Source organism: Impatiens glandulifera, chromosome 2, assembly GCF_907164915.1.
Source record: "Impatiens glandulifera chromosome 2, dImpGla2.1, whole genome shotgun sequence".
Taxonomy (NCBI): domain Eukaryota; kingdom Viridiplantae; phylum Streptophyta; class Magnoliopsida; order Ericales; family Balsaminaceae; genus Impatiens; species Impatiens glandulifera.
The window spans coordinates 9,973,649-10,045,737 of NC_061863.1; the positions used below are offsets into that span (position 1 = coordinate 9,973,649).

At 33.3% G+C, this 72,089-nt stretch overlaps 2 protein-coding genes and 1 non-coding gene across 3 annotated transcripts; all 3 read right to left on the reverse strand.

Annotated features, from left to right (window-relative positions):
- Window positions 1-28,225: 28,225 nt before the first annotated feature.
- Window positions 28,226-29,306, reverse strand: LOC124924313 (disease resistance protein RPM1-like). Its single transcript, XM_047464370.1, has 2 exons — window positions 29,260-29,306; window positions 28,226-29,189 (listed from the first exon to the last, which is right to left on the reverse strand). The coding sequence occupies exons 1-2, from the start codon at window positions 29,304-29,306 to the stop codon at window positions 28,226-28,228; spliced, it is 1,011 nt and encodes a 336-aa protein (XP_047320326.1).
- Window positions 29,307-34,029: 4,723 nt separating this feature from the next.
- On the reverse strand, window positions 34,030-34,111 carry TRNAS-GCU. The gene has a single exon. It is a non-coding gene; the product is annotated as a tRNA-Ser (tRNA).
- Window positions 34,112-35,814: 1,703 nt separating this feature from the next.
- On the reverse strand, window positions 35,815-36,570 carry LOC124926467 (copper transporter 5-like). The gene has a single exon (XM_047466699.1). It carries the CDS (start codon window positions 36,478-36,480, stop codon window positions 36,019-36,021), a length of 462 nt encoding a protein of 153 aa, XP_047322655.1. The 5' UTR covers window positions 36,481-36,570; the 3' UTR covers window positions 35,815-36,018.
- Between the last annotated feature and the right edge of the window lie 35,519 nt (window positions 36,571-72,089).

The window sequence follows — 72,089 nt, forward strand, 5'->3', positions numbered from 1 at the left end:
GTTTGAATTTTCAAGATCTTTGATTTAAGCTATAATGTTTGATGGATTGGAAGTTTAACACCTAGAGACTATTTATACTTAGCTAGGTCGGTTATGGTGAAGAAATTTGACTTCAATTTGGCCAATGAAGTTTTATCCTTTGAATTCAATTTCGTCTTCAGCAGCCTAGCTAGGAGGTAGGATTTGACTATTGATCATAAGGGTATTGAAGGCGAGGTAGAGACGTGCATAAGGGTAAAAACATGGAAGAATAAGATCGAGAAATCGATGAGATATGGTTTCTAGAAGAAATGTCGGCGTCGATCGCATTTCTGGTGATCCCCTACATCGTGTTTTTGGCAATCCCCTACATCTTTGAAGAAACGTTGGCTTCGATCGTATTTCCGTCGCATTCCTTCCGTATCAAGGCGTTTTCGGCTAATGGGGTTTATGTCCCGTTAGTTGATCTCCTATGGCCCCGGGCACGCGTTTGCTTGGTTACAACTGGCAACGTGGATGATTCTGGCGTATTAGATGAAGACATGGAGTTCATCTGATGGATGCGGCTCCCGTTGCAGCTAATTCTCCTAGTTTTGGCCACACTAGATCATTAGTGTTAATTTTTTTAAAAGGGTTATTCGAAAATGATTTTTTAACCATTTCTTTTATTTTTCTTCACCAAAAATTCCAAAAATAGTATTTTTGGAAACATAATAAAAATTATGTCCATTATTTTTATTTTTAGGTATTTTTGGAGATTTTTGGGTATTTATTTAATTGTTTTAAGTCATAAATTATACATAATTTATGTTTAAAATCATAATTAAATAATTTCAACCCCTTTTTAGATTTAATTTGGGTAAAATAAATACAATATTTTAGCCTCAAATTATTTTTGAATTTTTAATTATTTTTTTTAATTAAGGTTTAATTATCACAGTAATTAACCCTAATTTAATTTTTACTTTTTTTTAGGTTATTTTGAATTTAAAATTCAAAATGTTATTTTAATATTATTATAAATTAATAATATTATTTATAAAATTAAGGGTATGCTATATTTTCATGCTTACACCTCATGTTTATTTTTAATTATTTATGTATGTATATATATTAATTTTAAATATTTGTATATTTGTCCAATTATCTATTATATTAATTAATTTATTTTTAAATGATTTATTATATTCAATTTTTTTATTTTTTTATTTTTAATAAATATAAATTTTTATTAAATTTGATTATTAAATAATCAAAATTATTATAAATATAAAAATATAAGTGAATTAGTTAAATGATTTTTTAATATTTTATTTTTCAAATAAGTATATAATAATAAAGAATATTATACCCAAGGAAAATATTAATTTGATTGGTAATTTAATCCAAAATTAAATGTTTGATGATTTTTTTTCTAAATTATTTTTCTTCTCATCTAATGGATGTTGTCAATTTATATGATTGGTCCTCATGCATTATATATTTTTCAAACTTTATATAGTCCATGAATTTAAAAATATAAATAAACATTAAATTTGGATTGAAATAAATTTAAAATTTAAAACCAATTCAAAGATTTGAATAATATTATTTTTAATTAAAATATTTATATATAAATAATTTTTTTTTAATATTTTTATCTGTGAAAATGCACGGGATCCATACTAGTAAATAAATATAAGAATAAGTAAAAAAAATTCATCAAAATAGTCTAGTGTTAAGATCCATCTTAACTCTTAAAAGATCATAAGGTCACATGTTCGATTTTATTTGAAAGTGTTTTGAATGAAAGTAAGTGGATGATGACTGAGGGGTATAATGATAGATCTCCTTAAGTAATTTTTTTTTTTTACATAAATACAAAAATTTTTAAAAATTCATTTAATAAATATAAAGAGAGATATGATGTCCTACTATCTTCCTAACACAAAAACTAACTAGTGTTGTAAACATGCAAATTTAACATATTTCAATTTATAATAATATTATAAATTTATAATAATATTTTGATTTTTTTAATTCAAAATAATTAAAAAGAGAGTTAAGAGTGAATTAAGGCTAATTATTGTAATAATTAAACTCTAATTAGAAAAATTAAATAAAAATATCAAATATAATTTTGGGTTAAAATATTGTATTTATTTTACTCAAATTTAATCCAAAAAAGGGTTGAAATAATTTAATTATGATTTTAAACATAAATTAGGCTTAGAATAATTAAATAAATACCCCAAAATACCCAAAAAAAATAAAATAAATGAGCATAATAAAATAAATGAGCATAATTATTTGTGTAGATAAACGAAAGAAAAGGTTAAAAATTCGATTTCAAATAACTTTTATATTAAAAATAAAATCTGATTATCCTGTGTGGCGGAAATTATGTTTAAATATTACAGCAGCAGTTCTAGTCAACGACAGCGCTGAATTTTCATCCAGATCCCAAAAAGAAGACACACATGCCGGTTGTATCCAAGCATGCGCGTGCTTGGGTCCACACAGGATCAACTAACGGGATGCTAACCCCATTAGCACGATCTCCCAAACGCTAACGAACCACCAACAAAATGCAACTGTTCGTTTCATATTAAATGAAACGACGTTGGTTTATTCGTCTTTTCTGATCGACTGGGCAAACGCCTGAGGCTCACGATCGACGTCGGCGATCCTTCCAAAAACCTTAAATCCTTTGTTTCTAAATCTTATCCCTCCATTATTTCACCCATGTGCACGTCTCCTCCTCGACATCATTTCCCCTACAATTAGAAGTCAAATCCTACGCTAGACTTAGGCTATTGAAGACAAGAATGGAAACGGGGAAGAAGGGATTTGAAATCAAAATCGAAGTTGAATTCGATCTCAATAGCCGACCTAGCTAAATAATATAAATAGTTGAAATCACAATCAAAGTATAAATAGTCTCTAGGTATCCTTCTTCCAATTATCAATCAAAATCCGAACATTACAGTCTTATTGAAGATCAGCAAAGAACTCCGGCGACTATTTTTTTAAGAAACTATTCTAGCGATCTCGGCTTCGATCCAGGGCTTGGGAAAACTTTATGCACATAATTGGAGTGTTCTCCAATTTCTAGTAAGCTTTCAGACATACTATAATTCAAGTTATGATGCAAAATTGGATTTTTCTAAGTTTGATCGTGTTTATCATATTTAAGGCTCAATTATGTGTGTTTCTTTGTTTGAAATCAATCCTTTGAAGTTTTCTAATCTTTTTGTCGAAAAATATTTCATCAATTCAACCTAAATAAAAATAAATAAATTTGATTTGAAAATATGGAAATTTTGAATTTCGTGTTCTTGAGCTTTAAACTTGAATTTTTTATTCTAATAGTTTCTTAACATATTTATAAATATGTTAAGATGATTTCCAAATCAAAAAATCAACATCCTTCTACAAACGTACATGATCTCTATTTTCTACAGTTCAAGAAGGGATAAAACTTGGATGATATTATGAAATATGGGCATACTTATATTGGATCCAACCGTGTGAAGTTGGAGAGATGGTCTGAATAATTGAACCTGCTAAGCAAACCAAAAGAAAAACTCATATATGGGTTAAGCTTTGGAACATCCCAGCACACATGTACAATGCAGAAACTCTAAGTCACTTTGCAAGATTATTAGGGAAACCATTATACATGGACCCAATTACAGAAGGAGGAGAACAACTTACCTTTGCTAGAATAAGCATTGAAGTACATCCTCGAAGTACGCTTTCAAAGAACATGAAAGTAGTTCATAGGAAAGGAAAGTCTACGGTCATGGAAATCTCATATGAATGGAGGCCAAATATGTGTGTTTTCTACAATAATTTTTAACATTTTAGCACTAAATGTGCAAAAGCAATTGAGGAAGAGCATAAAATTCTGAAAGTCCAAGAAGAGGAAAAACAGAAAAATGAAACGGAAGAATTAAGGATCAAAGAGAATATTGGGGAAGTTGAAGACAGTCAGCAAGGAGAAAATATAGAAAAGGAAGTCAAGGTAGAATCAGAAAAGGAAGAAAACAAGGTAGAATCAGATAATGAAGAAATCAATGAAATTGATGAGACAGAAGATGCTGAAGAAGATAAACCTAAAGATAAGAGCAAAAGGCAGAAGATGAAAGTAAAGATATAACAGAAGAGAAAAGCAAAGAGGAAACTAATTGTTAATCCTCAAATACGTAAAACTGATGTAGAGAAAAGTAGTGACAAAAGCCCTGAAATCCTGAAGAAGAATACATTCTATTATGTTAATATGTGTTCATATAGAAGAAGATTAAACAATGAGAGTAGACAGACATCATCATCTGCTTCAATTTAATCTCCCTTCATGAAGAACGAGAGAAGAAGGGGACTTAGAAGAATTCAATATGGTCAAAAAGGCAGATATGGAGATAGCATAGGTTGGGATAGTTAGATTGTAGTCTTTGTTCATTGTAATATGTGTCTTGTAATGTGATTTGACATCTACACTTCAGAAACTTTTGGGTCTTTTATTTGTCATCTTACAATCAAAACTAGGGATTGTCTAGTTTTAATTATTGAACCTCCCACTTTGGGGCTTCTTAATAAAATGATGTTAAACCATTTTTCCAAAAAAAATAACATCCCAATCATGTTTGATCCTAGTAAAATTAAAAAAAAAAGTTTGAATTTCAGTTTTAAAATTTGTTACAGAGCTTGATTGATGTTTTTGTTCTATTTGAGTGTTCCACTATAACATCATTTCAAAGCTGTTGGAATAAGAATTGACCTTGACATGGCCTAAATCAAAAGTTCTCAATTCTTGCTCAAGATATCGGATTAAGAAATTGATCGACCTAGAGCTCGATTGATCGTGTTTAGAATTAGAGGTTATGATCCCTACATCCATATGAGTTGTTTACAACTTACATATTATGTTTTCATGATCTGTATCAAAAATTAAAAACCTACAATCTTCATACCAAATGAAGATCACTCGGTCTTTTAGATCTAATTCATGTAGGACCAAGGACCGAGAAGTAGGACCAAGAATCCTTGGTTCTGACTGAGACCGAGGACCAAGAAAATTGACCTAGGATCGAAACAAGGGATGGGTGTTCTTGAGTGAGGACTGAACCCTAGGACCGGTGTTCTTAGTAAGTACCGAGAAATTCGACCGAGGATTCTAACCTAAGACCGAGAGGTCTGACTTGGGACCGAGACTCTCCCATGTTCCACAACAGGAAGCTAGATTTGTGACTGAGACTTCCGAACCTCAAGACCGAACAACCTGAGTTCATGACTGAACCTCCCGAACCCCAGGGTCGAACCCTTCGGTCCCTTGACTGAGTGTCCCGAGCCCCGATCTAGACCCCCTCGGTTTAGACCAAACCCATCCGAACCTAGACCGATATAAACAGACTCAAGCCCTAAGACTCTAATCCTAAGGCCTGTTTTGTTCCACTTTTCAAAATCTAAAATTATTTTTGTAATTTTGGAACCCAATCCATTTTCAAATAAACCCGATAGGTCATAAAATGATTTTAAATATTTTTGGAATATTTTCCAAACAAATATTTTGACTAAGGCCTCGTTTAGAATTTATTTTTAAATTTTAACATTTTTCTGATACTTTTTCAGGTCTTATACTTAGTCTTATATCAATGCAATCTTAGGTATTCACTTCTAAATAATGTTGTACAATTATTTACGTAATCTAAATTTATCCTTGTTTAGGACTCCCAGACTACTAATTAAAAAAAATGTTATAAATAAATTTTATATTAGTAAGACTTTTAGTTTATAAATAAAATTGTCTTCAACGGGCGCGGAGGACATAACACGAAAACCCTTTCCCGAGCGTGAACAAATAACGAACCCTTATGAAAATTATGGAATAAAGTACGTTTATACACGTACATTTTATTAATTTTTCTAAAATCATTTGACGATTCTGTTTTCAAATAAATAATTTTTAGATTAATTATATTTATTAATATAATCGGATTTTAATCAAATTATCACTTGAAAGAAACTGATTTTCGGTGTTACAAATGTATAAAAGATGTAGATACTAAATATGAATTATCTTGGATTTGTTTCCAAAATGATATTCTTATTTAATTAAGTTATTTCTTTCTTTAAAAGATTTATACTCAATTAATCTATTATTTTATTTGTTTCTAAAATAATTCTCAATGAATTATCTTGGATTTGTTTCCAAAATGATATTCTCATTTAATTAAGTTATTTCTTTCTTTAAAAGAATTATACTCAATTAATCTATTATTTTATTTGTTTCTAAAATAATTTTCAATGAATTATCTTGGATTTGTTTCCAAAATGATATTCTCATTTAATTAAGTTATTTCTTTCTTTAAAAGAATTATACTCAATTAATCTATTATTTTATTTGTTTCTAAAATAATTCTCAATGAATTATCTTGGATTTGTTTCAAAAATAATATTCTCATTTAATTAAGTTATTTCTTTCTTTAAAAGAATTATACTCAATTAATCTATTATTTTATTTATTTCTAAAATAATTCTCAATAAATTGTAATATATATCTACACGTATATAAATATAATAATAATTCTAATTATTTTATTTCTTTTTCCTCATTATCAAGTTATAATTCTATCTATTTCTCAAATAAATAGTAAAATATTAATATAAAAATATCTCTTTTAAGGAATCCAATTTATTAATAAATTAAATTGAAACCGTGGCAGGAAGCATCCTCCACAAGTTTTATTTAAAGCATTATTTGTGATTCCACATTATCTCGCCTCATTTCTATGTAATTCAATTAGATTTTCTCCCCCCATCTTCATGAATGATCCGATCTCGATCATAAACTAGCAGCATCCGATCGGTGAAACACTTTATATATACTCCCCGTGTTTTCTATATACAAGGTTTCTATAACTTCTCAATCGTGCGATACTATTTTACAAACAACAAGTACAAAATATGATGTTTGGGACGATTGTGTATTTTTTATACAAGCAAACATTGTACAACACTTTGTCAACTAGAACGATGTGTTTGTACAATATTTGCTTGAATAAAAAATTCACAATCATCTTTTAACATCATATTTTGTGCTTGTCGTTTACAAAATAGTATTTCTTGCATAAATTTCAATCTTGTATGTAAAAACTTTGGATGTATCAATGCTAACGAATTCAATGTTGGTTTTTTTTTGGATCCTTTACTCTTTTCTTTATTTTTTTTCATTTTGTTTGGAAACCCAATATTCAAACTAACTCCAAGTGTTGTTACCTTCAATAAGGCTGGATGGCTGGATGGGTATTATACTATGTTTGTTGTCTTTTTATGTCAATTAAAATTGGTGGAGGATGAGAGAATAAATTAATAAGAAGAATTTGATTGGGTCGATTGAAGTGTCTCGGTCCTCACCGTCGTCGTCAAATTTGGCCTGATTGATGATAATATCAGCACAATTTGGAACCGGAAGGAGCACAATTTGGAACCGCAAAGAAAGAAAATTGCAAATGTAATTTTAATGGCTTGAGCCAAGAATGGCTAATGAGCCAAGAACCATTCAATTCATGGCTGATCTGTCTCTCAACTTTATTTCATTTGTTTAATTAGTCCATATTCTATAAATAAAAATCATCTTTATCCCAACATATTAATTTTTATCTTTATTATAGTCATTCATTTTAATTTTTAATTCTTTTAAATTTTGAGTTCCTAAAATATTTTATATTAAATTATTATTGGATATTATTAATTAATAGATAATTTATTATTTTATTTTGTAACAATCTATTAAAGTAATTATTTTAAATATTTAAATAATAGAGAGATAGGGTTTGACCAATTTAAAAATATATATAGAAGTTGTAATTACTTAATATTTGTATAAAAAAAACTTTAATATATATATATAAGATATACTTTTCTAAAGATAAAATACATTTTATAAATTTTTATTTTTATAAAAAAAAATTATTACGATGTCATACTATCTTCATACAACTAAAATTGACTATTTATCTTATTTTCTAGCCTAACGGCAAAAAGAGGTAGATATTAACCGTAAGTTCCTGAGTTTGAGTCCGTCAGGCGGCAAGTTCTGCGAGGTAGATATTAACCGTAAGTTCCTGAGTTTGAGTCCGTCAGGCGGAAAGTTCTGCGTCTGGTTAATTGAACTTGCCGCCTGATTAATTGGTTAAGTGTGTTTGCGGACTACATACCTAATTCTAATTCGTTGTCCCATTTTATTTTCTAAATAAAATTGACTATTTTATAAAAGATGAAGATATAATTAAATATCCCTTTTCTAACCTAGCGGTAATAAGAGTGTACTTAATCTTTCATTCTTTAAAACATGATACTCAAATAATCTATTATTTTAATTTATTCTAAAATAATTCTAAATAAATTGTAAAGTATATATATATATATATATATATATATATATATATATATATATATATATATATATATATATATATATATATATATATATATATATTCTAATTATTTCTTTCTTTCATTTTCAAGTTAACATCCTACAGATTTATGAAATAAATATTAAAAGATAACAAAATGTAATTAATTCAGAAAGAATTTGCGGACTACATACCTAATTCTAATTCGTTGTCCCATTTTATTTTCTAAATAAAATTGACTATTTTATAAAAGATGAAGACATAATTAAATATCCCCTTTTCTAACCTAGCGGTAATAAGAGTGTACTTAATCTTTCATTCTTTAAAACATGATACTCAAATAATCTATTATTTTAATTTATTCTAAAATAATTCTAAATAAATTGTAAAGTATATATATATATATATATATATATATATATATATATATATATATATATATATATATATATATATATATATATATTCTAATTATTTCTTTCTTTCATTTTCAAGTTAACATCCTACAGATTTATGAAATAAATATTAAAAGATAACAAAATGTAATTAATTCAGAAAGAATGATTTAATCACAAAGAATTTTATATCTTCACTTTTGAACTTTAAACATGTAAGTCAAATTTAAAAGTTTAACACTTTAAGCATTAGATTAAGTGTGATTGATAAAATTAATTGATATATATATATATATATATATATATATATATATATATATATATATATATATATATATATATATATATATATATATATATATATATATATATATATATATATATATATATATATATATATATATATATTTATTGTACTCTCTCACTACAAATAAACAAATTAAGTTAGAACCTTAAAATTAAGGTGAAAATATGTTTAATATTTAATATATAATTTATATATTATTAAATAATTTATTTAAAAATGTTAGTAAAAAACTATAATTTAAAAATTAAACTAAGAAAAGGAGTTTAATAATTGTGTATCTAATTAATAAATATAGGAATAAATAAAAATACTTTAACCTAAATAGTAAATATTATTATAAATGTAATAATAAATTATACAATTATAGATGACTTTTGGTTTTCATATTTTATTATCAATAAAACCTTTCATTTCATATTTTAAGTCCTATAAATAGAACATATATGAAACATTGTAAAATAGTGATATGAATAAGTAACAATAATTTTTTTCCCTTTAACTCTCTCTTGTTCTTTGTCTTGTTTGTTTATAACACGTTATTAGCATGAGTCTCTTATTTTCGAAGCAAAGGTCAAGGCTCTCTCCCCGTATATTGTAGCCAAGTTTTGTGCCTCATTTGTGAAGTCAGGTCGATCGAGGTTGACAATGGTATTCTCGATAACTTTCAATCTTATTTATTTTATCTCACAATTTCATGAAGTTCATGCATTATTTAATATTATTTCTCAACTCAAACTATGTGGAGAAACTATTTCTGATGGGATGGAGACATGTTAAAAAAGATTTGAGAAGGCCGAACAAAATAATGAGCTTTTGATGAAAAAATCACGAGACCCGTCAAACTAGATCGACCACATTCCATGAAGTGAATGTGACATCATATAAGTATATAGGATAACGTTGTGGTTATTTTTAGGTCGTGCCCACGGAAATGGTCGTGGATGTGGTGGTAGTGATTGACACAATATCCGTAACAAAGAGAAACATAATGACAAAAATGACCTGTAAACATGAAAATTTGACCTACACTAATTTAAAAAATAATATTATTAAAATATAATAATATTTTTAAATTTTAAATTCAAAATAACTTGAAAAGATATTAAGAATCAAATTAGAATTAATTATTATGATAATTAAACCCTAATTAGGAAAATAAAATAAAAATCCAAAAATAATTTAAGGTTAAAATATTGTATTTATTTTACCCAAATTAAACTTAAAAGGGGTTGAAATTATTTAATTGTGATTTTAAACATAAATTATGTATAATTTATGGTTTAAAACAATTAAATAAATATTCTCCAAATACCCAAAAATAAAAATAATGAACATAATATTTATTATGTTTCCAGAAATAATTTTTGTGGAATTTTTTGTGAAGAAAATCGCAAGAAAATGATTAAAATTCGATTTCAAATCATTATTTTATAAAAAAATAAAATTAATAATCAGTTGTAACCAAAAATAGGAAATTAAATTGCAGCAGGATCTTGGGTTATCAGATGAGCACCTGAGAATCATCCAACGCCCAAGAAGACGCCATGCACCCCGGTGTAATGGAAGAATGCATGCGCTCGATCCACACGGAAGCAACTAACGGGACGTCGAGCTCATTAGCCGAAACGCCCAAACGTGAACGGATCTCCAATGGCACGCAACGACGTGTTTTGTTTTTAAACAAAATGACGTCGTTTTATTCGTCTTTCCCGGTTGAACAAGGAAATCGCCGGAAATGCGATCGATGGCCGACAATTCTTCCAGAAGCTCCAGCTCATCCATCTGTCATCCTTATCCTTCCATTTTTCTTCCCATGTGCTCACCTTATCTTCGTCGTCAATAGCCCTATACCTAGAATCTCCACATTAGCCTAGAACTAGGCTACCGAAAATAAGATCAGACTTAGGGATAGAACTTCAAATGGAGAAAATGAAGTTGAATTCATCCTCCTCAACCGACCTAACCTAGTATAAATAGTCCCTAGGAACTCTCCTTTCAAGTCATCAAACAATTATCACATATTACATATAGAATCAAAGAATTAAAGATTCCTTTGTTAAATTAACTAAAAAAGCCTTAACATTATCCTTTGTTAAATTAAGTTAAAAAGGGAAAAAGGAGGAAATTGCTAAATTAGATTAAATCATGAAAAATGGAAAATTATAAAAAGGGAAATCATTAAATTAAGTTGAACTATGAAGAACAATTTAATTGATTAAAATGAACTTAGGGTTAAAATGAACACACATGGTTTGATCATGGTTTTGATGAATGAATAAAAATAAGTTCAGTAATGTTTTAATGCGCAGGTAAATTTGAAGAAGCGCTGACATTAGACTTGCTCCATCACTTGAGTAGCCCAACAACAGAGTTGCGCTAATAGCATAGTTGCGCAAACAGCTAAGTAGTCCAACAACAGAGTTGCGCTAACAATTGAGTAGCCCAACAATAGAGTTGCGCTAACAGTTGAGTAGTCCAACAGCAAAGTTGCGCTAACAACTGAGTAGCCCAACAGTAGAGTTGCGCTAATAGTTGAGTAGTCCAACAACAGAGTTACGCTAACAGCTAAGTAGTCCAGCAGAAGAGTTGTCATTAGTAAAGTTGAAGAAGCGCTAGCATCAAAATTTCCATCAGTAGAGCTAAAGAAGCGCTGACAGTTTAACCATTAATGAAATCAAAGTGTGGCATTTTATGGAGGCGTGAAGGACGAAACAAAGCAGGACATCTTCGACATCATGGGCATCAAGGAAGGCAGTTTTCTCGTAAGGTACTTAGGAATTCCGTTAACCGCGAAATAGATCGAGATCTCACACTACAAGCCGCTGATTAAAAAGGTAAAAAAACATGATATCTGGTTGGGCAACGAAAAAACTTTCTTATGCAGCGAGGATCGAACTTATCAAAACCGTGGTCATGGGCATAGTTGGCTACTGGGCACATCAGATGGTCATTCCGAAGAAGGTAATGAAGGATCTCGACACGCTAATATGGAACTTTATCTAGGGTAGTAGCGAAAGAAGAGGAAAAAAAGTCAAATGGACCGCTCTCTGTAAACCAAAGGGCGAGGGAGGCATCGACTTGAAGAACTGTATCGAGTGGAACAAGGCTCTCACATTCAAGCATCTGTGGGCTTTGGAGCGCAATCAGGAGTCACTATGGATAAAATGGAGGCATAAGAGGTTTATGAAATACGAAACCAGCATCTGGACCTACAAAATTCATGAAGGTATGAGCTGGTCTCTAAAAAAAGATTCTTAAACTAAGAAGCAATATTGCAGATCTTTATGACATCCGGCTAGGGGATGGGAAAGACACTCTATTCTGGAATAACCCCTGGTTCTAAAACCAGCCTATCATCCACAAGGAGTAGTTTCAAAATACCCGCATCAGAAAGGACTGCACATAAGCGAAAATCAGAGACATTAAAGACGGAAATTAGGACTCACTCCTAAGAAGAAATCTAGAAGGACAGAGGATACTTGATCATATAAGTAACATACAACTACACGAAAAACCGGATATTCATGAATGGAAAGTTGAGGACAATGGCAAGCTGGTATCGAAGAAAATATGGGAGGTAACCCGGGAAAAGTACAGAAAGTAGAATAGGCTCCTCTTGTATAGTCAACGAAAATTATCCCTAAACACCAGTTCATCCTATGTCTCGCCTTCTGGGAAAGACTCAGCACTCGTGATCTTATCAGCAAGTATATGAGCATCCCAGACGCGAGTTGTCTTCTATGTAGAAGAAATGAAGAAACCATAGATCACCTATTCAGGAGCTGTTGTATTTTTATGGAGCTTTTGGACAGATTCTATAAAAGCCTAGAGCTGATTAGTTTCCCGAGCGAATGAAATGAAATCAAAGATGCAGTACTACTCAAAGCCAAGTGAAATAGATTTGCAACAAGTGTGTTCAAGTGCGGCTTTGGAGCAGTGGTGTATAACATTTGGCAAGAACGGAATGCAAGGGTATATGGAAGAACCCGCAGGAGTGTTGAAGAGTTATGGAAATATATTGTATCGGATTGCAGCGCCCTCGCGGGAACGTGGAGAAGAATTCAAGAACGGAGCAAAACTAGAATATCTTAGAAACTGAAATTTACCGTTTTTTAAACTCACTAGAATTGAAAGCATTATAATCAGATAATTCATTTACGTTTTTAGCTTTTTAGCTTTTATTCAGAATATTACGACTTCAAAATCATTCTAGGCCTGTCTAGAATGATCTCTTAAACAAAAAAAGAAGCGTTGATAGTACAGTTGTCATTAGCAAAGATGAAGAAGCGATGGCAGTAGAGTTTCCATCAGAAGAGTTGAAGAAGCGTTGGCAGCAGAGTTGCCATCAGTAGAGCTGAAGAAGCGCGGATAGTAGAGTTGCCATCAGCAGAGCTGAAAAAGCGTCATCAATAGAGTTGATTAAACAACTGAGTGCGCTATCAATAGAGTAGTTCATCAGCAAAGTTAATCAAATAGCTGAGTGTACTATAAGCAGAGTTCATCAGTAGAGCTGATCAACAACTATCAGTAGAATAGCTCGTTAGTAGAGCTCGTTATTCCACATCAGCTGAATACGTCAAAATGTACAACAAGCTCTTTACTCTGAAAGACAAAACGATAAACGAATATTGCATTCTCATGCGCACTACTATCCCGTACGATACGCACTAACGAATATTTCATTCGTTTACGCACTACAATCCCGTACATTAAGCATACGATAAACGTTCAGTTGTCACGTATCTACGAAATATATTCGACCATTGTACAACTGTCACGTATCTACGAAATAGATTTGACCGTTGACATGCATTAAATATAAAAAGGAATTAAAGAACAACAGCGAACTCTCTCGGTCATTCTCGCTATCAGAAAAGTCATTGTTCAAGCTATTTTGCAAGCCACTACGTTACGTTATACTTTGAGTGATAATCTTTTGTATTACTTGATAATCATGTATCATTGTGTAAGTTGAATAGATAATGGTTTGTTCAACAGAGATTGTGATAGCTAGGAGTTTATAATAGACAAGTATTAAGACATGTGATCTGAGTGAGTTTGTATAGAGGCTATACAAATCAAAATCTTCTAGTCGAATCCTTTTGGAAACAGAAGAATGAGTGACGTAGGAGCTTTATCTCCGAACATCTATAAAATCTTGTGTTGTCCGTTTATTGTTTCATGCACTATTGTATTTTCCGCTTCAAATCTCGCAAGCATTTTCTGCACTTGAAACCGTTCAAGAGCTTGTTACAATTTCTCAAAGAATTGAAATAGATTTTCAATATCGAATAGGATTAAAATCGTATTTAAGTGAAAAATCGAACATCAGTATTCAACCCCCCTCTTCTACTGTTGTCATCGATCCTAACAAGTGGTATCAAAGCAACGTTTTCTATTCTCAAGCTACTGTAGATATCCAAAGCATGTCTTACCTAAACAAGATTCTAATGTTCTTAAAGGAAGATTATAATGACTGGAAGATCAAGATGCAAGCACATCTGACGACATAAGATGATGATATGTGGTATGTCATCACAGATGGTCTCATGAAGATTGTAAAGGTCAACACAGTCACAAATATAACGGAGGGTGATCCTAAGATGAAGGAGAAACCAAGATACGAGTGGACTACTGAAAACAAGAAGAAGGCCAAACTCGACAATGTAGACAAAAACATTTTCTACAAAATCTTGGACTAGAATATGTTCAGCAAGATCAAGTCATGTCCCACTGCCAAAGAAATCTGAGAGAAGATGACTCAACTTTTTGAAGGCAACGACCAAATAAAAGAAAACAAGTTGATGGTTTCTACACAAAAGTTCGACAGCATCAAGATGCGTCCGGGTGAGACTAAGACTAAGTTCGATAAAAGATTCAGCAGTATAGACATTGATCTCTCAACCCTGGGAAAGATATATAGCAACAGGGAAGTTGTTATCAAATCTATGAGAGCTTTGCCCAGAGAATGTGATATCAAAACTATGGCCATGAGGGAATCCAAGGACCTCAAGCAGATCGAGTTGTATGAACATTTTGCTGATCTGAAGGCCTATGAGTTTGAGATAAACTCAAGGAATGAGGAGGGTCCGTCCACCTCCATCACAACTCAATCATTGGTGACTGCTGAAGAGTCACCTGCTTTGATAGCTGCCAAGTCTGCTAAACAGATCAACGACGATGCGATGTCACTATTTGTCAAGAAGTTTTGCAAATTCATGAGGAAGAATCATTCTAACTCTAATTCAAACAGAAACAATTATAAATTGAGTCTAATGTTAATTTGAGATGTTTTAATTGTGACAAACCAGGTCACTTCAAGGATGACTACAGAAACTCAGAAGGGATGACAAGAAGTCATTTGAGAGGAAGAATAAGAAGGAACAGAAAGCTCTAATAGCTGAAGAAAGAAAGAGCAAATGAGTTGAAAGTCATTCTGATGAGTGCTACTCAAGTGAAAGTGAGGAAGAAAGTGTCAAATACTTCATGGCAGACGACAATGAGGTATTTGACTTCACATCTAACGAATTTACAAGAGATGATCTAACTACTGCACTCAATAACAAGGTCATTAAGTACAAGAAACTGTCATTTCTTTTTAACGAAATAAATTTGAAAAACAAATCTTACCGTACAAGTTTATTAACTCAAAACAATGAACCAGAAGTTTTGAAAAACAAAATAAATGAGTTATCAGTTGAGAATGAGAAGCTAAAAAAAATAATTCAGACTTTTTCTACTGAAAATCAAAGATTAAACTATGTGGTTAGTTCTTAGGCGAAGTCTAAAAATGCTCTCAAATAGCTGCATGAGCAGTAGAGGCCTATCGGATGCAAATCCGGTCTAGGATATGTCAAAAGCAATCCAGTTGAGTCCAGCAACAAGTTGAACCTAGTAAAAGGCAAACTTAATTTCATAAGTTTCGTCAAGGAAAATTCGATTGACATTAGAACTAATCAAAGTTGTGATAACTTAACTTTGAAAGATGAAATTATATATGTTAAGCCAACTGACAGAAGCCCAAGAACAGGGCATCCAGATGGTCTGGTAAGCAAAAACCTGACAGAAAGCCAAGAATGTTTTATCAAAAATCATCTTCTAAAGTCAACGGATCATCAGTAGGTAGGAAGACATCTGCCAAGTCTAAAACATACGCACAATTAACAACACAAAATGGGAGATCCATAAAAATAACTCAAATATGGATCCCCAATGGACTAATTAATCATGGACCCAAATGAATATGGGTACCAAAGCTGTCAATGTATATATGTGTAGGTAAATTAGGACAGTTGCCTGGAAGACTCTGTATGATATCTGGACAGTGGCTGCTCAAGGCACATGATAGGCAACAATCGGCTACTAACAGACATATCAAAGTGCACTAGACCAAAAATCACTTTCCGTGATAACTCAAAAGATAAAATTGTGGGTAAAGGTAAGATTGTCCACGGTAATTTTACTGTTAACAACGTTCTATTGGTAGAAAATCTATGTTACAATCATTGGGTAAGTGCACTGTCTTTCGTTGTTGCTAGTAATGAGTTATGACTGAAATGCACTCTTTATTGACTCTTTGGAGTGTCTAGACAATCGTTGTTTAAATGATTTTAAAGACGACAATGGATGGCAATTTGAAACTGCCCCTCAAAAACCGAACCGAATTGCCCCGTTTGGGAGGATTTTTCTCCGAAACTGAACGGGGATGGGGCAGGAATGGTATTTGGGTCCATCGCCCCGACCCATCCCGATTTTTCCCCGAATACTATAAATGTAATTAAATATATAAAATCACCAATATATTTATTTATTCACTATATTTTATAAGAGTGGTAAGTTTATTTCTTTATAATAATATAAAATTTTAATATATTACAATATATATTATATTTAAAAAATATTTTATTGTTTAATTTTATTATTTTTTTAAAAATATATTTTATTAGCGGTGCCCCGCGGGATTTCCCGAAACCGAAAAAAACCAAACGGGGCGGGGATGGTATTAAAAAAATCCCCGAAATAAAAATGAAGCAGGGATGGTAAATGCATTCCCCGCCCCGAACCACCCCATTGCCATCCTTAGACGACATCACTTCTTGGACTGTGAGTGTTGACAGATCCTTTGTTTCTTCAATGACAGCTACGATGGGATCATATTTCTTAGGAAGGCATATGAGAATCTTTCACACCATTCTCTATTATGTGACATCTTCACCATGAGATTTTGTCTGGTTGACCAAATCAAAGATTTTGATCGAGAACTCTATCAGGGTCTCTATCTCTTTCATTTTGGCATTTTCGAATTCCCTTAGTAGTGATTGGAGCTTAATTGCTCTGACTTTCACATCTCCTTGAAATTCACTCTACAAGATCTCTCATGCCTCTTTGGTTGTATCGGCACGCGTGATTCTGGGAAAGATTGTTTTACTGACTACTCTTTGGAGGATTGAAAGAACGTTTGCTTCGGCTTATAGAGACTATTTAGTTCTTTCGGGTCAACTTTATTGAGGTCATTTTCTTCCTCTGGCTCATTCACTCCATTCTCTACAATCTCTCAATGATTAAGAGATCGAAAGATAGTCTTCATCTTTACGTACCAAAAATCATAGTCTTCTTCATTAAACTCTGAAATGAGATGGTTGATATTTATTGATGCGGTGAAATTGGATAGATTGGTAGGAGATTTTGATGGATTGAAAGAAACTTGAAGAATTGGATAGATTAGTAGAAGGCTTTGTGGATTGGTAGAACTTGGAGGAGTCTCTTACACCAAATGTTAGAATGTTTTGAAGAGAGACTCTAAGAGAGAATAATATTTTATTATTGTTTTAATATATTGGAATTGAATTGCAAAGCCTTAATATATAGGCTATAAAATAACTGAAAAATCTTGCTTGTTAATTAATATGAGAAGTATAATGTTTCACTCATAATTGATTTAAATTAAATAATAAGATAATAAAAAAATTAATTGTTAAGATTTTCTAATAAATATGATGGAGGTTACACCACATTATTAAGATGTAATATTCTTTTTAATCATCGAATGCTATCAAGAATGGAAATGGGATGGAAATGAGTGGTGGTGAGTGATACAACCAACATGTCATTATTATTTATGATATTGTCCTAATCATTGTTGTGTGTTCCTATGGAGATATTATTAATAAGGATTAAGATTTTATAATTATGAACTTTATCATGGTAATTAATAAACTTTATCTTGTATACTTTGTATATCTAAATATTGGATGTATGTTTTATTAAAGTATTTTAATTAACAATTATTTGAAATATGGATTTAAGTGAAAAACCAGCTTATATTGCTCATATAAACATTACTGAACCAGAAAAGTCAGGAAGAAGAAAATAAAAAAAAAGGAAATAGAGGAATTCAAACTCAAAGATCAAACAGTTGTAGAAGAAAGCAAGAAGAATTCTGGGAAAAAGGAAAACAGTGAGGGAAAGAAAGTAAAAGAAATCAAGGTGAAGAGGAAAAGAAAATTTTCTGTAATGCGAAGGATCAGGATGGAAAAGGAAGATGAACCTCAAGATGTTGTTGAGGAAACTCAAGAGGAAGACACCCAGAATTTCAAAGCTGAAACAGAGAATTCAAAAGTCGATGAAGAAGATTCCAAAATCAATTTGAAGTCTGAAGCCGAAGATAAGAAAGACAAAAACACAAAAATTCAAGTTGAAGATAACAAAGGTAAAAGCCCCGAAATTCTCAGAAACAATTATTTCTATCAAATCAGAACGGGCTCGTACAAAGAGAGAATTCAAAATGAGAAACAACAATACTCATCATCCTCTTCAATACAATCTCCTTATATTGTTAGAGGAAGAGGAAGGGGAAGAAAAAGGGGAAGAGGAAGAGGAAGAGGAAGGGGAAGGGGAAGAAGACCTCTCAATGAAGATAGATGGCTTGCGAAAATCCCAAGCTGGGATAGTTAGGTTTGAATGTAGTCTTTTCTATTTGTAATCTCTGTTTTTTTTTAGAATGTATGAATGCTACTAATCAGTTTTTTAGGGTCTTTTGATTGTCATCCTTAATCATAGCTAGGGTTTGTCTAGCTTTGATTTCTGACCCTCCCACTTTTGGAATTTTAATGAAATGGTTTTAACTGTTTTCCCAAAAAAAACATTACTGAACATATATCTTTTCATAAAGCTGAGAGATATAACCGACTTAGTTTAATATTCAAGGGAATGAGGGTGAAAATAATACTAAGTCTGTAATTAAAAATAAAAAATAAAAGTTCCAACGAATAGATGAGGTTGGAGGGAAAATATTCCTAGTCTTATTAGACCGATAAATCACTTGTTGGGACGAACATTTTAACTCAATTAAGTTTGACCATTATCGTCTTATGAATGAGCATATTAATATATTATTGAAATGTCGAATATAATAGCAAGGGCAATAATATAAGTGAATTTTTCATTTACTATAACGAAACAAAAGAACCAAATTTTATTAATTACGCTCTTGCTTTCATGAACTAAACACTCTATTATGATGCGCTTTAACTATTATGAGATGTGTTTTTATCATTTTCAAAAAAGAAAAAGAATAATGTTACAACACGATTTAGGATTCTTATCATACTCCTCTTATTTGATCCATTCTTATTTTGAAAGTATACTGAGATTTCTTTTTAATATAAGTCAACCAAATTTTTGAAGCAAAAATTTAATCATTCGTTTTCATCAAATTATAAACTACCTAATGAAAATGTTTTAATACATTGTTATACCAAAAATTTTCATGTCCATATTTGAAAAATCTACAATAATTATAACTTATATTTGCCGAAAATCAAAATGATGAAAAACATTGGTTGAATCATGATATAAAATACAAGCTGATCTTGAGAAAAAAAAGTCAAACATTACCTAATGACTATTCATTGTCAATAAAAATAATATTCACTCTTCTTACACTTGAAATAACAATATAAATATGATAAAAAAATATACATTCCACAGATAAGCTTCTTCCTCCAATATCGATGCTACGTTTGACTCTTCTCTCCCATAAAATAATTTTTGTTAATTTTTTAATTTCTTTAAAAGTTACATATATATATTAAAAATAAAAAAAAAACGTTTAAACATAACAACCAAACATTACATGAAAATAACAAATAAAAAAATATCATACTTAAAAAGTTATCGAGCTCGTAAATTCTCGAAAAGAACGATTAACTCACCGACAGATTCTACTATCTTTCCTGAACGAATCTCAAAAAACATCTTAATAATATTATTATAAATGATACGCATCGGATAAATACGATTATTGAAAGTTTGACAATTTCTCTCCAACCAGATAGTCCACCAAAAAATAATTGATATGATAACCCAAATATGTAGACATGTCATATCAACTACATCAATTCAAACTTTCCAACAACTACCTAATAACTCGGGCATCACCAAATAATTCCAGTAATACTCCACAAAAGGCTCCAAATACTAGTCACCCCTCGACAATACAAAAATAAGTAAATTGTTCATTCAACCTCTTCTTGACACATACGACTAGCATAATACAAATTTTTCATGCACATATAATCAGTTAGAATTCTACCATGAATAACGCTCCATCAAAGAACGAGATCTTGGATGGAATCTTTGACTCCCAAAGTTTTTTTTCCAATAAAAATTATATGAAATCATCTTAGAGAACAACTTGTAGCAATGCCCCACATGTAAACTATCAATATCTTGCTAACGCATAATTTCTTGTTCAGACGGTGACACTTGTTTGTATCCTACCAAAATAAAACTCTATTATGGGACGAAGTTTTCATAATGTTTAATCTTCTTCTATATCTAATTTGTCTAGAGAAACCACTAAACCGTTGATCAAACATGTCCTTAATTGTGGAATTTCTACATATAGCAATGGAAGTAGGCTTGGGATACGTTGTAGCTAGAATTTTGACACTACACCAAATGTCGTCCCAAAATCTAATTGAAGAACCATTCCCCACAATGAATTTAGACTATTCACGAAAATATTTCTACATAGGATATAAATTCCCCTCCAAATGCTACACTCCACTAGATAATTAGACATTTTGGTGAACCAATTAGACAAATAATTACCATACTTACATCTGATTATCGATACTCAAAGACTATTCGGTTCTATTTTAAATCTACAACACCATTTTGATAGAAAAGCTTTATTAAAATAATTAAGATCATAAATATTTAGACCTCCTTGATCTTTAAAACATTTAATTTTATCTCAACTAACTAGATGACAAAATAATGAGTTAAAAATTCCTCATATAAATTTATACATTATTTTTTTCATTTTCATCGTCACACTCTTGGGAAGAATGAATAACGACATCATATATGTAGTCATAAATGAGAACAGACTTTTAATGAGGATTAGTCTACCCCTTTCGAGATTATTTTATTTTTCTATCTAGATAATTTATATTCCATTTTAGTGATAATCGGGTTCCAAGAGACCTTGGATCACAATTTAGCACATAATGGCATACCAAGATATGTTGACGGAAGATCACCAATTCTGAACCTCAATTAGGGTGTTCATCGGTTCGGTTTTTGAGTTATTCGAGTTCCTCGGTTCGGTTGTTAGTAACCAAGAATTGAACTCAGGTCTGTACCATGGCAGGGTACTATTCTACCACTAGACCAATGGTGATTTTGTTTCTTTTTTCTTTTATTATTAAAGCTAAAATTCAAAATATTCTAATTTGTTTATTTTGAACTTTTTCTTAAACTAGGTTTGGAAGAATAAATAATAAAAATTGAATTCGGTTTTGTTTTCGAGTTGAAACCCAAACTCAAAAACCAATTTGAAAATTGTATTCGAGTTCGAATTGGTTTGAAATTCGATTCGAAAACCGAAAATGAAATTCGAATTCGGTTGGATATTCAGTTCAGACCAAATATTGAACACCCATAACCCCAACACATTTATCAACCTTATCATTCTTCTATTCGAAACAGAATTTAAAAAAAAATATATGTCTGATTTATTAAGATTAACTCGAAGACCGGAACATGCACCGAATAACCATAAAATGTCTCGAAGGTGTTTAAAATTCTTATAAGTAGCCTGAACCATGCAGAGTGTGTCATCAACGAAAAGCAAATGTGATATGGTGAGAAATATATCTTCTTGACCCACAACTTACTCCACAAACGAGTCCCGAGTTTTCTACGAAAGCCATCATTTTTAGAGAGTTTCATAACAATGATGAACAAAATATCTTTTTTTAATTACTTACCTTTGATTGAAAAGTAATACTGAAACATTTTACTAATCAAATAAATGCTCATAACAAGAATTATTTTAGTCATTGATATTGACTATTGAGGTTAAGACATCACCAATGCATAGAAAAGGAATGATTTATGATTCTTGATTTACTCTTGCCAGAAGAAGCAAAACTTACCTTTCTTTTCTTTTCGTTGAAAGAAACAAATTATTTCAAATTTGAATCTAAATTAATTTATTTACTCGTATTAAGAAATATAAAAATATTGTTTAATCAAATCGTCAAAAACATCTATAACAAATAAAAAAAACTGATACAATTTTTCGTCCAATCTTACACACAAAACAAATAAGATAAAAATAAAAAGTTCCCATCAAAAACAAAATTCTAACCAACAAACATACAAGATGAATCAAAACACAAAAATTCAACATACAAAACATGCATAAATCATTGAGAGCTTACATAGACAAGTGTTTAAAGTATTTCAAGAATATATGATAATGAGATAATAGATAACCAATTTCTGAATATACCAACCACCAAACTTACTCAAGAGGAAATCTACTCACCTTAAAAATTATTGGAATATGTTCAACTTTCCAAAAATCTGGACTAAGTGGTCCATCTATATTTCCTAAGAATATCTTACGCATGTCCATCAGAGACAAATATTGCAAGTCTCTGAGATGTTCTGTTCCTGTGGGTATCGTTTCTAGAAGTCGGCAGCCTCGGATATGTAGCTTTCTTAGCTTAGGCATAACTCCTTTTATCAACACTATCCTCTTCAAAAACAACAGTCGATAAAGGTTGAAATCCTTAAGCTTTGGATAGCTTCCTTCAATATCACAACTTAATTCCTCTCCCGATTAAGATTCTTCTAAGAGATGAAGCTCTACCAAGTTTTCCAATCCCTGGAGTGCTCTTAGTGGATCATTCTTGAGCCTAGAATGCCAAAAAACTAATTTCCTAAGGTATTTGAGTTCAATGATCAAAATTGAATATCTACTATTTTCGTCCCCCTCAAGCTCAAGTGTTTTAAATGAATCAATTCAGTTAACTCTTCAGGGAAATGGTCAAGCGGTAGACTTTCAAGCTCCACCACCCTCGACGATCGACAACCATATAAATATGTCTTTAACAATTTAACATCACCAAAGAGAAGTAAGGATCGAAGGCCTGTGGATAGTGATATCTTGGCTCCATGGGGAGTTTGTGTTGATAACAAGATGCCAAAATATATCTTTCTTGTTATCTCAAATAGATTTTTACAACTCTTTATAGGAAAGAATAGACTCTTCATATGCTTGACTCTTCAAATGACAAAACAAAATTATTCTGCATATTAAATAGCTCTCACACAAATCTTTTGGTTATCCCACTCACCCCTAGTTATTACTCTAGGATTATTAAACATCAAAAAACTAAATACCTTATTAATTAAAGTTTATTCAACAAATTTCCCCCTTAAACTTAAATATTCTTCCCATCTCTCATTCCAATCAGCCTTTTACAACTCTCCAGCAGTGTGGTCGGTAATGGCTTGGTGAATATGTCAGCGGCTTGAGCTCGACTTTCAACATGCTCCAACTCAACCTTTCCTTCTTTGACTTGTTCTCGAATAAAATGAAATCGGACGTCAATGTGCTTGCTCCTTCCGTGATTAACTGGATTCTTTGCCAACTCGATCGCCGACTTGTTATCAACTCGAATCACAGTCCCTTCGTCTCGGATCACTCCCAAATGCTTTAGTAAATTTGAAAGCCATACTGCATGACACACACTCCAAGAGGCCGCCACATACTCTGCCTCGCAGGTCGACAAAGTTACAATAGGCTGCTTCTTTGACAACCAAGTAAAAGCTGAATTTCCGAGTAGGAATACATAACCCGGAGTACTTTTCCGGTCATCAACATCACCACACCAATCACTATCAGAGTAACCCACTAATCGGTAGTTATCTGATTTTGAATAGAAAATACCAAGTGAAAGAGTTCCTCGAACATATCTCAGAATTCTCTTCAAGGCCTTCCAATGTGTATAGCTTGGATCCTCCATGAATCTGCTTGTTATCCCAACACTTAACATTAGGTCGGGTCTCGTGCTTGTAAGATACCTTAGACTTCCGACTAAGCTTCGATATCTCCCAGCATCAGCCCGTTCTCCTCCATCAAACTTTGAGAGTTTAGTGCCTGGTTCCATTGGAGTTGAAACTGGGTTGCAGTCCTCCATTTTAAACTTCTTTAAAATTTCAAGCGCATACCTCTCTTGGGATATAAAAATCCCTTCCTCTGACTGCTTCACTTCTAGGCCAAGAAAATATTTCATCAAACCTAAGTCTGTCATCTCGAACTCCTTCTTCATTACCTCCTTGAACTCCTCAATCAGTTTTGTGTTGCTTCCGGTGAATATGAGGTCGTCGACATAGAGAGCGACTACCATCATATCATTTTCTGATTTCTTTGTGTACAAGGCATGCTTGTACGGATATTGCTGGTACCCATTTTTCTTGAAATACTCATCAATTCTCTCATTCCAAGCACGAGGAGCCTACTTCAGCCCATAGAGGGCTTTTCTCAATCTCAGCACCTTCTTCTCATCACCTCTCTTCATATACCCAAGTGGTTGCTCGACGTACACCTCCTTCTTCAACACTCCATTTAGAAATGCTGATTTCACATTCATCTGTAGAATTGGCCATTGGTTTTGAGCAGCTAACGAGATTAGAAGTCGGATTGACTCCATTCTCGTGACAGGAGCAAAAACTTCATCATAATCGATTCCCTTCTTTTGTCTATAGCCCTTCACCACAAGTCGAGCCTTATAACGCTCAACCTCTCCTTCGACATTCATCTTTTTTTATACACCCATTTTACTCCAATGGGTCGAGTTCCTTCGGGAAGGTCGGTTAGCTCCCAGGTTTTATTGCGTTCAATTGCCCCAATTTCTTCATCCATAGCCGATCTCCATTTCTCGTCTTGTACAGCTTTCTCAAAATTCAAATCTTCTGAGTCGGCGAGAAGACATACAATGTTGACTTCATTTGTAGTGTCATATATCTCCCGTAGACTTCTCATTCTGGGTTGTAGAGGCTTAGATTCATCTTCTGAAAGCTCGGTGGATGTTGATATCGGAGGCATAACAGCATCTGAACTAGTTTCTTCCTCAATCGGGTTACTCCAGTTCCATGTCATTGATTCCTCCACGTGAACATCTCGACTCACCACCAATTTCTTATTAATAGGATCAAACAATTTATATGCCTTAGATTTTTCATCATACCCGATAAATATGTATTTCTTGCTTCGATCTTCTAACTTTGTTCTGTGCTGACTTGGTACTTGCCCATAGGCCACACTACCGAATATCTTGAGATGAAAGACACTCGGCTTCATACCACTCCAAATCTCTTGAGGTGTCTTCTCTCCTAGCTTGGCATGTGGACATCTATTTTGCACATAAACTACGCACTGCACTGCCTCTTCCCAAAACTGTTTCGGCATATTCTTTCCTTTCAACATAGATCGAACCATATCGAGTATAGTTCGATTCTTTCGTTCTTCTACACCGTTTTGCTGCGGAGAATATGGAGCAGTCAAGAAACGCTTGATTCCATGTTCTTCGCAGTATTTGTTGAACTCGTTAGAAGTGAACTCACCTCCTCTGTCAGATCGGACTGTTTTGATAACTTTGTTTGTTTCTTTCTCTACCATCACTTTAAATTTCTTGAAGTTTTCAAACACTTCTGACTTCTCCTTCAGAAAATAAACCCACGTCTTTCTCGAAAAATCATCAATTAAAGAAAGGAAGTATCTTTTACCACTAAATGATTCTGGAGTTATTGGCCCACATAAATCTGTGTGAATTAGTCCGAGTTGCTCCTTTGCTCTGTATTCAGAACTGCTTGGGAAAGAAGTCCTCGCTTGTTTCCCGATCACACATTCTTCACAGAACCTCTTTTCGAATATAATGTTAGGCAGTCCAAGCACCATCTCCTTTTTCACCAGCTCGTTCAACCCTCCGAAGTGAAGATGACCGAACCGATAATGCCACTTCATGGCCTCATCCTCTAGATCAATTTGCATACATTTATCTTGAACTATTTTAAGCTCAAGTTTGTACATACGGTTTTCTTCATTTCTACCTGGGCAATGAGTCTCCCAAGTTTATCCTTCAGTTGCATTTCTCGGTCCTTCATTATAGCCGAGTACCCTTTCTCCATCAACTGTCCCATGCTCAGTATGTTGCTTTTGAGATCAGGTACGTAGTAAACATCTCTGATTTCTCCGATTCCCCCATTTTTCTGCTGATACATGATCGTTCCTCGACCTTTGACGGCTACTTTTGAAGCATCGCCGAAAGAAATGGATCCGGACTCCACCTTTGAGAGTATTTTGAATAAGCTCTCGTCGCTGCACATGTGGTTACTTTCCCCAGTATCCAAGTACCAAAATGAGTTATCAGAACAGCTTGGTTTGATCTCAGTTTCTGGGATTTTTGTCACCAGCAACAACCCTTCATCTTCTTTCTCAGCAAAAAAGTTTGTTGGTTCCTCCTTTTTCTTCTCGGATCTACAATCTTTGGAAATATGACCCAACTTTCCGCAATTGTAACATTTTATCGAGTAACAATCCTTGGCAACATGTCCATTCTTTCCACAGTTATAACACTCAATATTATTATTTGTGTTTGTCCGGCCACCCCGAGCTTGACCTCTGCCATGCCAGTTCTGTTGGCCGACTTGCTCACTTCCTCGTCCACATCTTCCTCTACCACCTAGGCTTCTGCCTCTTCCTCTGCCTCTGGTACTCTGAGCATAAAGCACCTTCTCCTCTTTTATTGTTGCCTTCTCCTGGAGAGCCTGTTCAAGAGACTCCCCCTTCTTGTTTTTCCTTCTCTGCTCATGCGCTTCCAAGGACCCAGCAAGCTCTTCAATGGTGAGCGTTGATAGATCCTTAGATTCCTCTATTGCGCACACAATATTTTCGAAACTATTTGTCAATGACCTCGGAATCTTTTCAACAACTCGGTTTGATGAAAGACTTTCACCATTCCGATTTAGTTTGTTCACCACGGTCTCCACTCGAGTAATGAACTCAGATACGCTTTCAGACTCTTTCATCCTCATGTTTTCCAGATCGCCCCTTAGGGTTTGAAGTCGGACTTGCTTCACCCGTTCGTCTCCTTTGTTTGCTATTTCGAGTGTATCCCATGCCACTTTGGAAGATTTTGCGTCAGCTATCTTCTCAAAACCAGATTCGTCGACAGATCGGTATAGTAGATATAGAGCCGCCCTATCTTTAGCTCGAACGACCTTCAACGCGTTCAACTAGGCATTTGAATACCCATCTGTGTTTTCCGGTTCCTCATACCCAGTCTCGACCACATCCCAGTTATCTTGGGAACCGAAAAGGGCCTTCATCTGCACCTTCCAGTTGTCATAGTTGACTCCTTTTGTCAACTTGGGTAGCGGGATGCCATTGGTTAGACCTGCCATTCCTCTCAAGTGTTTACACTCAACACACACACCTTACAAGGCTCTCGATCGCTCTTGTTTTTCTCTCTCGGTCAGCGCACACCGCGGCGTTCTCTTTTGAGACTAACAGGTTTTCTCACGCTCACCTCACACACAATAGCTCTGATACCAATTTGTTGATAACAAGATGCCAAAATATATCTTTCTTGTTATCTCAAATAGATTTTTACAACTCTTTATAGGAAAGCATAGACTCTTCATATGCTTGACTCTTCAAATGACAAAACAAAATTATTCTGCATATTAAATAGCTCCCACCAAATCTCTTGGTTATCCCACTCACCCCTAGTTATTACTCTAGGATTATTAAACATCAAAAAACTAAATACCTTATTAATTAAAGTTTATTCAACAGTTTGGCGATGAAAATTCTCATAAATTGCGACACGGTGAATCTTCTCACTTGATTGTAATAGTTCTTCATCTTTCAAAACAATGGAAAATGACTCGTCTCTGGATTTCCTTTGAAGAATATCTCGCAAGACATCATGAAGTTGACAACACTTGACCTTGTTATAATTGCTTTTCAAAACAATTTGAATCATACTTCGGTTAATCAATTCATTTAGGTAGACATCAGCGACCTCTTCACGGGTATATCCTGGTTTGTCTTCCGCAAATCCTTCAGACACCCATAAACGAATGAGTCTCGATCTCCTGATGTGATAATCCTCCGGAAACATGCTTGTGTACAAGATGCAATATTTGAGATGATTTGGCAAGTCATTGTAACTTAATAATAATATCCTCTCTAGACTCTCAAGTTCCAAGATGACTCTCGTATCGGGAGATAGGCTTTTTAGAATTTTCTGCCATTCGAGAACATGTTTCTCCTTTGTAACCAGCAAACCACCAAGGACTACAATTGCGAGAGGCAGTCCTCCGCACTTTTTCATGATGCTCCGCGAGATATCATGCATTTCTTCGGGGCAAACATTTTTGTATTCACCTCGAAAAGCTTTCTTGCAGAAAAGTTTCCAAGACTCTTCATTTATTTCATTTTTAAAGCTCTTGAAGGAAGCTCGAAGAAGTTCCAAGCTAGTAAATGACTGGGAAATAGTAATCCAAGCTTGACAATCAAAGCGCCCCTTAACGTGACTCTCATAGACTTTCCTCACAAGAGTGGTCTTTCCTAGGCCACCCATCCCTACCACAGTGACGATAAGTAGATCCTTATCTCCCACATCAAGCATTGAAATCAATTGGTTTTTAGAATTATCAATTCCCACAACATCAGTATCCTCAATAAACAAAGCATCAAGTCTCATGTCATGCCCCGACTTCATACCTCCTAATTCATCATGTGTACTGGGAAGATTAAAGGTCAGTCTTGTTTCTTTGATTCCTTTCATCTTCAAGTTAATGAGTTTTATCTTACCAGATAAGAGACACCTTATTCTCAGACCTTGCAGATGAAAGAGCCATGTTTTTAGTTTTATTTTTATAACAGACACATAAATCATGTAACCTAGGAGCCTTTAGTTTTATTTTTATTATTTGAAGACTCTTCAAATTTTAAATATGAATAAGATAAATCATTTTGTTTTAAATTTTTTTTTTTTTTTTTAACCCAACAAGTTACGTAAGGCCATTTCATATTTTAAATATGAATAAGATAAATCATTTATACGGATTAAGTCATTTATGAATCACAAATATTTGGATGAAAGTGTTTGTTTACATATACAGGAATGTTTGTGATCATTTATCTGCTATAAGAGATTCTATTTTTCCTTCAATAAAGAATAATAAGTTAAACAAATTTATATGAGTTAGGAGATTTTCGTACGATGTAAACGACATCGGACAAATATGTAAGCGAAATAATTAAGACATAAAATTAAAAATAGATTTTCACATTAATTATGGCTCATCGCTGCAAAGGATGACCCTTCGTTAAAAGAGATGGTTCATCGCTTCAAGAGATGACTCTTCGCTACAAGGGATGGCCCATCGCTACAAGGGATATGGCCCATCGCTACAAGGGATATGGCCCTTCGCTACAAGGGATGGCCCTTCGCTACAAGGGATGGCCCTTCGCTACAAGGGATGGCCCTTTGCTACAAGGGATGACCCTTCGCTACAAGGGACAGCCCTTCGCGAGAATCACTTGAATCTTTCCTAAAACGGAACCGATTCAGAGCATCATCTGCAAATATATATCATCATCGACAAGATGAACAACCAATATGAACAAGATGAACAATAAGAACAACCTCATGGTTTAGAGTTTGAAAATAAACATAATAGAAATAAGAACAAAATGGAAATAAGAATATAAATCGATCCAATCACATGATATTAGAACGGATTTTCGTCGTCGATCTGTATGATATTTTCCTTTAGGGTTGTCGCCGTCGCGAGAGAGAACGCGAAGTAGAGAGAAAAGAAAAAGAAAGAAAAATAACAAAATGAAAAAAATTTGAGTATTTATATAAACTAACATTTATCACGTGCATTTGCACGAATAATAATATAAAAACCGTGAAAAAAATATTACGGTAAAAATGTGATAGCATTTTTAATTTTATTTTAACCGTTTTAAGTTTATGGGCGGATCAACAACAATCCGACTCAAGTATCCATTTACTCTCACATTGCAGAACGATCTCTAAAGCAATTGATACAGTTTGATTCATCAACTCAATTAGTTTGACATTTAGAGTCCACTTATTCCCCATACTAATGAAAAGAAAAATGTAAATACTACCATTAAAGTAATCAGGCGAGACTTACTATATCCATATGAATTATGTCCCATATTTTTATAAATATGACAGAATTCTTCTATTATTGCTCACTAATAATAGTGAAATTTATAACGCAAAGTCAAAAGTGAATTATGACTGATTAAAACTATTGATGAACCACCGCGTCATCAAATTTGGTGTTAAATTTAAAATATAAAGTATTATAAGCTTAGTTGGTTAAAGGATTGTACTTGTTTTGTTAGGTTGCAAGTTTGAACCATACCTATAGCGTTTTTAATTTTATTTTTAATCGTTTTAAGTTTATGGGCGGGTCAACACACAATCCGACCCAAGTATCCATTTACTCTCACATATATATCCAAATTAACCACAGTTCTCGACCCGACAATCCGGACACTTTAAAAATTAAACATCATTATATATATATATATATATAACATTTTCTCATCGTGTGACGATTTTCTCATGCGCAACTAAAGTTATGCGCTAGTCACTAACTCATTTAAGGCCCTTTTTCGGTTATTTGATCAAATTTCCCATTACAAGAACATTGAATATTAAAAAAACTAAAATTACACAAGATACATGTGTATTTTACAAGTAAATTATTAAAAAAATATTAAAATTTTACATTTTACATCATTTTGTTCATAGCTTGTTCCTTTCCTACTTCTTAGACAAACTCCCGTTTCTCCTTCATGAGAGTTAGGATCTCCATTCCCTATCATCATATCAAACTTGTAAATCACATTTGATAATGTTAATAAAAAATTAGTTCTAAAATTGTATAGAAGAAAAGATAAAACCAACTTTGTGTTTATTGGATCGAATTTGTAATAAATGAAAATATAATCTAAGAGAGAAATTGCTCAAATAAAAAAAGTAATAAAAGTATTAGATGAAATAAAATATCATACATTTGTTAACTCCCAACGTGCGTTGGTCACCATACATCAATCGTGTTAGAAGATTTCTTATCTTCTTCACCTGTAAACAATATTAAAACAGAAATAATGTCACACACAAAGAGATTATCAAAATGGTAATAATATTTGATTCTCTAACCATGCCTAAAAAACATAGAAAGGAAATTGATTAGTTAGCGACAATTGGTGATATAAAAGTTTCATATATATTCAAATAGGTTTCCTCGTTCTTCATTCTTAGACAAAATTGTAGAATATTTGAGTGAAAAAATTAATTTTACTTACCATAACTCAAACGCTTTGGGGGAGTAGACTCGATTTTAGTGTTTTCAATGAAAATCGAACTTGAGAACTTAACAAAGAAATTACTTTCTGAAAGAGAATAAAAAAATCAAATGATGTTAATATATCATATAAAAAAGAGTGTAATTAGACATCTTCTTATGATATAATATTTATTTCCACATACCTTATACTCCATGAAGCATCTACAAACAATATTCTCATTCATCGGGACAACTTCTATTGTCACCAGATCTGATACGCCGTCTGAGTCTTATATATCTCTTTGGATGAAACAGCTAGGTATTAGTAGGCATTCTATTTATAAGGCTCGATTATATTTAGGGTTTTGTCTACTTTCCTCGTAAATAGTCCAAAATTGATATTACTTTACGTTTGGGCCACATCTTATGGGCCATCCAATTTGAAGGTGAAAAACTCAAATTGGACGGCCCATTTTATATTTGAACATAATAATCAAATATTATGGCACCTTATCGCAATATATTGTAATGTTCTCAATCGTGCTATTTGACTGGAAAAAAATTAGAATCAATTTTTCGTCGTCTAAATAAGTAGTAAAAGGAAATATATATATATATATATATATATATATATATATATATATATATATATATATATATATATATATATATATATATATATATATATATATATATATATATATATATATATATATATATATATATATATAACAAAACAGTTCACTTTTATTGTAAAATAAATAAAGACGAAATCTAACTTTTAAAATGCAATTAAATCAACTGCTTGGGTAAGGGCATTTTAGCTACCAAACTGATTGGCTCTAGACTTGAATATTTACTTACCTTGACATTGATCTTCACACAATAAAAAATATGAAAGAAATTAAATAATGATGAAATACAATTGATTAATACCAAATATAAAGTAAGATTAATTAAACTTATTCTTTTAAAGTTAAATAACAGAAACAAACATTGTAAACACAATAAACATCTATATATCAAATCAAATTTACCTCTACACAACACTAGTGATTGATGCTAATCAATTCATTTAAGAACCTCTATGCAAATTGTATTTTGAGATATTTTTTATGTTGTAATTTTTATGAGCATCTTCTCTAACTAATCATATCAAATGTTACCATTCAAACCCACATTTAAAAAAAAAAAAATCCATCAATCAAACCTTAAACCATTTAATTAATTTCCCTGAAAAATTGATACTATATAATATAAACCCCTTCAAACTTTAAGTGGAATCCGACAATCAAAACATCATTTTTATAAATGGTGGAAGGTTAAAAGATACATACTTAAATTTGTCAGTTCAGAACCAGAACCAAGTTGGAGGATTTGCTCCTACCCTTAATTTGTTGAAATCTAATTCTGATAGTTTTTGGCGGAACAAAAAATTTGAATAGTAAGTATAGTACACCTTCTTTATGTGTTCGAGCTTATATCAAGACGGGAATACCGAAAACAAAAAATACCAAAGGAAATGTGAGAATTGAGCTCATAAATTTTAAAGTAGTCTAGATTTTCTTTTAAAAAGTTTGGTTTATTTGATCCAAAAAACAAATACGAGAGAAATAATGAGTAAATGCTTCTCAATTCTTGCATCCTTTAATCAATCATTCCAAGCCTTCGAGAAATACTCAAAGTAATAATAGTATTGATAAGATGCTCAACAATAAAACTCATTTATCACCATGACAGGATGATAATGAATCAACAAATGAGCCTCAATTTTTTAAATATCCCAATTTCTTCTCTTCGGCATATATTAATTTTACAATCATGGATAATACTTCATTGAAAAATGTCATTTTGTATAGAATTCAAGAATTCCAAACTCTTACAAGGAAATAACAAAAACCATCCTTATCATGCATCATAAGGGAAAACATGATATAGGTTGTTGTTTCATGAACAACTTCTCTTGAACCAAACATTGATCATAAATCCTAAGTTCTAAACAATCCTTTCAAATATGTTTTTGACCAACTTGTCATTTTATTACAGCTGCTTGAACTTACTTGAGAAATTATTTAGTTGGAACATTCCTGAAAGGAAACTTCCCATGATTTAAGATTATGACTGTCTCATACCCATGCATAGGATTTGAAGAAAATAATTAATATCCATTTTAAACAAATGTCATCAAACCACTGAATTGTTAAGGAAGAAGAAAGAAAAAAAAGAAGCTTAGATTAAAAAATAACGTCGCCTGAGAGATTCGAACTCTCGCGGGGAAACCCCATGTACTTAGCAGGCACACGCCTTAACCACTCGGCCAAAGCGACTTTTGTTTAAACTTTTAAGTTGTAATAAGTAATTAAATACTTTAATGATATATTTTACATTAAATAGACTAATTTTAATGTTCTTAATATTTGTTACTTATAAAACATGTCTTATTTATTATTTCTCTATTTACTATTAAATATTAATGTTATTTACAATAAAAAATATTTTCAGTACAAAGAATTATTTTTAAAAATTCATATATAAATAATAATTATAATAAAAGATAATACTTCAATGTTCAGTATGAAAAAGTAAACGCGATTAAATCAAAGAGAATATATTTGGGCCGTTTGAAACTGACGGGTCTATCCAGAAAATAATTGTTAACAATAAAATATAATTTTATTGTACTCATACATATAGTTTGACATTAATATTTTATTTAACTATATATATATATATTATTTTCTATGATGGTATAGTATACTTAGTTTTTCTATGATCAAAATTTAACATAACCCATATTTTGTTTAGTTTATTTTAACTATTTATTTATTTAATTCTCAAAAATATAAAAATTTTACATAATTTTTCAAAAAAAAATCACTCACTATTTTTTTTAAGCTTCGTCCTTTTTCTTGTAATATTGAGAATTAAGGTAATATTTAATCTTTTAAATTTGAACCATAATTTTTTTTCTTCTTTATCATTTATATATTTTAATTTAGATTTTTTAATTATGTTATTTTTAATTTTGTTGTTCATAAACATTATTTTCTTTTAGGTTTTAATTACATATTCTTATATAATTAAATTAGTGATATTAATATTTTATTTATTTTAAATATGAGTTATATAACATAGATAATAAATTAATGATACTTTAAAAAAACGGTTAAAAACAAAATCCCACTTTATATAATTTGAAAAATTAAAAATTCCAAAAAATTTAGAAATTTCAATTTCACCCCAATATATCTAAGAGTACAATATTAATCTAAATATTTAATTTAATCAGTCCAATTAATGATGACAATTTGAAACAGCCCCGCAAAAATCAAATTGTCCCGTTTGGAACAATTTTTCCCTGAAATCGAACGGGGATAGAGCGGGGATAGTATTTGTGTTCCCCGCCCCGACCCTCCCCGATTTCACTTCGATTCTGCCCTGAACAACATAAATATAATTTAATATATTAAATCACTAATATATTTTTAATATGAGTAATGATATTATATAACACCCTTATACACCATATTCGTATAGCACCTACCTCATTTGTAAAAAAAGAAAAAATATATCTTAAAAAAAATACAAGAGGAAAAAATATTTTCCCTTTCTTTCCAAATGAAGTAAGTGCTATGTTGTATAAGGGTGTATATATCATTACACTTTTAATATATTTATTTATTTACTATATTTTATAAGATTAATAAGGTTATTTTTTATAATAATATAAAATTTTAATATATTACAATGTATATTATATTTAAAAATTCGTTTATATAATTTTTATTTTTATTTAAAAAAAATTATTAACGGTATTATGCAGGATTCTTCAGAAAAAAAATCAAATAAGGCAAGAATAATATTAAAAAAATTTCCAAAATTGAAACGGGACAATGGTTAAATTCATTCTAGCCCCCAACTAACTCATTGCCAACCATAAGTCCAATATTATCCCCAATCTACAAATTTCTTTTCTTCAAAATAAGTTGGCATAACTGTATTTGAAATCCATACCATGATAAATAATAATAATAAAGCATTAAAATTATTATTTTTAATACATAAATATATCATTAGAATATTCAATATGCAATTTTATATACTCCAACAAACTATCAACATTCAACATCATCCAAATGAGAATCATCAAATAAATCTGCAAATTTCTCAAAAACAACAACAATCTGATTCAAGAAGATAGGATTAAAGAGATCTAAGTTTTTCAATTCTTCAATCAAGCACAAGCACAAGGATTCTCAACAACATCAACATCAACCGCATCTTCATCACCATTCCTAAACAGTAAATATCCAACAGCAAGACCAAATACAATAGCTATAAACACACCTCCATTGAACGACATAACCGCTAGCATCATAAAGTAACCTAGGGCAGAATTGATTCCAAATAGAACAGATCCTCCTACCTTAACAACGCTCCATCTTCCTCCTCGTCGGAATAGGAGGAGAGGAGAATCGATCGATGCTCCGGGAGATGGAGATGAATTTATTACTGTTTTAGAACTGTTAAGAGATTGTAATTTGAATCGGAGACGACGATCTTCGAGGTATTGGTAGAAAGTTGAGAAGAGGAAACAAACAAGGAGCGTGAGGATGTAACTGATCAATGAATCAGTTTTCCAGAAATCAAACAATAGAGTTACCGTTGTTCCCCAATAGAAAGTCATGTGCATCATCTTTGCTGCTTGAATTGAAGCTCGCCGTCGCCGTTGCCGTCGCCGGTCGTCGCCGATGATGTAGAGAGAGAATGAAGGATCTTCAGCCAATCCAGCACTCGGATCGGATTTCTTTGTAGTTTGTACTACTGTTTGCAGGATAAGTAATTGCCCTTATTTGAATCTTATAATTACAGCGTTGCCACTTTCGGTTATTATTCATTGGGAACAATTATTAGTCTACTTTTTAATTTATTTTATTTATATTTTAATAAATAGTTAAAATTATTATTTATAATGTCTACAAATTAAATTCTTAAATATACAATTGGTTAGATTTTAAGTTGGATTACAAACAATTTAAAGTTTGTTTGTTTGTTATGAAAATATAATTATGTATGAATTATATATTAAATCAAACAAATATGTTGAAAAGACTGATACACAATTTCATTAAAAAGAACTTCAATTTGATTAACTATTGTTGAATTGGTTTTTATTAAAAAAAAATAATTCTCATTCCCATATACTCTTTTATTAATTAAATTAATAAATTCATTAATAAAAATATTAAAATAATTTTATTTAAAAAAGTAAATTTTATAAAAAAAAAACTCACATCATCTTTTTAAATGAAATAAAATTTAATTCAATAAATCTTTAGGAGGAGCTTTAAACCTCTATTAGAGCTTGATTGATGTTGAGTTATTTTAGATTAATATTAAATTTTCTTTTGATAAAAAAAATTGTTTGATAAAAAAAGAAGATAAGTTATTTAAACTTTTATTTGATTGAATTATTATATTTTTATATTTAAAATTTAAATTAAGTGTATTTTGATATTTAAAGTGACAAATATAATAATTAATAATTAAAAGTAAAAATTATGATAGAATAGTTTTTATTTTAAAAAAAACTAATTATTTTTAAATGGGATTTTCTCATATATATTTGTTAGTTGGGGTGGAACTCTATTTAAAAATGTGCAATGTTTTTATTAGTTCTTAAACTACAAATTAAGATATGCTATAAAAGGTGACTTTACAATTATTCGTCATTAAATATGGGTGTTTCATTATTACCTCAGCCAAGTCCTAGAAAAGGCAACAAATAAGTTGTCTAAGGCCTCAAATTATTTTTTATAAAACAATATTTTAAGAAGGTTTTAACTTAACACTTTTTAAAAATTATTATATCATTTAATCAACTAAACTAAATTATTTATATTAAATATAATATAAAATTTTAATTTTAAAATATAATATAAAAATATAAGTTTGGACATCCCAAATTTTTTTCAATGTTTGGGAAGGCCCTATATGACCTTGACATGAATCCAAAAATATAAATTTTAAAGCAATTAAATAATTGATAGGTTTGAAAGTGATGCAAATATATATATATATATATATATATATATATATATATATATATATATATATATATACTATTAATCAAAAAGATTAATTTGAAAAAAAAAATATGTTAGAGAACTACTTATAATATATGTATATACATAGAGATTTGTGGAAAATATTGAAAATAATATTTCTTGAGGGGTTTTATTACGTAATAGCATTAAGTTTCAGGGGTTCTATATTAATTATGTTGTACTATTATTACTATGAAGAACAGTGTAGTACAAAAAGGTAATATTCCTAAAAGGGTAAAATAGTAATTTAATCAGTCCATGTACTACACGGCAGGGCGGCGAAGAAGCTTCCTTACTGATGCTTTTGTTTTTATTTTCAATTAAGAATACATTATAATTTCCAAAACAAACTAATAATCTTTTTTGAACTATTTCTAATTTTTATATCTTTCTTAGGAAATATTTGTGAATTTTGGGGCTAATATTAGATGGTTTTTTGTTTATCACGTTTCATATTTAATATAGAAATATGTTTTAAATAATGATTCAAATTACTTTTTAGATAATATAATGATTAATAAATATAATAAATGAATAAAATGTTTAACAAAAATAACCTTATCAATTTTTATTTTTATTTATAATAATAAATAATGAAATTTTCTATTAATTTTGTTAAGTTGAAATTTATCTTGAATTAGATATCTGTAATACAATAAGTGGATATTTTGATTATACAAATATCTCTTTATTCGAAGAATATGATAACGAGGGACGGATTCATGAATTTGAGTTCGGTTAAACTTAAAAAAAAAAAGAATAAAATGAGTTGTTAAACATATGTTTGACCACATTTTCTATTAATTAGAGAAGTAATAATAAATTAAATTGAAAAAAATATGAAATTAAATGTTACTGTCACATTTTTATCGTCAAATTTTATAAAAAAAAATTGTTCAAAGTGGTTTAGATTGCCCTGATTGTATAGATACATTCTCTTGTTATTAAATATTCTTAAAGAATGTATCAAAATAACATATAAAAATTGGAAGTAAACAAGAAATTTTAACATTTAATTTTTTTCCAGAAATAAACTATATTGTTTAACAACAAAACAAGCTGTTACAATTCTTAACTATTATATGAAAATATATACCAAGGTTTAGAATCTGGAATAAAATTTTCACTTTCACCCGACATGTATCCGTATCCATCACCTTGTAATTCCATGTCCTCTTAAGTTATATATCGTTTTATTTAGTTCCATCACCTTGTATTTGACTGTTTCTTGCCATCTTCTAGAAATGCATCTGTCTTCATTTTGCATTTACGGAATTGAAGTTGAGAATAAAGCGAAATAATCACCACACTTGTAATAATAAATTATTCCCTACTTGATTAGATTTTTAGAAACGAGAAACAACAAACATAAAAGGAAATATAAATGAAATAAGAACACCAAGAATTTAACGTGGAAAAACCTCCTCAAATCAAGGACTAAAAACCATGAGACTATTGTTCCAAATTTTTTTTTTACTATAATCAAATGTTAAACAGGAAACAAATGAAGATAAGAGCTAAACAAAGAAGATATCTCATTATCTCTCTACAAATGTATGCTAGATGACTTTCAGATGTAATTTGATAAGACCATTTTCTCTACCTTTTATAGCAGAATGAAGACAACTCAAGAGTCTTTTTTTCAATAAGACAATCATATGCCCCTATTTAAAACAAAGCGAGACTCTCAAGCTTCTAAACTTCTAGATTTATGGACTTCTAAACTTCTGGGGCTTCCTAAACAGACTGAGCTTTTTATTACATAGTTGGGAGCCCAAACAAATAACCCAACAATTGAGAGGCGCAACAAAGACAATTTAGATTAGTGATGGTTAATATTTTCTCAATCACCAAAATTTTATTCATGACTTTCAATCGTCTAAATTGAATCAAAATAGAGATTGGAAGATTATACGAATTTGCATTGACTATTGCTAAAACACTAAAACATAAATCTTACATGTCACAAGTTAAAAGAAACTTAAAATAAAGAATAAAAAAATCAAATCAATGAATAATACTCCTTAAAATATATACTTGTTTACATGGTCTAAAGATAGGCAATTAAAACTATATTTTTTTCTAGCGATTGTGAAACCTTATATGAAGAAACCATAGGTCGCAGTTGCAAGAAAATCGTGCATCGTTCGTTATCGTTCGAACTATGCGAACTATGCCATATGTGTGATACATGCGTCTTATGCGCTGCGACGCCCCCCCCCCCCCCCCCCCCCCCCCCCCCACAACGCCCCCCACAACGCCGACAGTATAGTGTGGTCATAATCGTTGCGGAAGAAACCCTAAGTCGCAGTCACAAAAAGTTACACATCGTTCGTTGTCGTTTAAACCATGCGAACTGTGTGATCCGGTCGTATACGGTTCTTCGTTGTCGTTTAAACCATGCGAATTGTGTGATCCGGTCGTATTAACACTTACTACGGTTCTGTTGAAATTTTACTCAAGAATTTCATATTTGTCGATATTGGAAATTTGTTAAAAGCTTCACTAACACGAATACGTTTGTGTTTTCTAGTTTTGATAATCTTAGCACTCATATAACTTCTACAATATGAACAATTTCCCTCATTATCTAATGGTTGTACAAGCCCGACTAACCCTCTAAATCGGGCAATGAGGAATCCAGCACTTTCCCTCCTAATCCCCCTAAAGACAATTTGAATTCAACTCACCAACTCAAGGAATAGAGGGGAGAACACACAACCCCCTTAATAATAATGAAAAGCTGACTCAAAAAGGTATGGATGGAGATCCTATCATTGTGAACGAAAACATTAGTGAAGGAAATACTGAAAATACATCGGGTATGTATACTTACATTCTTAATAAATCTGCTAAAATGAATGCAAACGGACATAGGAATGATAGTGGAATACATTCTGATAGCCTAGGAAATAATGATAGATCGATTAGGAAATGTAGATAGCCTAAGAAATGTTGATAGCCTATGAAATCAAACTTTAAATCAAACTTTAAATAATGAATGTACTATTAAGGAAAACAATAAACATGTTTCCTTTGATGGAAAAAAACTCGGACTCCAATGGGAATCAAATTCAACTAGAAACTGTCGAAAATACTTATTCATCTAACAACAACGGTAAAAAAAAATTCTAAGAAACCTAAGGGAAAGAGTTTGTCTCAGAAACAAAGAAATAAAAGGTTAATGGGAATGAGAAAAAAATGAGAAAAATAATATAGTAAAGGAGACAAAACATAATGATAAATGTCATGTAAGTTTCAACGAAATGGCGAACCTAAAAGGCTTGAGGAACTAGATTTATAAACTTTTGATCCTAACTAAGAAATGTTGGATAGTCCTCAACAAGGAGAAGAGTTAGCAATATACTATTCAACTCAACATCCTTTATCTTCAAGATTGGAACCTTCTCTAGAAAAAAGAGTATGATTAAATTATTGGCTGGTCCGTAGAGACTATGAGAGAGTTATCAAAATGCGCCAAAACCAATGTATACACAATAAAGAGCAATACAAACTAGAAGGTGGACCAAGTATGGAAGAAAGGCAAGTAACGTGAACAAACTGCACAAAAACAGAATGTTGAACATAATTAGAATGTGGGGCAGAAACATAATTTTGGACATAAACATAATATGGGTCAAAAATAGAATGATGGGCAAGGACAAAATGTAGAGCAAAAAAATGTGAATCAATTTCGGGAGAAGAGTCATATATTTTTGGAACTTTAAAACCAAAGGTAGAAACTCTTGGTTCTCCTTTCGAGTTCAAACTACCATAGAAAGTGGATGAACAATGTCTAAAATCATGAGAAAATGTAGTCGGAAACTAATTTGGAAAAAATTAAAATGAGAGAATGTTTGTACTCCCAAAGAAGAAAGAGGTCTGGGAATACATCATTTTTTTCATGAGTTTACACATTGTTCCTCCACTTCCTAGGGTATTTTGAACTTGAAAGGAAAACCAAGTATTTCTACATTTGGTTTGAAAGTTCCAAGAAATATATGACCCCTGTCCCGAACTGAATTAACAATTTTTTGCTCATCATTTTGTTTCTACCCAAAATTCTGTTTCAACCCCGCATTCGGTTTCTGTTCAACATTCTATTTTGATGCAGCTTGTTCATATTTCTTGACTTTCTTCTATACATGGTCCACCTTCCAATTTATATTGCTCTTTATTATGTAGACCTTGATTTTGACGCATTTCGATGACTCTCTCAAAGTCTCTACGGACCAACCAACAATTTTATAATACTCTTCTTTATGGAGGAGGTTCCAATTTTGCAGATTATGGATGTTAAGTTAGATATTATATTGTTCAATTCAGATCTTCTACTACCGATTGCTGTGTTCCCCTGTGGCGGACCAATCAGATTGCAGCATTATTATTTTAATAATAAATCAATCTGGGGAGGAGACGGAGGGAGGGAGAATTCGGAATCCGGGTTTCGGCCCGGGTTCACACCAGACGCCGTTAACGGCAGCGCCTGTTAACGGCATCAATTAATATAATAATCATATAGCACCCAGATAAGATATCTTCGCTCATGGCACCGTGTTAGAGGGAAGGGTGAGATGCGATGGGAGCAAAGATCTACACGCCCGTTGCCCTAACCCTCATGTAAACCCCCCATACCCACCCTTGAGAAGACCGCTTGCCTTTCATGTAAATACACTTACCCGTCTATGTAAAGACCAAAATTACATGTATTTTATATTTCCGTTTATTAAATATTAATTTAATTATTGAAAATCGAATGCAGCGATATAATATTCGCTTCAAGTAATTCATTCATTTTTTTTCTAGGAATTTTATTTAATTTTTTATTTCATTTTTTCGGCTTGGAGACCCTCAGGAGCGAAGATATATTTGCTTCAATTAATTTTAATAATAACCTCATGTAAACTCCCAAACCCACCCAAGAGAAGACCGCCTGCCTCCCATATGAATACACTTACCCGTGCATGTAAAGACCCAAATGACATGGATTTTATATTTCCGTTTATTAAATATTAAATTAATTTATTAAAAATCACATGCAGCACCCGAACAAATCTTCGCCTCAATTACTTGGCTATTTTATTTTTATTAATTTTATATTTCCGTTTATTAATAAATGTAAATTCAATGAATTTAAAATGACATGTAGTAAACGACCAAATATTCTCTTTAATTTTGTTTTTCGAGGAGACGATTGAAAGCGAAGATTTCTTCTTTTCAATTATTTTTAGCCTGACGTTCATGTAAAACCCACTCCCCTCCCATGAGAAGCCAACTTGCCTGTCATGTAAATTCACTTACCCGTGCATTTACATCCCGCGAATAAATCTTCGCTTCGAATAACAGTTTTTATTTTCAATTTAATTTTTGAATTTTTTTAAGAAGTTACGATATCGAACGAATATTTATTCGCTTCCATTACTAGTTGATATAATTTCAATTTCCCGCTACAATCCCACTCTCCATCATTTTCATTTTCATAAGCAACTGTTCATATTCTTCTCTCTCTATCTCCCGGCGATAATCCAAACAATCAACGTCGAAACCCTAAATATTTCTTTTATTCTACAAGGATTTCTTCTGAAGATGTCAGGGAACCAAGGCAACAACATGAAAGTGGATACCATCGACTCCCAAGAGGTCGTCTTGGAAGTCTGTAGGAGCATAAACGAAAACGAAACTGCCCCAACTCCTGCATCCAACGTCAATCCCAGCAATAAACCAGAGAGGTATGTTAATCTTATTGTGTTTATACTAATTTTACACCTGTTTATTCACTTTATTTCGTTGAATACTGATTTATGCTATCCCACCAAAAATAATGACTTCGAGGTTTAATAACTTTACATATGAAAGGAAGAGGAAGAGAAATCCGAAGACGAATACTAAGTCGTCATCGACTGCTGAATCAGTTTCCACAGTTGCTGTCGAAGCTACTGATGTTGCTGCAGGTACTACCCATTTTGATGAGATTTTACCACCACCTTTTCCCCCTAAAAAAAAACCCAATGTTATTCCTACCTCCACTCCAACAGTCGATGAAGAGTTACCAGAACCACCCCCAGAACCACTAATATTTCTCCGTGTACTACCCCATTCGATGAAGAGTTACCACCATCTCCCCCAAAAACCAAAACCCTCAAGAAACGTAAACTGACATTTCTAACCAGATCATCACCTCATGGCCTCGCTCAACTGATTCCTAAATTGAGCGTAGAACAGAGGGAAGCCGTGAAGGAAATCAGGTTTGGTTCTCTTCTTACAATGGGTGTCTCCAAGTGCCTGGCGCATTTTTCCAGACACGTAATCCAATGTTTTGACCCGGATAAGAGTTCTCTGGTATTGGACAACGGTGATGAGATCCTTATCGATGAAGATCTCGTACAACTCGTGATGAACCTCCCTAGAGGGGCAACGAACGTAGTCGAGTCCGTTGGGGGGGACAAGACTAAGGACCCTGATTATTTTAATTTCTTGAGGGATTGGAAGACCAGATGGACTGGGGAAGACTCAAAAGCTCCCGAAACACTTTCTATGATCCCCAAGATATTAAGTAACACAAGTGCAGACAACGATTTCAAAATCGACTTCGTTGTCTTTGTTGTCTCAAGTTTTTTATGTCCAGTTCAAAATTCACGAGCCAGGTAAACATGTATTCAAACCTATTATATATCTAATTGTATTTGTGAATACTGACACATGTATTTTTTTCATTTCAGGTTCAAAATTCTCAAATCCTTAATGGATGTTGATAACATAAAGGAACTGAACTGGTGCCACTTCACACTACAACGATTGGTTGACAGTGTAAGAAGTTGGAAAGAAAAAGCAAGTAAAGATAAAAATCCATATTTCGATGGACCTATAACCCTTTTATCGGTAAGTATTGTTGCCTCTCTTGTATATGATTTATAGATATGTAATATTTTCTAACATGTTTCCCATTCTTTACTCCAGATTTGCTACCTAGATGGTGTTTTTGTGGAAGGTGAACGTATCCCCTACGAAAGGAAATTTCCAATAATCTCTTGCTGGGATGACGTCACCGTGTTAGAGTTTACCAACTTAGAAGTTCGTGCCGGTGGTTTTGGGCTGGGCAGGGCAAGGGCGCGCCTAGCAGGTAAACAACCCGAGAATCCAGTTGACTCGGTTGAATTAAAAGAAGACGATAATGAGGTATGTGGAAACAATCAATTGACTCCCATTGTTCTTTATTATCCTGTTTTCAAGATTAATGAAATCTGTTTTTCATAATGTACAGATGTTGACATCCAAAATCCTGCAAACTTTTAAAGATACCGCCCAACAGCTGAATTACCTATCAGGGGAGTTAGAGAAACGCAACATCGATCCGAAGCCCTTTTTTGAGGCCGGTTTCCTGAACCTCAGAGAGTCTGAAGGGTTCATGAAACACTTGAAGGTGGTGAACGATGGTGAGGTTCGTGTAGGTGTGGAAGATCCTACAAGGGAGGCACTTGGGGACACTTTACAGTGTGCGGGCTTGAAAATCAATAGTCCCCGGGTTGATTACACATGTGAGACTGCAGTGGAGGACCATGCAGACAATCCACTAGCACGGGTTGAACAGAATGATTTAGAGGATGCAGTTATGCCAAATCAAGAAAATCGCTCAGATCACGTTGAACCGAATGATCTCGATGATGCCGTTCTGCACAATGAAGATCAGTCACTCCCTGTTCAACCGAAAGATGTTGAGGATGTAGGTCATGACATTGACGATGAATCACTCCTTGTTGAACAGGAAGATGTACAGACTGCATTTCAGCCCATTCAAGCCAAGTCACCCCCTTCTCAACAGGACGAACCTGAGGATGCAGTTCTGCCCAACAAAGATGACTCACCCAGTGTTGAACCAACTGATCATCAGTGTGAAGGCAAGGAACCGGATGAGGTACCCAAAGTGCAGACACCCACTGTTGAAGACGATGATCAGGGTGAAGGGAAGGAACAGGTTGAGGAACCCAAAGCGCAGCATGTTGAACTAAATGATCAGGGTGAAGGGAAGGAACATGTTGCGGAACCCAAAGCTCAGTCTGTTGCACCAAATGATCAGGTTAAAGGCAAGGAAAAGGTTGAGGCTTCTAAGGCCGTTGAATCTTCTGAAGATGAAGATGAAGATGATGGGGGGGGATGCATCAACATTAGAGAATATCCTAAGAGGAAGATCACGAAAATTCCTGTGCACCTTCGACCCCCTTACATGCAACAGGTTGCGGATATGTTGGACCACAACATAACCAACAAGGAACAGAGATTAGCCGATTTTGTGTTTGATGAAGACCTGCCTCCAATGTAAGTTACCTCTCATGCTTTTCGGAATTTCAAATATGAAATTAGTTAGTTATGGTCTTCTAAATGAATGTATTTTGCAGGGACGTTCTGTACGAAGGTGCACCGGGTAATATCACCCGTAAGCTATTTCAAACAGTGAAAATGGGTCATGAAATTGCGAGCGAAGTTGTGGACGCTTGGTCCATAATTGTGCACTTCAAATGCCGTAGGTTTCCAAGGCATGAACCACGAATAATTTGTTTTTCATCAATTTCACATGTAAGTGCTTCTCTTGTTTTGTGCTATGTATCCTTCAATGTTCATGACTTTGAGTCTCCACCCTTATTTTGCAGGTTAATCTGCAGTATGATAGGACCTTATTTTGTCAATCCCTTGAAGAAGACATGAGAAACTACCATGTCACAAAAGAAGACCTCATCTTCGCTGACCTGGTATGTACATATCCCTCAATTCCAAGTAACGAGAATGCCATAAAATAACAAATGTTTATGTTCTTTTTGCAGATATTCCTACCTGTCGTCACTTCCGGACATTTCTTTCTTGTATGTGTGAATATTAAAGACTCCCAAATCAATGTACTAGACAACTCCGGTCGTCCGCATAGAATGAAAATTTTGGACAAGTATGTCCAGTTGAGGAATCAACTCGATAGTTTTTCGACTTTCTTGTAAAGGCAAGGCATACAAAGATTTGCAGAAAAGGTTAAGAAATACAAGATAACGGCCCCAAAGCTGCCTTGGCAAGACCAAACAAACAAGACAGACTGTGGTGTATATTTAATGAGACATATGGAAACATATAGAGGAACGATGAAGGGTTGGTCTTGTGACATCAACAAAAATAATGTAAGTGTTATACCATATGTTATTCTATGACATTTAACAATTTTAAATGTTCTTATACTTTCTCTTGTTCTTTTGAAGGCCGACGAAGCTTTGAGTACATTGAGGATAAAATATTTATACAGAATTCTTATGTCTGAGCACAATGTCAATAGGTTCAAGTTAAAGACTGCAATTAGATCAAGATATTAGGGATTTGTATGTGTTATACGGAATTATACTTGTACAGTAATTCTTATGTTTACACAGGTCAATTGACCTATTTTTAATGTATGGATGTTTGATATTGATTTATAACTTATAATGCAATTCAGATCTTAATGTATGGAAGGCAATTCAGATCTTAATGTATGGAGTTATAATGAATTGCTTATAATGTATTGATGTTTGATATGTCTTCTTGTACCCATATTTGTGAAATCCTAAACGAGGTTATTTTCTTAACTGTATGTTTTAATATTCTTAAACGAAGATATATTCTTAACATGATGAAACTGATAAACTTGCAACCGTAATATTGACATGATGACCACCTTTGAAACTAAATTATCTTGTTATGTCTTCTTGTGGCCCTCTTCTTAACTATCAATTTTCAAATTCCTAAACGAAGATATCTTCTTATGTTCCTTTTTGGTGCAATCCATATTTTGAAAATCAGAGACGAAGATATCTTCTTCAATATATGTTTGCAAATTACTAAACGAAGATATCTTCTTCACTATATATTTTGAAATTTCTAAACGAAGATATCTTCTTAATTTTTTTGGGGTACAATCGATATTTTGAAAATCAGAGACGAAGATATCTTCTTCAATATATGTTTTTAAATTCCTAGACGAATATATATTCGTATAGACATGAACTAAAAAATATAATACGAAGATATCTTCACAACATGTAATGCACCTACCAGAGTTATGTATTGATGTGAATTCAAGAATGAAAACTCATTTATTACTTCAACTACTGCTGTATCAACATCATCACTCTCATACCCTCACTCTCACTCTCACACTCCACTCTCACTCTCACCTCTCTCTCTGTTTTGACTCTTTCCTTCATTCATTTAGTATAAAACTCATAAGATGGATGTAGAGATGGACCCAGACATGCTTGTTTTATCGTAGCAACAGCTGGAGCGATACTTAAGTCTAATCAACGATGACCCTGTCCCTTTTAGTGTCTATCATGTAGATGAGATTCTACCTCTATTACGAATAAACGTTAACGACGGACTGATGACCCACATGCAAAGCAGATGGAATACGGACTCTCGTTCTTTTGTTATTGGGGAAATGCACATATGCCCGACGATAGAGGACTTTGCTTCAATCCTTAGGTGTGGTAGTCTTGCACTCATGATTTTGCCTGTCAATCAAGATCCTCATATGGCCGTCCACATTTGCGACAGCTTCTATGGATGTACAATGTTTGATGCTCTTTTGTTTACCCTCCAACATGGATTTCTCAATATGACAAACATAGACGAGTACATTTGGCGTGTCCAAGGAGCTGAGAGGACCATCAACCACACACAAAGCAAACTGATCATGCTTGTGGTTCTGGCTCATTTTTTTTATGTCCGGCTGCAGGACGACGGCCTTCGGAAAGGATCCTGCAGGTAGTTCCTGCACTGATGGGAAACGCCCCAAACCTGGCTAGCCTGGTACTTGTTGAGACATTACTTGGTCTTAACGAATTTGTTCCAGAGGAAAACAACTATTCTCGCCGTGAATCACCTTTGGTTCTCTACCTCTGGTTGTTAGACAAGTTGCATTGGTTGCCCCGTCCTTTAATTCCCTACACTTCCTTTGCCAATCTACAAGTGCAAAGGGTCAATGGACTCGTGCCTCCGAATTTTATTTCGGATATTCACCCAATTAGGTTCATTGTTCCGTGGTATCTCTTTACTGTAATGATGTACGAGATGAGGGGTTCTCCATTCATCATTTTGTTGGGCCTTAAGGGAACTACCTCCTACTGCACAACTGTCATATACAGACAATTTGGCCTACGGAATCCCCTACCTTCGAATGGACTCAATCCTCCGGAGGACTTCATGCTTACTCCTCACCATCTTTACCTAGAGTACGCATCAATAATTGAAAATTCTTTGACGGTTTTAATCCCCAACGATGGATCAATGCTGTGAACGAAGCCATTCAGCTATACATTCCACCCGTCATCGAACATGAGGTCGTGTCACTGACAGGACCGATTGACGAGTCATCCTCTCATGAATCAGACTAGAACTTCATTTGTATTTTTGAACAGCTATTTTGTTGGTTAATCTGTGCAGTACTTATGTAAACGGATTATGGAATGTTTTTCTGTATTCAACAATATTATGAAGTTATGTTTGATTATAGTCTGAAGTTATATTTTACATTATGTAGTTAGTTTATTCTGGAGTGATATAAATCGAATCATTGTCGTTATGTTTGATTGTTTGATTGCAATTTGGATGTCATGATCAATTCAAAGTATAATGTAAAACAACTGATGTGTTCATGTAAAACCCTTAAATTGATCCATCGATTGGTTGTTCGCTTCATTACACAGTATCTAATCAGTAAATGGAACGGACATTTCTTCGTTTGTTTGTTAGTGTATTACTTTTTACCATGTGATTGAAAACGAAGATGAAGTCGCATCACATCTTTGAAGTTACATATTATTGTATTTGTGCCACTTTCATGTCATACTCTAATGAATTTGAAAACGAAGAACCATTCGCCTGTAAGTTTCTATATTAAACACAACATTGTTACGAAACGAAATACTATTCGCTTGATATTCATATTTGAGGTCGACCACATTGAACGAAAATGTATTCGCTTGTATATTATATCCAAGGAATGGTTGAATGATTGAAGAAGCGCCAAAACATTTTACATTACATGTCACGTCAGATTACAATTAGGGCAATGATTTCACTTATGGGAAACATATAATTAGCCAGAAGAGTAGATATTATAATACTTTAATATTTATAATAAATTCGTTATTTTATAAATGTTTAATGACATGTGCATGAAAATATAAATAACAAATAATTATTATAATTCGACGTACAAAATTTCATTACAAGTTTCATAAACATTTCTACGTTTCATAAACATTTGTACATTTTAACAATATTCATCTGCATCTCCAGCTTCAAGGCATCTCCATTGAAGCGACCACAGCGGATCTCTCACGCATAACTGTGGTCATACACCTGTTGAGTTATCTCTTGAGATGTTTTCCATCCCAGGGAATCTCCCACAGCTGGCGCTTCCCACCAGCAGTGGACACGAATGATCTTCATTTGATCGGTAGTTTCTACTTGAGTTATCAAGCATTCGTGGTAACTGAAGATGTTTTCCACCAGTTGATCTTCATTGTACAAGTTTTCCATCACAGAGAATCTCCCAAATGATACAACCCAACAAACTATCTGAAAAAAACACACACTCTCAACAACAACGCTGACGAAATATTTCATGCTGCCGACGAAGATTGTTTATGTAATCCCTACATTTATAGCAAACAGAAAATCTGTTTTCTTCATAAAATATTTAGATCTATTAATTCAGAAAAAGTAAATTTCCCGTGATGAAATATCAAATCGGAACAGTTTGCAGTCCATTGGTCACATCATGAAAAAGTAATTTCATTAACGAAAAAGTAATAACACTTATATTAAATAAAAAAAATAATTCAATATTGTCATTCACATTATATTAAATAATAAATTATTTCCACATTAATAAAAATATTTTCATAAATAATTATAAAATTATATTCAATATAATATTATTGCTATATGAAGGAAATTATGTTCAATATAAATAAGAATTAAAATATATTTTATTGAAAACATTAAGCCTGAAAACATTTTAATATCCCACAAATTACCAAAATTAACATGAATTTTGAAGTTCCGTGTATCATATAAAAAAATTAATTCGAACAGCGAAGAGATGTTAGCTAAAATAACTCCATAAGTGAAGAAATCTTCGCAACAATTGTTTTCCACCTGTCCCCCGTGTACACCCCCCAACACAACCATGAGAAGCCCGCTTGTCTGTCATGGAAAGACACTAACCCGTGTATGTGAAGACCAAAATTAAATGTATTTTAAATTTCCGTTTATTAAATATTATATTAAATTATTAAAACTGACATGAAGCGAACAAATATTCGCTCAAATGACTTGGCGGATTAGTAGGCAGTCCTTTGTTTTGTCACATCATGCAGAAATTATATTTCATCATTGAAAAAGAAGTGTGTTTTTGTATAAAACCCTATAAAGAAATCATTTCATATCTATGGATTTAGTAAAAGTATTAAGCCCGTCATCATATGTCAAATCGGAACAGTGTGCAGTCTTTTTGTCACATCACAAAAAGTAATAAATATTATATTTTAATAAAGTATTTATATTATATTAAATATTTCATTATTGATAAAGTATTGTTACAATAGTGTAATGTTAACATTATATTTTATTAAATATTATTTCTATATAGATAAAATTATGTTAGGAAATAAGTATAAATTTTTATTATATATACTATTATTTCTATATGAGCAAAATCATATCGAATATAATTTACATTTAAAATATCATGAATTAAAGAAATTCATATAATTCAATTATAACGTCCGAACAATTTAATCAAAGACTTGGAAATGACATGCAGCGAATAAATCTTCGTAAACATATTAACATTAAATTATTTTTCAATTTTTTAACACATGAATTCATCTTATTAAAGATGAAAAGAAGCGAACATATATCCGTGTACAGTGAAAACTGCAATTTATGAGAAACTAATATGAAGCGAATAAATCTTCGCTTCAATGATTTTTAAGCTGACGTACATGTGAAACACTCAACCCTTACATGAGAAGACCCTTTACCCCTGATGTAAGTACACCAACGCTTGTATATGAAGACCAAAATTATGAAGGAATGTGGGAGGAAAATACACGCAGCGAATAAATCTTCGCCACAAACAATTTTTCAATTTTTATCCCGTAAATCACATTTCATTTTTATTTATAATTCATTACTGAAATATTTTCGTACGGTATATCATATCTTAAAGTAATCATTACACATCGAATCGGACCAGTCTTCAGTATTTTAGACAGGAAACATCATTCATAATTTATATATTGTTAATTAAAAGGAAGAAACAAAAATTAGGTGCTGTTTGATCTTGGTACACTTATTATCGAAAACAAAAATTTATAGAAATAAAGGCTGAATACTCCGGTCATAAATCAAAAAATGACATTTAATATAATTAACATTATATGAAATATTAAATTATTCATACATAACAAACATTATATTTATTACATCAGTGTAAAAGTAAAATATATATATTGTTATTTATATTTGAAGAAAAATAAATTAAATTTAATTCACAGCTCAATTAAAAATGAAAATATTAAAATGAAGCGCCAAAATTTTTTTCACATGTCAATTCAACTGTCACAAAGTCTCAGGCTTTGTGATGACGGCAAGTCATTTCCACCGCTACCATCCCATCAAATGTCAATCCTTTAGATTGGATACGATCTGTTAAATTTGCAGATCGAAGATTTGTTCGCTTCTTCAGCATTGAGAAGCAAATAGTTGTTCACATTGTGGGAATTTTTTTCCAAATAATGTGAAACGAGAAAGACATGTCCTAAGCGAAGATATATTCGTACATTGCTGAATTCTGCACGAATACATCCTCGCCTATTCTAGTATGTTTCTTTTCATAATGCAGAATTACATGTCACATTCCATGAGCGAATATCGCTTCTACTCATACGAAGTTCATGAGAAACTCCTTATTCATGTTTGTGAAAACCGATACGGCCTCATGAAAATACACTCACACTAACAGAGCACTTTACAAAGTAAAACATCTCAAGCCCGAATCCGGCCGTCATACACCCAGGTTATTCTACCATCTGACCTAGCGCTGTCGTCTCCGGCATTTCGACTACGAATCCATTTCTCTTCTGATTAGTATCATCTGCTCCTGCGAAAATGGTAAGAAGTGTTTACGGTTGCATGCTTGGGTCTATTTCGTTTTCTTAGTTTAGTTCGTTCGAATCTAAATGTGACTCTATCATCTCAGAATCAGGATTCCGATATGCAAATAGTTCCATATACTGAATCCACGACGGAAGTTAACACACTAAGGTAATTACGCTAATGTTAGAATTGTACAAATTTGACTATATTTGTATTAGGGAAGTAATCCAATTTGCTAATGATAATGTAGTATTCAACAAAGGAAAAGAAAACCCGATGCATCAGGCACGCCCACGACACCACTGGATATTCTGGCCAACGCGGCGAATGAAGCACTTAGTGAGAACCAAGTTAAGAAGAAAAGAAGAAGGACTCGTGACCCTGATGTTGATTTCAAGAGCAGAACCTCTCCATCGTTACTTCATCACTTGATTAACAGGTTATCTGAAGAACAGAAGCAGGCTGTTAGGGACATAGGATTTGGTTCCCTTCTGTCACTTGGCATATCAAAATGCCCACTTCAATTCTCACGGTGCATTGTGAGTCTATTCAATCCCAGAAGGAGGAGCATCGTCCTACACAGTGGAGAGGAGATGCAGATTGATGAAGAGGATGTTCAATGTGTATTGAACATACCAGAGGGGAATTAGTAGTTGCAGAGTGTTTAGGAAATCACACGGACGACAAGGTGTACAAGGACCATCTCACGGCGTGGAGAAGGAGATGGGGATTCGAGAACACTGGAGGTCCTTCAACCTACCAAATGCCTGAGAAAATTCTACAGAACACAGAAGGAGACAGTAACTTCAAGATGGACTTCGTGGTGTTTGTTGTATCCAGTTTTTTGTGGACATCCCAAAATCCACAGTGCATGTACTTCATTTAGAACTTCAATATCATTTTAAATGGCTTGAGTCACTCCTTTTTTATGTACAGATTCAAAGTACTGAAATCCCTCCAGGATGTATCTAAAATCAAAGACTACAACTGGTGCAAGTTCACGTTAGACGGGCTAGTCGACAGTGTTTATAAGTGGAAAGAAAAGAAGACATCCTATTTCCATGGACCATTAACGTTTCTTTTGGTGAGTGTAGAAATCTATTTGCTGTAGGTTGTACCTTCATAATTTTTCATGAGTTTGAACGTAACATATATTTGTTCATGCTAATGTATCAGTTGTGCTACTTGGACCGTGTGGTTGAGTTCAAGGTAAACAGTCAGATCTCAAGGAGTTTCCCTATTTTAGGATGCTGGGACGAGAAAAAGATGTACGAAAGGGTTGAGTTTGAGGCTGCACAGGGGGGTTTGGACATGGTAGGGTAGTTGCTCGCATAGCCATTCCGAATGAGCAACCACCGATTCAACAAAATGTGGAGCCAACACCACCACAATCTGGAGAACACCATCAAACTGAGCAGGCTCCAATTACACAAAACCTGGCATCATGTTTGAGGAAGGTTGCGGCCGCTGCAGACGAATTGGCACAAGGGGCTAAATATCTGAATGAGATGCACCAGATAAACGCCATGGAACTTGTACAGTCTGCATTTGAGCCATTGGCCACGGTACTAAACTCCAATTCAATCCTGAGGGAAGGCTTACAGCGGAGCCTGGACCAAAAAAAAAACCAGCAGCCCGGAGGAAGTGGCATTAACCCAAACACAGAAGCCACCACCCAAGCGAAAGGCAACACCAACCCTACCAACAACCCTGCCAACACCAATCCAACGGCCCCATCCAACAAGAACACATTAACCCCCACCACCGAAACAAACACCCCATCCAACACCACTCCAACAGACCAAACCAACAAGAGCAGCCTTTCTCCCAACACACAAAAAAACACCAAAGCCAACACCACTCCAACAGCCCTAGCCAACAACAACACCCTTTCTTCCAACACCGTAAAAAACACTAAAGCAAACACACAAGAAAAATGCAACACCCTTCCTCTAAACACCCAAGACAATACACAAACCACCCTCACACCAACGACCCAATCCCACAAGAACCCAATTCCACTAAAAACAAAAACAAAAACCCCAACCCCAACCCCTCCACTTGCACAATCCAAACCCAATGCCAACCCCATTCCTCCAACCCCAACCCCAACCCCTCCAATTGCACAACCCAAACCCAAAGCCAACCCCATTCCTCCAACCCCAACCACAACCCCTACCATGGCACAAGCCAAACCCAAAGCCAACCTCATTCCTATAACCCCAAGCCCAACCCCTACCATGGCACAAGCCAAACCCAAAGCCAACCCCATTCCTATAACCACAACCACAACCCATACCATGGCACAAGCCAAACCCAAAGCCAACCCCATTCCTCCAACCCCAACCCCAACCCCTACCATGGCACAACCCAAACCCAAAGCCAACCCCATTACTATAACCCCAACCCCAACCCCTACCATGGCACAACCCAAACCCAAAGCCAACCCCATTACTCCCAAAACAGAAACCAACAAGAACACCAGCACTCCAACCACTCCAGCCTTGCCTCCTACCCAATTTCTCCCCAAAAAAGAGGAAGCAGGACCGTCAAAGGCCTTAAATGTCTGCAGAAAAGTCCCCCGAAATTTGAAAACAGATTGGTTAACCGATGTCATCAAAACCGAAACCAACAACAACTCCCCTTCTTTGGCGATAGTAAAAAATGAACCGGAAGAATGCATTTCCAGTCTACCACCGCCACTTCAAACGGCCTCTTCTTTGGAGATAGTAAAGAATGAACCAGAAAAAGGCATCTACAGTCTACTACCGCCACTTCAAACTGCCTCTTCTCGTCCAAACATGCAAATGAAAGAATGGCTTAAAGCATTGGAATTGCCTCCAGCTTTGAAGACCCCATATTTCAATAAAATGTTTAGGGATGTAAAACAAATGACAAACATTCAGAAGATTTTTGTGGGTTTCATATTTGCTACAGGACTTGATCCAAGGTAATGTTTCCTGGACATACTTAATTATTCATAAAAAAATATAATTTGTACACCATTCTGAAACATGTTTTTCTGTTTTCATGTAGTGAAATGTTATTTATTGCGGAGAACCTATGTCTACACGTGACTCGCGGGGACATGCTTACAATGGCTGATCAAACCTGGGTAGACAGTATGATTATTGACGTTTGGTCATACATGTTGCACGACCTTTCTAGGAAAAATGTAAAACGTCGTTACAATAAGATTTTCTACACAACCGTGCTCACCGTAAGTTGTACTAGCACTGTTATTTATCAATTATGTTATTCTTGTGAGACTAAAGACTGCTGTAAACAGATTTTTTGTGAAGGTGGGATAACTACCCGAGACAAATTCAATGAAAGGTTCTGTCGAGAAGGTCGGGCTTTCCAAATTTCGAAAATGGACCTCTTAGAAGTGGACCTCGTAAGTACATCTCTGGCTATGATACCTTATAATAGCATGTACCACTCAGTTCAAATCTAATCTTTTTAAATTCTATCCACAGTTGTTTTTCCCAATCATTGATGACAGACATTTCTACTTGGTTTGCTATAACTTCATACAAAGGCAATTTCAAGTAATTGATAACCGGCAGTCACCTATGCAATCGCCCTTCGAAAGAAGATATAAGAATGCACAAATCTTGGTATGACACTACAATTAAAATTTAAAATAGTTCAATTTTGGAATTCTAGTAGCACTAAAATACAGTACATCATGTTGTTTGTAATGATGTATCAGGATGACTACATTCAACAATATATGAACGACGTAGACCCCGTTCTTGCTGAAAAGTATGGCGGTTTGGAAAAGATATGTTTGAAATTGCCATGGCAGGATTCCAAGAATTACACTGACTGCGGCATTTTTTGCATGAGACACATGGAGACGTATGAAGGTGAGGTGAAGGGTTGGAAAACTGGCTTTGGCGTTAAAAGAAATGTAAGGAACCAAATAAAGACATTGAGGATGGAATATTGTTGGCGTGTCATTGGCTCGGAGCTCAACAATGCCAGGAGCAAGGTCTACAATTCCTGCCGTAAATGGATAAGTCCATGAATTAGGAACTGTATACATATTGTGTAATTAAATTTTACAAAGAATTTTAGTTGACATGAGTACAATAATGTAGATGCAGACAGATGGGGTAATTAAACTATTCATATAATTTTAATGATTTATTGTTACAATAAAGAATATGTTGTGTAATTTCAATTCTCAAAAAATGTTACTTCACATCTTGACAATAATGAACATGTATACATGCAGATTGTTTTTTATGAAATTTGATTTTCAAATACTTGTTCAATTATGTGTTAAATGAATAAATTAAGTGAAAGAAACATGAGGCGCATAAATATTCGCTTCAAATACTTTTTCTTCATTTAATAAACCCTTATAAAATTTATATGTGAAGACTCGAATTTCATGAAAGAAATATGAAGAGAATAAATATTCGCCTCAAATACTTATTTTCTATGAAGCGAATACATATTCGCCTCAAATAATTGTTCATGTAAAACCCCCACCCCATCCATGAGAAGCGGGATGACTTGTCATGTCATTACACTTACCCCGACATGTAAAGACCAAATTCCACATAAATATCAATTTCATCAAAGAAATATGAGGAGAATAAATATTTGCCCCAGATACTTGGTGAGGTTGAAGCGAACACATATTCGCCTCAGTTTTATGTTTCATATTCTCAATTTGTAACTAAAAGGATACTTAATATTAGTTGACTGGGGGCGAATAAATATTCGATTGATTTAGGTGTTTTTATTTTTTTTAGAAATGAATTAGTGTGGTCATTCATTTGGTATTGCATAAAACTTCGCATGCATACATTCGACCTTATTCTTGGTTTCAAATCCAACATACATACAATACTATATACATATCAGATTTCACATGAAACTGGAATTCGATAGTTGAGATGACAAAAGAACAATGAACGGAGTATTGGCGTCCATGCTGAAACTTTCGTCCCATTGTTGAGGAGTTGAGAACTGAGGAGTTGTCGTTGGCATTGCATTTGATGGCTGGAAAGGAATATCAAATTTATTTAAAAGTATGTTATTATATGAATATTAATAACCCAATTATTAGTAAAGAAGGTAAGTCAGCAAATTCATACCGGAATCTGTGATTCACTAGTTATTCTTGTTGATTTTCTTTTTCTGGAGTTCTTCTCTAGTCCACATTTCCTTCTCTTACCAGACCTTGTTGGCTTCTTAGTTTTCATTCCTTTCGCTTCAACAGGGGCACCCTCGGCAGAACGTGATACACCGGTTGGTGGAGTTTGCATATTTATACTCTCCTGTAATTTTTTTATCCACAAACGTGCACTGGCTCAGCATGATTTCTTTGACATGCTTGTAAGTGTCATCTCTTTCGGCTGCCTTGGTAAATAAATGCATGGACAACTCACACAAATATCTGTATCTTATGTTATGAAGCTCACTCGGATCAACATTAGTACTGTCCACGATTGGATCAGTTCCAAATATTCCATCTTTGGCTGTTCTTGTCCACCTCTTCAATATCAACGCCGGAGGAATCTTCAACACGTCAATCGTTGTGAAAATCTTTAGGATGTGAGCACACAAAATCCCTCCAAATTCAAATTTACAGCAGCTACACTCGATATTCTTATCGTCATTCTTATGAACTGTAACTGTATGAGAGCATCTCCTAGTGTGGGGTGTTACCTTGTATTTTTTGTGTGTCGACATCCTCTAACATTTCTACACCACAATCATGCGACATAAACCATTGTTGTTCAAAGCACTTAAAGACCTCTGGGGTGTAAACTTTGCAGGCATCCTTTAAGATCAAAACTGGATAGTTAAGACTTGGTTGGCTGGTAATTGATTTGAAATCAGCCTTCAACACATCATATCTTCTTTCATCGAGTAGTCTTTCAAAGTGTTTGAAAAATTCTAAAAACTTGTGTTTGTAGGAGCAGTACCTTTTCAACATACTGTTCATACTCTCACTTCTCTGTGTTGTCGTCATATCAGCACAAAACATTTGTCGTCCATAGACTAATGCCCACTTTCGCCTGATGGTAAACATGCGTTTCAACTAGTCGTTGTTTTCAAGCCCGTAGTTTGTCAACATTTGATTCCAAGCTTCAACAAACTCTATCTCTTCTTCAAAATCATATATACACGAAGAAAAATCCTTAGAAAAATCTCTGAAATTATGGAACACCGAGCTAAGATGTATGGCTGCATTTTGAAATATGTGCCAAATACAGAGACGATGATTTGTTTCGGGCCATGTAGACGCCAAGGCCTTAGCCATGGCCGCGTCTTGATCTGTAAGAATGGTTTTTGGTTTTTTCCCACGCATAGCTTTGGTGAAAGTCTCAAACAACCAATCAAAAGTCATCGCAGTTTCATCGTATAATAGAGCTGCTCCAAAAATAATTGATTGTTTGTGATGATTGACACCTACAAAAAGCGCAACTGGACGACCTTCATTATTCTTCTTGTATGTGGTGTCAAAACTGACCACGTCTCCGAAGTATGAATAATCGGACCGCATGTTGGAATCACACCAAAAAATATTCGTTATCAAATCGTCCGCATCAAGTTGAAAAGCATTATAAAAACCAGGATTATTGGATTGTTTTTTCTGCAAATACTCTAATACACCCCCTGTTTCCCCAAAATTACACTCTCTGGTTCTTTTCGTGCGCAGGTAATTTTTGTAATCCTCAAGAAGAAAACCTAAATTCTCCCTTCCACCGATTTGTTTAGACATTAGAGCATGTGATGACTTAGGAGGAATTCCAACGTTAGTGGCCATCTCGATATGTAAGCCTGCAACTACAGAAATATTCCTATGGCATCTATACCGGTGAGTTTTCTTTGGACTTGCAAGAGGATGACTATGATCACTAATAAAATTTACCACTTGGAACTTTCCATTGTCTGCCCTCTTTATCCTCAATTTCGCTTCACAACAGAACCTCGTCATAGAACGTCTACGTTTCACATAGACATCACGTTTGTCCTTTCCCCGTTCACCCTGTGCACTACAACAAAAAACTCTATCCAGTATTTTACCCTCGTTGTCTACATGTTTTGAACTGCGCCTTATACCAAATCCTATTAGTTTAGCGTATGCTAGGTAGAATACGTAGTCTTCTTCTTCACTCTCAAATTCCCTACCTAAAAGTGGAATTAAATTCGCTTCGATGTCCTCCAAAGGTTGGCCGTTTCCATCGAAATTCAATTGACGACGACAAGTAGCAGATTCGCTGTTCAATTTGAACACGTGGAAAATAAAGGTTCAACTAACCAGAACTTGTAGATTATTGTAAAATGAAAACAATATAAGCGAATAGAGCTTCTCTTCAAGATTAATAACATTGTAATATTATGCGAATATAGTTTCGCTTTAAAACTTATTATCAAAAAAGCTATTAGGGAAGAGATCTTCGCTTACATATGAACGAAAAAAATTAGAGAAGTTAAACCATGTTACCTTAAATCATTAATATCATTCTCGTTCATATCATTCTCGCTCATATGTGTTCCTTCCTGATAATCAACCAGAACAGAACATTTCATGTCGAGTATTCGAAAAACATAAAAAAGGTTGGGATGAAAAGTAAAGAAGGTATAGATGACATTCAAAAACATACCATTTTCTAATTTAGGAAGATGGATTGATATTATAATGCAGTCTCCGACGAAGGAGAGGTCGATGGTAGACAATGGAGTATCACTCCGGCGAAGAAATGGTCGTACAGGTGAGAGAGAGAGAACAGTACAAACTTTGTCTAGCTTAGCAGCATGGCTTGCTGCATGCAGCATTTAATGAAAAGGTGGCAGGTGTTAGGTGGCGGTGAGGTGACTTATTAAAAAAATTATTTAATTTTAATAATTAAATGACTAAAATTATTATGAATTAATATTAATAAATCAATCAATCAATCAGTAAGCGAAGATTTCTTCACATTATTATTTTGACAATTGTTTTAGAAAGATTATTTTGACAGTTGTTTTAAAACATATTAATTATTTATCACATTAGGGGCGATTAACTTACATAGATGGCTATGTATTAATAAATGAATAAAAATTTATACTTCAAGTTATACATTATTTCTTCATGTTTCAAGATTTAGTTTAATATAAGGCTGGTGTTTTAAAAAAACACAATTCGAAGAACCAAAAAGAGAAATCTGAAATCAAATATGACATTAACAAATTGAAGAATGCAAAATATTCAAATATTCGGTAACAAATTAAACCAACACATGTCTATTACAACAACAAAGGCTGCAAATCACAGGCAGCAATGGATTCTAGCAAGCTTGTGTGAGGAACACCAAACACATCCAAATATGTCTTTAAAGGATTCTCTGCCTCAAATACCCAAACAAGTTCATTAACATCGTGCCGAGACTTGTCGAATACAACTATAGTTTTGTCGTCCTCGGGCTCGACAAACGGATTCTCCATTTCTTTAGTTGTACCTCCTCCAGCAATTACAAACCCCATAAGATCCAGTTTGTAAGCCGGGATGAATTCCCCTGCAAATATGAAGGTGTAACTGTCGAACAGTTTCGGCAGCTGAAAGAAAATACAAAACATTTTTAGTAATCATGGAGAATTGAATATCATATGGAGGAGTAGTAGGAATAAGACAAAACTTACATTGTTCAAATACCGCATTCTGCCAGCTCTTGGACCGCCCACAGTCCCATGATTATCTCGCTGCACCTCGTATGGTTCCTCGTCCACGTAACAGTTAAATCTGATTGATGATTTTATCCCTGTACAAAAGCAATAGGTGTTTTTAGTTTCATATATGTGAAAATGAATATTCAGTTAAGAGTAAAGGGTTAAGAATAACAGAGTCTCACAATAAATGGTAATGACCCAACTACCGTTCAATATTGCCTTCAATACTTTGATAGTGCGACCGCATCCACCATTAGAATCGGTGGATGCTATGACGTGGGTCACATCGTCTCGCCACCTCATTGTCACCGTGGCACCACATGTGTTAGCATATTGTTGCATCAAGTGCTGTTTAAGAACAATCATAAATATTTCAGATAAACAGGATGAAAACTTAAACAATATGGAAAAAAAGGGAGATATGTCAAGAATAGTACTATCTCTTCACTTGTTAAATGATTTGGGCATAAAATCCAGTCTTTGCCAAAGTTTTGGACGGATGCTGTGGCGGTTGCCTGCACGTGCATGAAAAAAAAGGTCTTTGTTAGTATGTACTAGGGTTTCATGGAAATAATATCCCAAAACCTAACACTAGGTAAGTTTTCCTAAATCCGATGGATTTACATTGAAGGTGACATTTGGAGAGTAGGGTTTCCTAAAGATTAACGAGACAACAACATCACATAACAGAATCTAGTTTAGTAGTTCCATAATCCTAAATATGAAAAGTTACTATTCAGGAATACGTACCATTGTGGAGTCGTGAAGATGTTGATTCTGGTTAGGTCGACGGGGAGCCGGTTGCGAATCGCCGTGAAAGGAGGCAGGAAGAGAGAGAGATGAATCGGGCGGAAATGATTATAAAATAATCATATTAGGGGGTATATATATTCATGTAACCGGGGCGAACATGTCTTCTTTCGAAAAGCGACTATTAATTCCATGTCACATGACACAGGGACCAGGGGCGAATAAGTTTTCTCTCGAGAAGCGACTATTCAATCCATTTTACATGGAACATGGTCTAGGCGAACAAATATTCTCTTCCAGCAAAAAAATTTAAATAAAAAAAATATATTAATGAATTAATTGAAGCGAATATTATATCGCTGCATGTCATTTTAAATTAATTGAATTAACATTTATTAATAAACGGAAATAAAAAAAACAAGAAAAAAACTAGCCAGTAATTGAGGCGAAGATTTGTTCGGTTGCTGCATGTCATCTTCAATTAATTGAATTAATATTTAATAAACGGAAATATAAAATCCATGTCATTTTGGTCTTTACATAGACGGGTAAGTGTCTTTACATGGTAGGCAAGCGGTCTTCTCATGGGTGGGTATGGGGGTTTTACATGAGGTTTTTATTAAAATTAATTTAAGCAAATATATCTTCGCTCATGAGGGTCTCCAGCCAAAAAAATGAAATAAAAAAAAAACAAAAAAAATAGCCAAGGAATTGAAGCGAAGATGTGTTCGGTTGCTGCATGTCATCTTCAATTAATTGAATTAATATTTAATAAATGGAAATATAAAATCCATGTCATTTTGGTCTTCACATAGACGGGTAAGTGTCTTTCCATGGCAGGCATGCGGTCTTCTCATGGGTGGGTTGGGGGGTTTACATGATGTTTTTATTAAAATTAATTGAAGCAAATATATCTTCGCTCCAGAGGGTCTCGAGGCAAAAAAAATTAAATAACAAAATTAAATAAAATTAATTAAAAAAAATATGAATTAATTGAATTAATATTTAATAAACGGAAATATAATTATTAAAATTAATTGAAGCAAATATATCTTCGCTCCTGAGTGTCTCCAAGCCAAAAAAATTAAATAAAAAATTAAATAAAATTCATAGAAAAAGAATGAATGAATTAATTGAAGCGAATATTATATCGCTGCATGTGTTTTTTAATAAATTAAATTAATATTTAATAAACGTAAACATAAAATCCCTGTCAATTTGGTCTTTACATAGACGGGTAATTGTATTTTCATGGAAGGCAAGCAGTCTTCTCATGGGTGGGTATGGGGGGTTTACATGAGGGTCAGGGCAACGGGCGTGTAGATCTTCGCTCCTATCGCATCTCACCATTCCCTCTGACACGGTGCCCTGAGCGAAGATATGTTATCTGGGTATCATATGAATATTATATAATTTCCTGGCGTTAACAGGCGCTGCCGTTAACGGCGTCTGGTGTGAACCCGGGCCGAAACCCGGATTCCGGATTCTCCCTCCCTCCGTCTCCTACCCAGATTGATTTATTATTAAAATAATAATGCTGCAATCTGATTGGTCCGCCACAGGGGAACACAGCAATCGGTAGCAGAAGATCTGAACTGTATATTGTTGACTCTTCTCCTTGTTGAGGACTATCTGACATTTCTTAGCTAGGATCAACAATTTAGAAATCTAGTTCCTCAAGCATTTTAGGTTAGCCCTTTCATTTAAACTTACTTGTCATTTACCATTTTTCTTTGTCTCCTTTATTGTATTATTTTTCTCCTTTCCTACATTATTCTAATATTTCTCACTAACCTTCTCCTTCTCTATTTCTAAGGCAACCTCTTTTCCTTAGATTATTTTGAGATTTTCTTACCGTTGTTGTAAGATGAGTCAAACTCTCTTGTATTGTTGAAAGAACTAACAGGCCATTTGAACAACTCCAACTGCAACTTCAAGCTCTTTGGAATATTTTTCCGCTGATTTTGAGGACGTGAAAAGAAGCTTGTTGAGATTGTGATTGTGACCCTCCATTGATGAACAAGAAGGAAGAGAAGGGGGTTGATTGGTTTTATACAAAGAGAGGATGGATATTGATCGGAGATGAAAGTAGCATCTATTATCGCTGCCTACTACATGGTTTGAAGTGAAACTGGTTATTCTGGTATAGAGCAATGCCTACTACAAAGTGTGTTATCTCTCCATGTCTCCTCATCTAGACTTGCTTATATTTGGATTGTCTAGGACGGTTTCGTAAGTTCCGCAAGCATTAACAACCCATTTTAACCTAGATTTAGTGGCTATACCAATTAGTATTATAGCCAATCAGTATTATGCTAATAATATCCATTAATATTATAACCAATCGCTATTATTAGATTAATACCGATTGGTTATAATACCAATCGGTATTATTAGCTTAATACCGATTGATATCATAACCAATGGCTAGAGATGAAAAGGTAACTAGTGATTCTCATTGGAATTCGAGTTTTTTCCATTAGAGGAAACTTGTTTATTGTTTTCCTCAATAGTGCATTCATTATTAAAGTTTGATTTAAAGTTTGTTTCCTAGGCTATTTGCATTTCATAGTCTACCAGCATTTCCTAGGCTATCAACATGTATTTCACTATCATTCCTATGATCATTTGTATTCATCTTATCATATTTATTAAGAGTGTAAGAATACATACCCTGTGTGGTGTGTTTTCAACATTTCCTTCACTGATGTTTTCACTCACAATGGTGGGATCTTCACTCATACCTTTTTTAGTCAACTTTCCATGATTATCAAGGGGGTTGTCTTTGTGTTTTCCCCTCTGTCATTTGAGTTGGTTAGTTGCATTCATATTTGTTTTGTGGGATCAGGAGGGCAGGTGCTGGATTCCTCCATTGCCCGATTTACAGGGTTGGACGGGCTTGTACCAACAATTAGATAAAGAGGGAAATTGTTTGTATTGTAGAAAAATTTTATGAGTACTGAAATTTTCAAAAGTAGCAAACACAGACAGATTCGTGTTAGTGAAGCTTTTAACAAATTTCCAGTACCAACATATTTGAAATTCCAGAGTAAAATTTCAAGAGAACCGTAGTAAGTGTTGATACGACCGAAAATAGCACACGGATCACACAGATGGCACAATTCGCACAGTTCAAATGACAACGAACGGTATGCGATTTTCTTGCGACCACTGCTTAGGTTTTCTTTATAGACGATTATGACCGTGACTATATTGTCGACGTTGTGAGGGGGAAACATCGCATCTCACAAATTGCACGGATTGCACAACACAGTTCACACGAAAACGAAAAATGCACGATTTTCTTGCGACCGCGACTTAAGGTTTCTTCAGTGACTGTTGTATAGTTTTTATTCCATCTTTCTCTAGTTTTCTGAGAATAATATCATCTTTCAATTTATCCACGTCTAATTTAATTTTGATAACGTCTAAGTTACCTTCCTCTATCATAAATTTGGTAAGGATCATATTCCGAATCTCCATGTCTAATTTTATTAACTATCAATAATATTAAAATTTAGAATTTTGAGAAAAGGAATAAGTGATTATGTTCAGTGTTTTATGGAGAGTAATCTTTAGGAGATAGTTGTTATATATTTTAAAAAGTTATGTATGGTATGTTGTAAAGAGACCCATTTAATAAGTTATAAGAATCTCTCTCCCTTGACTCTCTCTTGTTCTTTGTATTATTAGTTTATAACACGTGACCAACACGAGTCTCTCGTTCTGAAGCAAAGGTCAAGGCTCCCTCCTCGTCCGTGGTAGCTAAATTTCGCACATCATTTGCGAAAGCCAAATCGGTCAAGGTTGACAAAAGGTATCTTCAAAAATCTTTTAAACAAATTTATTTTATCTCGAATTTCATGTCGAACCTCATGAAATTGGATTTCACGGCTCTTGTCATCACCGCAAAGAATTACCTTTCATGGATTCTAGATGCTGAAATTCATCTTACTGCCAATGGTCTTGGAAATACTATCAAAGATGAAAATACCACATCCGACCAAGATAAGGCCAAAAGCAATGATTTTCCTTCATCGTCAACTTTACGAAGGTTTAAAAATTGAGTATCTCACCGTGAAAGATCCATTGGTCCTATGGAAAATGAAAAAAGGTACGATCATTTGAAAACCATCAGTATTCCAAAATCTCAAATTGAATGGCTTCATTTACGCCTTCAAGATTTTAAATCGGTGAGTGAATATAATTCGACGTTATTTCGGATTATTTATAAACTCAAACTATGTGGAGAAGTTATTTCTGATGGAGATATGTTAGAGAAAACATTCTCCACTTTCAATGCATCGAATGTGCTCTTGCAGCATCAATATCGTGCAAAAGGATTTGAAAAGTATTGAATTGATATCATGTATATTATTGGCCAAATATAATAATAAGCTTTTGATGAAAAATCATGAGGCCCGTCCACCTGGATCGATTCCATACCCTGAAGTGAATGTGACATCATATAATTATAGAGGGAAACATCGTGGTCATGGTAACAGAAATGGTCGTGAATGTGGTGGTGGTCATATGATAAAAGGGAAGAACAATAAAAAAAATACATGATAATAAAAGGGATCAAATCAATAAGACCGTAGAAAACAAATGTCATCGTTGCGGTATGAATGGTCATTGGTCGCGTACCTGTTGCACGCCAAAACATTTTATCAATTTTTATTAAGCATCGCTAAAAGAAAAAGGGTCCATCGAGACCAACTTTGTTTTCAATGATGAAAAAATAATAATGAAGTCCAACTTGGCTTCGGCTTCCGGTGATGATAAAATAACTTTTGGTCTCGATGATTTCTCCTAGTTTGATGTAGCCGACTTTCTTGTCTAGCATGAAAATTAGAATGAGATCATTGGATATTTGTGTTTCTTTTATAATGTTTAATAAAATTTTCTAAATATATATATATATATAATAGTAATAATAATAATAATAATAAATAAAACTTAAATTTTATCGAGACTATATTTAGTTTGATACTGGGTTTGAATTATTATTATCGGTTCATGTATTCGTTTATTATTAATATTTATTTTATTTAATGAAGAAAATGAAGATTCTGAAAACGAATACTTGTTGAATGAAAAATGCAGTTGTCTCGTAGTTAATGCATCAACACATACTATTTGAAAAAGTAAGAGATTTTTTTTTATTTCTTTGGTGATGAATGAGACATTCGTGAATACGATATAGGGTAGTTAAAAAATTATTGAAGGCTCCGTAAGAGCAAGTATTATATTACCTAGAGGAACAAATATTTGAGTTGATAATGCTTTATATTCGTCAAAGGCTTAAAGAAACTTTTTGAGTTTTAAAGATATCCATAGAAATGGATATCACATTGAGACTTCAAATGAAAGTAATAAAGAATATTTATCTATCACGAGTATCATCTCAGTAAAAAATGTTTCTTAGAAAAATTACCCGTAGTGCCTTTTAGATTATATCTCACAAACATAAGTGTTGGCGAAGTACATGTGGTTACAAACTAGAAGTTTTTCAATCAAAATAATTTTATTACAGGGCATGATAGATTGAGACATCCTAGAGATATTATGATGCGAAGAATAATTAATCATTCATGTGCGCATTCACTGAAAAACCAAAAGATTTTTCTACCCAATGAATATTTTTGTGTTCCTTGTTCACAAGGGAAGTTAATAATAAGGCCATCACCATCTATAATCAGAGTTGAACCCTTAAAATTTCTTGAAAGAATACAAGGTGATATATGTGGGACTATCCACCCACCATGTGGACCATTCAGATATTTTATGTTATTAATTGACACATCAACAAGATGGTCACATGTGTGTTTATTATCAACTCGTAATCAAGCATTTACGAGATTGTTTGCTCAAATTATCAAATTATGAGCTCACTTCCCAGACTATTTAATTAAATCTATTCGTCTTGATAATGCTGGAGAATTAACCTCCCAAGCTTTTAATAATTATTGTATGTCAATTGGGATAAGTATTGAACATTTAATAGCACATGTTCATACACAAAATGGCCTTGTAGAGTCATTGATAAAACGTCTTCAATTAATTGCAAAACCATTGTTTATGAAAACAAAACATTCAATACAAGGACATGCTATTTTACATGCAACAACATTAATTCATATCAGACCCATAAATTATAATGAGGTCTCCCCTTTAGAAATAGTTTATGGTCAGGAACTAAATATTTCCCATCTAAGAATTTTTTTATGTGCAATATATGTGCCAATTGCTTCACTACAACGCACAAAGATGGCAAATTAGGAGATTGAGGATATATGTTGGATATGAATCACCGTCTATATTTAAATATCCCGAGTCATTGACGGGTGATTTATTCACAACACGATTTGCCGATTGTCATTTCGATGAAATGATATCTCCAACATTAAAAGGGGAAAATAAGCATTTGGAAAAGGAAATAATCTGACGTGAGTTATCATTAGCTCATTATGATCCCCGTACAAAACAATCTGAACTTGAAGTTTAGAAAATTAATCATTTGAAAAATTTAGAAAATCAATTTCCAAATACTTTTACTAGCCCTAAAAAAGTTACAAAGTTCTATATTCCAATTGCAAATGCTCCAATTATGATTGATGTCCCTAAAGGACAACCCATTACTACTAACGAGCCTAAAATGCAAGTGAAGAGTGGTAGACCAGTCGGTTCCAAAGATAAAATCCTCAAAAAAGAAAAAATATCAAATTGAGGAAACAATTACTCTAAAAGAGTACCCAGTCATCGAAAAAATGATTCCGAAGGAATCACATGTACCTGAAAATGAAGAGATCTCTATAAACTATATTTTGACTGGAAAATGATGGAATCGAGATGAAATTGACATCGATGAAATTTTTTTCATATGCTATAGCATGCGATATTGTTAATGAAGATGAGGATCTTGAACCAAAGTCTGTAGAAGAATACAGACGGATAAATGATTGATCAAAATGGAAATATGCGATTGAAGATGAATTAAAATCGCTCGCAAAACATAAAGTTTTAGGACCTGTTGTTCGTACCCCCGAAGGTATTAAACCGATTGGTTATAAATGAGTATTTATAAGAAAAAGAAATGAGAAAAATGAAATTGTCAGATATAAGGCACAACTTATAGCCCATAGATTCTCGCAAAGGTATTGATTCTGAGGAGACATATTCTCCTATGTTGGATGCAACAACATTTAGATATTTTATAAGTTTATCAATACACGAGAAGTTACAAATGAGATTAATGGATTTTGTTACAACATATTTGTATGGCTTCCTTGAGAACAACATATACATGAAACTCCCTAAAGGATTTAAAATGCCTGAAGCATGTAGTTCTAATCGTCGAGACCTTTACTCGGTTAAATTATGCAGATCTTTATATGGATTGAAACAATTTGGACGTATGTCGTATAAACGTCTTAGTGAATATTTGTTGAGGAATGAATTTCAAAATGATCCAATATGTTCATGTGTGTTTATCCATAGATCTGGATCACAATTTATAATAATTACAATTTATGTGGACGATCTGAATATTATTGGAACAACAAATGAACTATCTTTAACAATTGATTATCTCAAGAAAGAATTTGAGATGAAACATCTTGGGAAAACAAAGTTATGTATTTTCTTGCAACTTGATCATTTAGAGAATGAAATTTTTGTCCATCAATCTGCTTATACATCAAAAGTACTAAAAAGATTTTTTTATGGATAAAGTATATCCCTTAAGTAGTTTAATGATTGTGAGATTGCTTGATATAAATAAAGATCCATTTCGACCTCGTATGAGTGATGAAGAATTAATTGGTTCTGAAGTACTATATCTTAGTACTATTGGAGCGTTAATGTATCTAGCTAGTCATACTAGACTCGATATATCATTTGCAGTAAATTTATTAGCGAGATATAGTTCTTCACCGACAAAGAGACATTATAATGGATTAAACATATTTTTCGGTACCTTCAAGGAGCTATGGACATGGGATTATATTATCCATATGTATGTGAAGATGAATTGATTGAGTACGCAGATGTAGAATATTTATCTGATCCTCATAATGGTAGGTCTCAAACGAGTTACATATTCACATATGATGGTACAACTATATCATGGAGATCTATGAAACAAACAATTATCTCTATATCTACTAATCATTCAAAGATCATAGCTATTCATGAAGCAAGTCGAGAATGTGTGTGGTTGAGATCAATTATGCATCACATTCGAGAATCATGTGGTTTATTAGTAAGTAAGAATTCTCCAACAATTTTATACGAGGATAATGTTTTTTGTATTGCACAATTAAAGGAAGAATATATTAAAGGTGATAGAATGAAACACATATTACCAAAATTCTTTTTCACTCATGATCTTCAGAAGAAAGGTGATATTGATGTTCATCAAATTCGTTCATCAAATAATCTAGCAGATCTATTTACAAAGGCATTGCCTACTACGAACTTTGTAAAGTTAGTGTATAAAATTGACACGCAGAGATTCAAGAGTATAAAGTGATGTTACAAAGAGGGGAAGTATAATCCCACTAAGCATGCGAACTGCACTCTTTTTCCTTTCACCATGGTTTTATCCCACTGGGTTTTCCTGTTAAGGTTTTTAATGAGGCAGTATGCAAATGACATCCAATGGGTAATATTATAAATATAATAATAAATGAATGTCATTATGTATGACTTTTGGTCTTTCATATTTAATCATTAATAAAGATCTTTCATTTAATATTCTATATTTATTACTCTTTGTTTTTAGTCTTATAAATAGGACATTTATGGTATGTTGTAAAGAGACTCATTTAATAAATAATAAGAATCTCTGGCAAAGGTTTTATATGCAACTCTTGGAGCTAATTCAATTAGTTTTGAGAGTGAACACAATGAGAGATAAAATCTCATCAACCTATGAGGGGTGGAAAAATAGAAGAAGGGACCAGGAATGAAGCTAGACTTGTCATCAAACCGTATCTTATAGTGGGGCAACTTATAAGTCTACTCTCTTGTTCGTTTTATTATTAATTTATAACAAAATATATATATATATAATACCCGGAAAATTCAAATTAAGTTAAAAAAACCTAAATTTGTTTCAACAGCAATATTTTATAGAGCTAATAAGTTATCTATTTAATAATAAAAAAATCCAATTATTTTACAAGAATATTTGAGGAGATAATAAATTAATTAATTAGATGTATTTTGTTTACCGACACCTAACATGGGCCGATATTTTAGCATAGGTAGAAGTTGGTGCATATGATTGGCCTTCTAATGAAAAAAATAAAAGAACTAATAATCATAATAATAAACAAGAAAATAAAAATAAAAATAAAAAACCAAAGTTTTATTTTTATTTCAAATCTAAAATGCCCAAACACAAAAGTAAGCCTAGCTGGATACATGGAAAATAAAAAATAGAAAAGGAGATGGAGGGTTTATTTGAAACGAAGGCAAAAGATGAGGGGCCACTCCACTGAAGTAAAGAAGCAGGTGAAGAAAACGACGCCATTTTCACAATGAATTAAAAAAGGAGTCCGGATTAAACGGACGGTTTCAATAG

Bases quoted from the DNA above. Each gene is read 5' to 3' on its own strand.
- LOC124924313 (XM_047464370.1), bottom strand. From the start codon at position 29,306: ATGGCTCTTTCATCTGCAAGGTCTGAGAATAAGGTGTCTCTTATCTG. The intron at 29,190-29,259 runs GTAAGATAAAAC...TAATCTTCCCAG, and splicing joins AATAAGGTGTCTCTTATCTG to TACACATGATGAATTAGGAG.
- LOC124926467 (XM_047466699.1), bottom strand. From the start codon at position 36,480: ATGATGCACATGACTTTCTATTGGGGAACAACGGTAACTCTATTGTTT.